The sequence below is a fragment of the Salvelinus namaycush genome, chromosome 12 (genome assembly GCF_016432855.1).
Source record: "Salvelinus namaycush isolate Seneca chromosome 12, SaNama_1.0, whole genome shotgun sequence".
Taxonomy (NCBI): domain Eukaryota; kingdom Metazoa; phylum Chordata; class Actinopteri; order Salmoniformes; family Salmonidae; genus Salvelinus; species Salvelinus namaycush.
In genome coordinates, this window is record NC_052318.1 from 30892029 (window position 1) to 30964117 (window position 72089).

Here is a 72089-nt window from a genome sequence, read left to right on the forward strand (position 1 = left end):
TTTTATGGCGATAATATAATGTGATCTATTTTAGTCTGAGGGAGAGATGTGATGTGGATTCAGCTTCAAAGGGTATACCATGGTGCATGCATCCAGGGCACATCTACTGACCTCCACTCCTGTCCTCCTTCCTTTTAATGCCTTTCCTGCCTTTGTTAAGATCTGGCAGAGAAGTGACCAACAGAGAACTCAGAATCAAAGTTATCTGAACTAGATGACGTCCTCAGGGCTTAGAATGCACCATGAATGAGGAAGCTGAACAGGAACTGACTCACACTGACAATATGTGTACGGGAATATAGACCAATTTAGGGAATAAACAATGAAATCAATCATATCAAATACCGTAGTATATATAATAAGTTATTATAGTTAGGTAAGGTGAATATCGTAAATGAAACAGGAGCATAACTCAGTCAAGCATTTTAGTACTTTATTTTGGAGATATCAGTGCAAATGAACACCCAAAAAAATGCAAACATAAAAAATGAAATAATGTTTCAGGTTGTCACATGGAAAAATGAAACAAAAACTTTCTTTTGCTACAAATGTATGTTTCAGATGCACAATGCCAGTAGGTCTATGATTGTACTTCATACCTCCGCTCTGTCATCAACCAGTAACAGAAAATAAAATCACAAAAATATTCAATGCACGTTTATTTTCACACGTTTTCTCCACTTGCTCAACAGTCTGTGGTTATTTAGGGACTGTTCATGTTCTAAATGACCGTCTCTCTCTGTGATAAAAATACCTATTTTAAGACTTGACATTTTACCCCATCACCAGTAGGGATACACAGGTAGTTCCCATGCGTCTGCATGCAACAGGCAGCAGTGAGGAGAGTCAGACAGTATTACACAACACAGCGCAGGATAGATTATCATTTTACCACATAGAGACACATGCAAAGAACAAACCAACCAAAAAATGGGCATAGCATCCTCTGTCATTTGTATGTATGTACACTATTACGCATAGAATTCATATTTACATTTTTCCGGGCATTAAAAACTAGGGTCATATATTTTTCTTCACCAATACAAAATAGTTATCTTTCATAATGAAAGTACTATTTACACAAATATATTTAACCATTGTGAAAATCTATTAATAATAGAAGAAACGTACTGAATATGTACTTCATATGTATATGTATTAAAAAAGATCACATGTAAGACTAAATGGATGACAGCAGTGTGGGAAACTGAAACCAGAAACTGATCAAATACAGTACAATCCAAATAACGAGCTAGAGATCAGATAAGCCCTCAAAACACCAACAATGTCTCAATGATTATTGGGTGACAGGTTCACGTCATATCCAGCTGCTTTAAAATGTACCTGTGGTTTCCTCTTTATTTCCATGCAATTATTTTTACATTTTAATATGAGCTAAGAAACCTCCAAGAAAGTAAAAGGTGTCTATAAAGCACAAGAATCAAGAAACACAAGATAAGCTTTACAAACTGTCAAATTCTCAATGGATAACAACACTGACATTTTTTCATTACATGCCATAAACATATTATTTTTAAGGACACCAACAGCTCAACTTTGACAGTGCAAACTCAGGGGTACAATATCAAATTAGACTGCATTTTTTAAATTTCAGAATATGCATTTATATTTCAAAACCATTCATTTTGAATTCATTGGGAACAAATAGTTATGCAGATGCTGCAGTATTTTAACTGTTGCCCAGAACCTGTATACAACACAGGAGGTTGGTGGCACCTTAATTGGGGAGGACGGGCACGTGGTAATGGCTGGAGAGGAATATGTGGAAAGGCATCAACAACATCAAACACATGGTTTCCATGTGTTTGATCCCATTCCATTTGCGCTGTTCCAGCCATTATTATGAGCCGTCCTCCCCTCAGCAGCCTCCACTGGTATACAACTACTACTGCCACCCACAACTCACTGTCCCACAGGTAGGCTCGTCAAAGGTTTTTTAAATAAATAATAGCTGTATTACCATCTATTAAGACGTCACCCCGCATCTGCACTGTCAAAACGTAGCCCCAACAAGTTCATTACATATCAAAGCAAAATGCAATGCATTGTGACCACATGAGCCCTGTCTGTCAGCCGACATAGTCGACTCACTGATGATCATATAATAAATCAGTCTTGAGGAGAAGGTGCAGGAGCAACCAAAACAGAGCCCTCTAACAGAATTGAACTGTAGGTACCTTTAGTAGATTTGATTATGAACATTGTTCACAGGGTCTTCCTTTAAACATGTCTCTATCGTGTATGTTTTAATGTACTGCTGTGCTTGCCCTGGTATGACTATATTTAGGGTTTGACCAAAAATGTATGCTCTCTGTCTATCTGAAAACTTCCTGTTGGGAAAATAAATAAAGATGCAGTGATTTTTGGAGTCATCAATAATAAAGGTAGCTGGAAATGTTCTTGATCAATGTTTTACAGGTGCCAACAAAGAGGACACAGAATAGTGATATGTGTGCAATACAGACACAGATCATTGGAGTAAAACCAGACAACTTCTTTGAAAGGTGCTTTCTTTCATTCATTTAAGAATGTGAAATACATACTGTATGGAAATCACCAGTGGGCATGTTCAAATTTGACAATTACCTAATTTTGGTGCAAGTGATTTGACATTCTGTTGAAGTAGAGCTACATCGTACCACCCATTCCGTAAACCGAGCCATCGATAATTATGATACAGTAATGAAAAGAATGCCTTGAATTCATTTGCTCGGTTCTTTTCATTCAAAATCCTCACTCTTGCATTCCTTGTTGTTATTTCTTCTCATCTAACTACAAATGAATTTGGCAATTTTTTATGTTTTAGTTAATGAAAGTCATTAAAACTACCATTTGTCAGATGAGTCGCTCAGCCTGTCGTTTTTGTGGCTGTGCTTGTTGTTATTGTAGGGAGGGGACAGGGAGGAGTGCTGGGTGGTGGTGGCAGAGCTCAGTTTGTGTTCATAGGCATCATGGCCATCATTACCTGGCTCCTCCTTCACCTTCACTCCCCCTGGCCCTGACCCCTGGGTCCCCTCCGCCTGGTCCCTCCCCTCCCTCCTCAGCTGAGCGCTACCCTTTTGCAGCATGTAGTACAGGATGGGGTTGGAGCGGGTGAGCCGGGGGGAGTCTGGGCGCAAGTCACAGCCCTCCTCCTCCTGGTCTCGACCTGCCCACTGCACCGGGCTCTCCGGCTCCCGTTTCACCGGGGTGTGGTACCGTTTGGGCGAGTCCTGACGGGGTGGGGGGGCTGTGTGTCGCCCCCAGGGGGAGCGTTGACTGATGTCCCCTGTCTGGGGGGTGGGCAGGGGTCTGAGGTGGCTGGGTGGCCCTGAGTTGAGGGAGCTATGGGGGTGGTGCCAGGGCAGGGTAGGCAGGTTGAGGAGGTCGTGTTGATTGTAGCCTGACTGATTGAGGTTGAGGACGCTCCCGTTGGCTTTACCATTTGTCTGCAACACAGAGGGGACAGAGGGGCTGGGGACTCCCCGGGGCTGCTGGGACAGCTCCTTCAGACAATTGTCAGACAGGAGCAGTTGTTTGAGCACGTTGAAGCCCCGGCTCTCCCTGGGGAGGAGAGCTTCACTGCTGGGGCTCCTGGCTGGGGCCTCCTCCTCATTAGGGCTCCTGTGGTAATCAGGCTCCTCCTGTATCTGGCTTTGGACCAGGCTGTTGTGGCTGTGGCTGCTTCCAATGTCCACCACGGCCCTATGAAGGCTGCCATTGTTCAGGCTCATAGCCAGCTCTGAGCAGAGCCGTCTCTTTTTAGGGCTGGGCCCCTGTTGGTGGTAGTCTCTCTGCTCCTCCTTCACAGGGACAGGGCTGGGCCAGCGATCTGTGTGTGGCTGTGTAGCGCTGGTGTAGTAGGTAGCGCTCTGCTGTTTTAGGAGCTGGCTGAGGAGGCCATATTTAGCAATGACCTCTGTGGGCCGGGGCTCTTTTTTTAGGTCCTGCTGGGGTTCAGAGAGCGGGCTGTGCCTGTCGTCATACCCTCCTCCTCCTCCTCCTCCCCTTCTCTTTCTGCTCGTCACATCCTGACACACTGTAGAGGACAACAGGCCTAGGACCTCTTCCCCCGGTTCAGTTTTAACCTTGAATTCTGCTGCCGAGGGCCCCTTGGATCTGTCACAGATGACAGAGGTGCCAGGGGGCTTCTCATAGCAGCTCCCCGCTGCCATCTCCACACTGCACCTCCCACCGGACCTGTCTCTGTCTCTGTGGGTGGCTGAGGCCACGGAGGAGGCAGAGGAGGAGCTCGCTCCCAGCAGGAGCTGCAGTACTGTGCGACGCTCCAAAAGGTTCTCGATCTGGGACGAGGTGGGCGACACCTCCCCACGGCGACCGAACGAAGGTGTGCCGCTGCCCGAGGGCCTGTCTGAGAGGGGGATAATTGTTGTGTTCCTCTGGATGGGGGCATTGAGCCTCTCCAGCAGAGCCAGAGGCCTGCCACCACCCACCTCCAGCTCCCGTCTGGGTACTTTGCTGGGAACCATGGGTGGGGAGGGCGAGGCGGTGCCGCACTGGGCCAGGTTCTGTAACAGTTTACTGGCGCTGAACGCCGGCTCATCTGCAGCTTTCTCAGCAGGGAAGGGTTTAGACTTACACAGATCCAGAGGGCTGGACTGGACATGGGGAGAGGGGTAGGGGGATGGGGTGCTGCTGGGGTCTCGGCTGAGAGAGTACAATGGAAGGCCTGATCTGTCCAGAGGGCTCTGTGTCCTTACTTCCTCCCAGGGGGCCAGTGATTTAAGTGGGCCCCGTGACAGACTGGACAGGGTTGCGTCATGCTGCAAATCTGGATCAACCACAATTTTGTTTACCTTGTCGTTATTCTTGCGCTCCAGAAGGAGCTGCATGAGAGTGACCCTGGGGTGGGACTTAAGGTCTGGGCTCATTTCAATCTCCTTCTTAACCTGGGGGACCTTCGGACCGGAGGGATCTGGCTTCCACTTGTTTAGCAGGGACTCAGTGAGTTTGTCTAAGGAGGAGGAAGAGGAGGAAGAGAAAGCAGTGGAGGAAGAGGAGAGAACGGTAGAGGAGGTAGAGAAAGCAGTGGAGGAAGGGGAGAGAACGGTAGAGGAGGGAGAGAAAGTAGTGGAGGAAGAGAAAACAGTAGGGGCAGAGGAAAAGATAGCAGAAGAAGAGCTGGAGGAGAAAGCAGTAGAAGAAGAAGAGTAGGAAACAGAGGTGGAGGGGGAGGTGGCTTTAGGCCTGGTCTCTGGAGCTCTGGTGCTGGCCCTGCTCCTCATAGAGAGGTCAATGGGAGAACAGCTGGAGTAGGAGCTCTCTGCGTCGCTGCAGCTCTCCTCTCTCTTGACCAGGCTCTTCTCCTGGACGGAGCACTCGCTGTCAGAGGTGACTGAGGAGCCGCGGCTAGGGGGCAGGACCCCATAGTCGTCCTCCAGGTGCCCGTTCTTAGTCAGCTGCTTCTGGTTGTTGTGGTTGTTGAGGAGCAGCAGGAGCAGGCTGCTACAGGTCTGGGGGGGCCTGGCGGGGCGTGAGTCAAAGCCACGTTTCTCAGTAGTGGGGGTTTGGGGTTGGGTCTGGGTGTCGGTGTGGGGGGTGAGGGGCAGAGGAAGAGGGGTGGGGCAGGGTGAGCTGTGAGCTGGCAGCAGGGAGGAGGGGCTCCGCTGCCTTGAGCTGGAGTTTAGTGCCAGTCGGGGGAGTGTTGTTGTCGCTGTTCTGTTTTGGGCAGTTAAGGAGCTTAGCGCGTCTGGGGTAACGGTGGTGGTGCTGGTGGGCGGAGCCTCTCCCACACTGGGCGGCCTCTTGTCCTGGGTCTGCTGCGTTGCCATGGCGGCTAGTCTCTCGCTGGCCGAGTGGCCCGAGTGCTGGACCTTGAGTGCATGCTCCCTACTGTACTGCTGCAGGTGGGCCTCACTGGACAGCAGCAGGGCCAACTGACTGCAGGCCACACTGGGCTTGGGCGAGGGGGCGGGGCTGGAGCGGATCTTTACCAGGTTGGCCACAGCCTTGAGCCGTTCTGCACAGGACTGAGCATCAGTGGAAGCAGCAGCAGCGTTAGGGGTAGAAGGAGGGGTGCTGCTCTGTACCGAGCAGGGGGACTCAGAGGGCCTGTCCTGGCTATGGCCGTGGCCTCGCCGGCTGTAAGGCGTGCTACTGTGGTTCTGCATCTTGCTCTTCCTCATCAGGCCCTTAAGGCGGCTGGAAGCCATGCCGTAGCAGGCGAGCCGCTCCTTGTCTGCAGCAGGAGGGGGCTCGGTGGGTGGGGAGCACTCGCTGGGGGGTTTGGTGGACTGCTGCGACATGGCTACATTCTGCAGTCTGGAGCTGAAGGACTGGAGCAGGGAAGCCAGCAGGGTGCTCTCCCCAGCGTGAGGAGAGCCCTCCAAGGCCCCGTTTTGCAGGTCTCCTCCACCCCCCTGGCTGGGCAGCTCCACAGGGGGGGAGCTCAGCCTCTGGGCTCCAGGCTCATTCCAGGCCCCTGAGCGGAGCAGCCGGGCCTTCTTCAGGTTCTGGGAGACCCCATGGTGCAGGGCAGGGCCGTTCCCGGCCTTCTGAACAGTGACGATGGCGGGACCGTGGCTGGGCAGCTGGAAGGGCCGGGCCATCTTGTTGACTTGCTCCACCTGGTTGCCGTGCCCTCGGTCAGCCTCTGATCTCCGGGTTGCCGTGGCCCCAGGCCCAGACGCCACGGGATGCATCAGTAAACCTTCCAGATAAGTTAAAACAGCTGAATCCGTGTGTGTCTCAGGGCCAGGCTCCTCCCCATGAGTCATGTTCAATACTAGGATCCCCTCGTATGGTTCAGCACTGCTACTGGGAATAATAAGGTCCACTAGGTCATCAGGTACTGTACTTTCAGATATTGATAAGAGGTAAGTATGCACAATGGCAGGTTCTAGTCTTTACAGATACTGGAATCCATGGGCTCAATGTAAAGTCATCCCTTATCCACAGTGTAAAAAGTCACTAATACACAGAAACTGTGGCCATGACGGGAGCCATTTGGGGGCTCTCACCCGGCCCTCGCTGCCATTCCTGTGTGCCTGTGAACACCGGATGCTCCCAGAATGCCCTGTATAGGCTTATTCAGTGAGCTGCGAGGAGTGAGGAGTCAGCGAGATTTCACCACCACAGTGATGTTGACGCATTCCGTGGCTGTTTGGGATGTGTGTCTGTCGGCAGGCCTGGGGGAGGTTCTCTCTGTGGCGCCTTTCCGCTCTCAGACAGGGACCTATGGGAGCAGAGAGAGAGAGAGAGAGAGAGAGAGAGAGCGAGAGAGAGAGAGAGATAGAGAGAGAGAGAGAGAGAGAGAGGCAGAGAGAGAGGCAGAGAGAGAGAGAGAAAGAGAGAGAGAGAGAGGGATAGAGAGAGAGAGAGGCAGAGAGAGAGGCAGAGAGAGAGAGAGAGAGGGATAGAGAGAGGCAGAGAGAGAGGCAGAGAGAGGCAGAGAGAGAGGCAGAGAGAGAGAGAGATAGAGAGAGAGAGAGAGAGAGGCAGAGCGAGAGGCAGAGAGAGAGAGAGGCAGAGCGAGAGGCAGAGAGAGAGAGAGGGATAGAGAGAGAGAGAGAGAGAGAGGCAGAGAGAGAGGCAGAGAGAGAGAGAGAGAAAGAGAGAGAAAGAGAGAGAGAGAGAGAGAGAGAGAGGAGAAACAGCGTGAGCACGGCAGCACTACATCACATTAATTTCAACACCTTGTCCACCATCCCTGTTACTTAGCAACATTTCAGTTTGACTGCACACATTTATTTTTTCTTTCAACCGAACCGACAACGACAAATGTAGATTAGGGTCTGATTTTATTCAAATGGGAAATTCAAGCCCACCACCTCGAAAACATTCAGGTCTTCAAGCCGTAAACCCCTCGTGGCAATGTGTCTGCGCTGTCGTTCAAGAGTGAAGGGCCTGTGAGAGTTGTGCATCATTTCTTTTGCAGCTTGTCATTTCAGTGGATTATCCCCCTCCCTCCCTACTACCACTCCTCCTGCTCTTGAGCATATCACACTACCATGTCTCCGTTCTCACACAGCACCTGGGTACTCAGTGCCCACACACACACACACACACACACACACACACACACACACACACACACACACACACACACACACACACACACACACACACACACACACACACACACACACACACACACACACACACACACACACACACACACACACACACACACACACACACACCAGTGCCACAGAGGGTATAATGACTGAATGCTCTCCCACCTGGGTACAGTCCTGGCTGCCCTGGTGCCTATAGAGAGCTCTGGCATTATCACCACCTGCCCAGCTAGATCCCTCTCCTGCCCCAGTTGATCCCTGTCTGGACAATATATAGACCCCGCACTTCCATTCTAAGTGTCAGTGACATTTTTTAAAAAGCCCTGAAGGTATTCTAAAAACCAGAACTGCATTGACTTGACATGAGCCTGGTTATTATGTACAACGGCAGCACAGGTTCCCTCAGTACTGACATTGGCCTCCACAGAGAAGGGACAGGATATGGCTCGGTTGATCTGCCAAATGTGTGTGTCTGTGTGTATGTGTGTGTGTGTGGATCCGGTGCACCTGTCGCATTGTGGCTGTGCCATGGTCAGGAGGGCAAGACACTAACACTCAGGCAACTGACCGCCGTTGCCGGTTGCCATGACAGTGGCCCTGAGAGACCAGCGGTATGAACCCTGTCATGCTGGTCTCTGTGGTTACGGGACACGTCCCATAGTCAGGGCTCAGCCCATAAAGGTTAATTAATACAGAGATTTTCCAACGCCACCTCACCTCAGCTGCCTGATTGACCCCCAAAGTCTCTCCCTGAAGTGGTCTGCCTGTTCCACCTTTGGCGTGAGTGGACCTACAGGGCCACCGCGACAGGACAGCCCTTCATTATGATGACTGGAGGTCAGTGATGATGCAGTCTAACCTAAAATATGTGGGACAGGACAGAGTAGGGTCGCAACGAATGGACAGATAGGATTTAGCCTTATCCCTTAATTATGGAGGTCAGTGATGATGCAGACTAACATTGGTACAGGACAGTATAGCCCATTATAATGACTGGAGGTCAGTGATGATGCAGTCAGTCTAACCTATATAATAATATATGGAATGAAGCAGCCAGGGCTGACAACCACAATACAGTTGGCTGTCTATAATCTGAGTGAAATCCATCTCCTGGGATGGCCCCACAGGTTGGCACGACCGTAAAGGCCACCAAAGTGGCACCTTTAATGGCACCTTAAAAATGAGCAAGGATTAGTTGTGGGATTACAGTTGATCAGATAGCCGAACTGAGAGCCTGCAATGAAATACTGGGATGGAACAGGAAAAGGAATAAGAAGTGTCATTTCAAGTTGTCTGAGTCAAAGCCTTCTTGATGAGCCATCCCACCCCCAGCCCGTAACTCAAGGTTTAGAAGGACCACATCTGGCCAAGATAAGAAATGACTTAATTGAGGTTTGCCCATCAGCGTAGAATACAGTTCAAGGCCAGATTTAAGCTGACCCAAATGTGACAACAACAACAAAAGCCAACCTGGTCACCTCAACCTGGACTGGAGGGACGGACAAGCTGACGTCTGCTGTCATGCTAATCTTAGATGGCAGGATTAGGGCTATTTTCCCGCCGTGCTGGCCGACCCAAGGGCTTAACTCAATTAAAAAAGGAACGTAGTGTTTGGAAGGGGCAGTAAACACGTAAACAAATGTTTACCATCAATATTGTTTAGTCACTTAGCTAGTGACCTGTGTGTGTTATAACATTGGGTTCAAGAACGAGACCATGGAAAAAATGTCCACAAATGTGGAAGTACCTGAAAATGAACTGGAATTTACTCAAAACAGAATCTAGTCTTGGCTGGTGACACTGTATTTTAGGCTTGACTCTGACCTTAGCTTTAAACCATCAAAATATTTTAATCAACTAAAAATATGTAATATAGGGTTATAAGGCCCATAAAGTGGAAAGTATAAAACATGTAAATCTAAGTGTAGGTAGTGGCCCTGTCCTGTCTGCGGATAGGCAGGGTTAGCTGGGACTTTATGAAGGACAGGGCCCTTGACAGCAGCCATGACAGAGCTGAGGTCAAAAAGCCCTGGAATTTCAGTGGCAGCAGCAAGAGAAAGCGTGTCCTGTAGGGCTGGGCAGTAAACTGTAAAAAACGATATACCGGTATTCATTCACGGACTGGTTTGGATTTTTACTTTACTTTCTATAACGGTGTTTTAATGTTTGATTTGTTACATTAAATAATTCAGTAATCCAGTATCACTAGTAAGATACTGCTAACAGCTGAGAACTGCTAGCTAACTTCACTGAGGTATAATAAGAACTAGAGACTGTGTCCAAGATGTTTGACCATTGTTTTCAACATAATTTACTCACGTTCGCATATGCTGATTCATGGACGTCTATATCCGGGTTGCATTCAGTTTACAGGGCCCAACTTCACATGCACACTACCACCCAAAAAACATGCCAGACATTGGATGAATATATCATTTTAATATCTTTGGCTGTGAGTGATGGGAAAAAAATTGGCTTCAGCGACAATTATTTGAATAATTCAATAGATGTTTTGTGCACGAAGGTGATGACTAAAGTGTGTTATTAGGAATTGTCTACTCTGATTTCTGTATGTGGCCATCTATGGAAATTGTCTTTCTGGGGAGGGCGTCAGTTAAAACTGCAGTAACGAAGCAAGACTGTAGGAGCAGTCGAAACCGCGCTTCTATACCGCAGCCCTGGCTCCTTGGCTAACTTGCTAGTGCAAGTCAACAACTTCAGTAGGGCAACCTTGCTAAATAGAGAAGAACTGCAATTGAAGTAAAAAAAAAAATGCACAGTCAAAGAGGACAATAATTATTCTGTCAATGAATTTTGGGGGGGGCGAAATAGAGGCAAACTAAGACAAAAGAAAAGTGTGACCAAAAATAACTTCTGGACATCAGGACTGCGATTACTCACCACGGACTGGCAGAATCCTTTGTTTCCTTTCACGAGTCTGACGAGCTTGACGCAAACGATATACTGCTTTCTCGAGAACAGGCCCAGATCCCCGTGATTTGCGTGAAGGAGGAGAAAAAGGAGCCGGAGGGTGGGCTGCCTCCGGCCCCTTTTCGTAGGCGATCGAATAAACCCCCACTTCCTTCCATTCTGCTAGCAAACGTGCAATCTTTGGAGAATAAAATCGATGACCTACGCGCATGATTAAACTACGAACATGACATTCAAAACTGTAACATCTTATGCTTCACGGAGTCGTGACTATCAACATACAGCTGGCTGGTTATATGCTGTACCGGCAGGATAGAACAGCAGCGTCTGGTAAGACAAGGGGCAGAGGACTATGTATTTTTGTAAATAACAGCTGGTGCACGACATCTAAGGAAGTCTCGAGCTATTGTATCTCATGATAAGCTGTAGACCACACTATCTACCGAGAGAGTTTTCATCTGTATTTTTCGTAGCTGTTTACATACCATCACAGTCAGAAGCTGGCACTAAGACAGCATTGAATGAGCTGTATTCCGCCATAAGAAAAAAAGAAAACACTTAGCCAGAGGCAGCACTCCTAGTAGCCGGGGACTTGAATGCAGGGAAACTTAAATCCGTTTTACCAAATTTCTATCAGCATGTTAAATGTGCAACCAGAGGGAAAAAACTCTGGACCACCTTTACTTCATACACAGAGATGCAGAAAAAGCTCTCCCTTGTCCTCCATTTGGCAAATCTGACCATAATTATATCCTCTTGATTCCTGCTTACAAGCAAAAATTTAAGCAGAAAACACCAATGACTAGATCAATAAAAAAGTGGTCAGATGAAGTAGATGCTAAGCTACAGGACTGTTTTGCTAGCACAGACTGGAATATGTTCCGGGATTCCTCCGATGGCATTGAGGAGTATACCACATCAGTCATTGGCTTCATCAATATGTGCATCGATGACGTCGTTCCCACAGTGACCGTACGTATATACCCCAACCAGAAGCCATGGATTACAGGCAGCATCCGCACTGAGCTAAAGGCTAGAGCTGCCGCTTTCAACGAGCGGGACTCTAACCAGGAAGCTTATAAGAAATCCCACTATGCCCTCCGACAAACCATCAAACAGGCAAAGTGTCAATACAGGACTAAGATCGAATCGTACTACACCGGCTCTGACCCTTGTTCGATGTGGCAGGGCTTGCAAACCATTACAGACTACAAAGGGAGGCACAGCCGCAAGCTGCCCAGTGACACGACAATACCAGACGAGCTAAGCTACTTCTATGCTCGCTTTGAGGCAAATAACACTGAAACATGCATGAGAGCATCAGCTGTTCCGGAAGACTGTGTGATCACGCTCTCCGCAGCCGATGTGAGTAAGATTTTTAAACAGGTCAACATTCACAAGGCCGCAGGGCCAGACGGATTACCAGGACGTGTACTGTGAGCATGCACTGACCAACTGGCAAGTGTTTTCACTGACATTTTCCATGTCCGAGTCTGTAATATCAACATGTTATAAGCAGACCACCATATTGCCTGTGCCTAAGAACACTAAGGTAACCTGCCTAAATGACTACCGACCCATAGCACTCACGTCTGTAGCCATGAAGTGCTTTGAAAGGCTGGTCATAGTTCACATTAACATCATTATTCCAGAAACCCTAGACCCACTCCAATTTGCACACAGCCCAAACAGATCCACAGATGATGCAATCTCTACTGCACTCCACACTGCCCTTTCCCACCTGGACAAAAGGAACACCTATGTGAGAATGCTATTCATTGACTATAGCTCAACGTTCAACACCAGAGTGCCCTCAAAGCTCATCAATAAGCTAAGGACCCTGGGACTAAACCCCTCTCTACGCAACTAGATCCTGGACTTCATGACAGGTCGCCCCAGGTGGTAAGGGTAGGTAACAACACATCCGCCATGCTGATCCTCAACACAGGGGCCCCTCAGGGGTGCGTGCTCAGTCCCCTCCTGTTCTCCCTGCTCACTCATGACTGCACGGCCAGGCACGACTCCAACATCATCATTACATTTGCCGATAACACAACAGTGGTAGGCCTGATCACCGACAACGGCGAGACAGCCTATAGGGAGGAGGTCATAGACCTGGCCGTGTGGTGCCATTGTCAAATACTCCAGCCACCCTAGTCACAGACTGTTCTCTCTGCTACCTCACGGCAAGCAATACCTGAGCCCCAAGACTAGGTCCAAGAGGCTTCTAAACAGTTTCTACTCCCAAGCCATAAGACTCCTGAACACCTCATCAAATGGCTACCTAGACTATTTGTATTGCCCCCCCCCCCCCCCCTCTTTTACACCGCTGCTACTCTCTGTTGTTATCATCTATGCATAGTCACTTTAATAACTCTACCTACATGTACATATTACCTCAACTAACCTGTGCCCCTGCACATTGACTCTGTACCGGTACCCCCCTGTATATAGTCTCGCTATTGTTATTTTACTGCTGCTCTTTAATTACTTGTTACTTTTACTTCTTATTCTTATCCGTATTGTTTTAAACTGCATTGTCGGTTAGGCGCTCGTAAGTAAGCATTTCACTGTAAGTTGTATTCGGCGCATGTGACTAATACAATTTGATTTGATTTGACAGTATGTAAATGATATGTTAGTGCAGGAAATTAAGAAATTAATTAAAATGCTGGAAGTGAATGCTGGAATTCAGCAAATAACTATGCAAATGGAAATCATTGGTCAAGCACAAGAGTAGAGTCTACAAAAGAGGATTTAGATTCCTATGCAATGTTTTACAAATATAACTACTTCACTGTCAGTTTTGTCCAGGTTTGTCCTCCTTGTCACGCCCTGACAAGGCGTGATTTGGGGTGGGCATTCTATGTTTTTTTTTCTATGATTTTGGCAGGGTATGGTTCTCAATCAGGGACAGCTGTCTATCGTTGTCTCTGATTGGGAACCATACTTAGGTAGCCCTTTTTCCCTCCTTTCAGTGTGGGTAGTTGTCTTTGTTTGTGGCACTATAGCCCTTAAGCGTCACAGTCGTTTTGTATGGTTTATTGTTTTGTTGGCGTCATTTTAAATAAAGGGAAAATGTACGCTTACCATGCTGCGCTTTGGTCCAGTTCTTTCATCGGCCGTGACACTCCTATTATTTTAGATTTAAATGTGTTATACTTTCCACTTCATGGGCCTTATAACCCTGTATTACTTCTTAATTTCCAGTTGATTATAATATTTTGATGGGTTAAAGTCAAGGTCAGAGTCAAGCCTAAAATCCTCTGGCCCTATCACGCAGCCCTAGTGTGCTGTAAATGAGCGTGCATGTTGCACTGTGAACAAATAAATGACCTTAATAAATGGAGCCTGTCCTCTAAGTCTAATCCTTAAAGCCCAGACCCCCCTCTCTGCTTTCAGGAGCAGCACAGGTGATACAGGCGTGTGTATTACTATTACATTATCTCGCCTGTTGTACATATTGAAAATTATCTTACACATCTGTTAACATGTCATCTCATTCCTGGCCCCCAAAAGCCTGACCCCTCCCCCATCTCCATGGTGAGACACCAAAGGGCCAATGAGCCGCTCTCCATCGACTCCAGTTACCACGGTGATTGATTATCCATTATCTTTGACAATGTCACGCAATGACATCCAAACGTATTTTAAAGAGATTTTTTCTACAGTGGCCACGGGCAAAAGGGAGGCCAGCTGTGGAGACGAGAGCTTTATCATTCCCCAACCGACCGGTTTCTCTCCTCCTTTCTTATTTCCTCTCCTCCTTCCTCTCTTTCTGCTCTTTTCTTCTCCTCTCCTCTCTCTCCCCTCTCCTCCCTCTCCTCTCACCTACCTCTCTACTCTCCTCCTCTCCAGAGCCACTAGGAACAGGAAGGTTAGTGACCTTTCAGCCATTTCCTCTGTGGAATTACCTGAAAACTGTTGTGAATACAACCCAATGCAGATGTCAGGGATTAGATATCCAAGTCTGACCTTCAATCCCCCTCATTCACGTAGGGCGTCAGATTAATTGCAACATCCCCTAACCCCCCCCCCCCCTTCCTAAATGACCTTCATTGTCAGGATTGGTAATCCATTTAACCCATTTAAAATGTAAGAGTCAAAACAAAAGAATGAAAAAGGGGAAGAGCCACAGGAGCAGGCAGTTAAAGTCAAGGTCATTCACACCGCCCAGGCTTTCCACTTGACGCAACAGCTGGTGTCCATGCAAAGCTCTGGGCGTTAATAAAAAGTGACAATGCAGCCCGAGCGGTGTGTATCACTAATGTCTGACACCAGCCTGGCAGATGTGTTCTCCCTGCATTAAAGTGGAGTCAAGGTTAAAGGAATTGAAAAGGAGAGGCAGTGCCTAAACACCATTATATCATGTAATCTGCAGGCTAGCCTGCTGCACATACTCAACAGGGTACCTCACTTACACATGCAGTGTGACCGCCATTTGTAAATTCAATATGGCCAGGCCTGACATGATTAAATAAGACAAAAAAACAAGCTACAAACCTGACAAAATGCAATCGTTTAAACCGAGAATACAAGTGAACTTACACGCGGAAGGAAAGTCAAATTAAAAGCTCTGTCTCACCTTGGCAGAGGTAAACAAGAGCATAAAAGGCCACTGAACAGTGTGAGATCACAACCAAAGAAGAGGGTTAGAGATAAGTCATTCAGGACCAAGTTACATTGAAAACGCACAAGCACACACAAACTAGGGCACTCTGACCCAATTCTAAGGATGCATTGACCAAACAACTCATGCATAGTGCACAGACTCCCCCATGCCCGCCCGCTCGCTCTCTCACACACACACACACACACACACACACACACACACACACACACACACACACACACACACACACACACACACACACACACACACACACACACACACACACACACACACACACACACACACACACACACACACACACACAAAGGGGATATTAAAATACCACAAAGCTGTACCTCATCCACACTCTACATACAGCATCCTGCTGGAACAGTCATACTCCCCAGTCAGTCTGACACGTGAACATGAACATTGCGTGGTGACCTAACACTAACATCACTGGCTCTGACAAACAAACGTGAACAGAACAGAGTTCCCCAGTTACAGTTCGTGGCCTGTGTCAGGCCTTCACGGGAGGAGAGGAAAGGGAGGTTTAACTTCTGTACTCATCAGTACAAAGAGTTCTCGGGGGGAGAACAGAAAATAATTCATGCACATTGATGAGTCATCTAAGCGATTCAGAGCCTAGCAAAGGGATGAAGAGAGGCGGGATGAAGAGAGGAGGGGAGAGGAAAGGGGAGGACACAGCCGAACCCAGATGACCCTGGATGATATCACTTTTCCCCCCTGTGCCCTGGCCTGCATGGGAGCCAGACCTGAAATTGAGTGGCTGCCCCGGGCCCTGGGTCTACAACAGAACAGCTAAGCTTTCAAAATGTTTGTGTCCATAGTAAATATTTGTGCGGCGGTAGAAGACCCACCCAAGGGCTATTTCCTGACAGAGAAAGAGAGCTGGAGAATTAGTGTGTTGATTAAAACACACACACAAAACATTCCTTTATCTTAATGAGCTGTGGCCACTATCAATCTAGACTAATTCATTCCTATTGGGCCTCCATGCTAATCTTATGCTAACGTTGTCTATTCAACATACATACTTTATTTTTATCGCCCCCCAAAGGAACAAGCCATTTTTCATGTGAAGCAGCCTCAGCATGAGGTTGGAGGAACTGGAAGCCATAACAGCTGATTAGTCCAGGGCCATGAAGCCAAAGGACACATCTAGTCATCTAGAAGCCCTTTGAAGGTATTTGAACCAGACCACTCTGGGCTGGCGATCATGATGATGGCTGAAGGAAATAGGCCACTTTCCTATTGAAATCATCTGTCCCTCCCTCTGACAGGCTGCTGCTGCCCAGAACATTGGCTACTAAACCATGTTAAAAAACCCTGTCCTTTAATGAACTATTTCCATAATATCCTTGGCTTCTATCCTAAACAGCTTCACTCTCTCTCTCTGTGTGTGAGTCAGCAGGATGGATCTTTATTGGGTTAAAGGAGTAGTCTGCTGATTATAGGATGAGTAATTCTGGGATGCTTTGTGAATAAGATGGCCAACTTGGGACAGAGGACTAAGTGACAGAAAAAGAGGGGACATCTCTGCCTACTCGCCAATCATTTTACCATTCATAATGCCTCCATTGACCTACTTCATCAGGAGTTTTTAAATCATTCTAATGCTTCTGCCCACAGTGAGCTCTGAAAAAGGCATGGGCGGGGAACGATTTGGGTACAATGTGCTATACCAGGACATTTTCTTTAGACTCACTCATCGGAATAGGCTCTGTTTTTTCCCTCTCTTTCTGCTCTTCTCCCTGTTCTGTGTCTTGACATAACTAAGAATACCATCTCATTCAAAGTCACACAATTAAATGAATCTCTTTAATCAATTAAGTGCACTTAACCCACTAAAGGATAAAACGATTAAGTGTAACCTTTTGGGAGAAAATCTCAGGCAGGCAGCACAGTAACAGCACCAATCCTGTTGGCAGGCCAGAAGCCAGCATATGCCAATAAACATCCCAGGACACCTCAACAAGATTAGGACTACACCCTCCCCTAGAGCTCCAAGCTTGACCCAGTACTCCTTGTGCTCCAACTCGAGCTGAACCACATACTTTACTGCTATTATACTACAGTGCTTCTGCTAGCTAGCATCCCTTCATACTGTCCTGACCAGGGTTAGGGATCAATTCCATTTCAATTCGGGAAGTAAATGGGAAATTACAGTTCAAGAATGTGAAAAATCCTAATTGAAAATGAATAGCACAATTCAGCTGTTGAATTGGGAATTTCACAGAATCTCCTGAATTGAAATGGAATTGATCCCAACCCTGGACCTGAATCAGTTCTAATAATGCCAGTAAATGTCAGTCCTCCATGTTAACCAGGATCACCTTGAAATGTCCTCGTCCTCCTGCTGAGTCCTTCATCTAACTAGATCTGGATTACATGGGCCAGGGGGCAAGGCTGTAGGCTAGAACACCATAAGAACAAGTCCCCCCCCCCCAACAATGTCCGCAGTGTCTTAATTGGCTCACACACCGACACACACATACACACGCACGCATGCCCCCACACACTCAGTCCAGTAACTAGCAACGAGTAAGCAACCATTAAAGCACCACAGTTGCAGGACAGCACAATTAAAAATGTGAAGGCTTGTTTGTTTGTTTGTCCTGAGCCTTTGAGATCAGGAAGTCACTAGGGATGTGTAAGTAGCAGGACTGTTGTCGTTTCCCGACCATTAGGATAGACAGAAGGAAAAGAACTGAACACCAAACACTGCAACCCACCCACCATGAGGCCTATTACTTTGTATTAATAGAAGGGGATGAGGGAGGAGAAATAGCAGACTAGGCTATGAGGTATTAAATAGGCCTACAGTAGAAATACCAACAGGATGATTCATTCAGTAGCAGTCTGTAGTGAATGCTACACTAAGCAGTGCCCTACACTAGCTAACACAAGTCTTCTCTGATTGCGACGCGAACAGACATGCATCATGCTCTCCTACCTTGTCATCCTTAGCTGTGGAGGCTGATACAGGTAAAGTGCAGTAATCCATTTGCTCTACTGGCAGGAGCACTCCTGCAGAATAATAATCAGACCCTCTACCTCCTCCCCTCCCTCTCTCTGTTCGCCCTCTCTCCTTCCCCCCCCTCACTCACCTTTCTCATAACATGACACCTCCCTGCGCCCCAGATCTGACCAAATGCTAAAGAAGGGTGTCTTCTGCACAGATAGCTGCTGCCACTAATCAAGCCTACGTGCACCGGCCGTGGGATTAAAGAGCTCACACAGCTTGACTCAGGGACTAAATAGCTGAGCCACACACACAACGCACACACACACAGAAACACCCACTCACCAACTCACACAATGAGGTGAAAATAAAACCTGTAGTAACCCAGAAGTGTCTCACGCTTCAAACACACACACAACCACAGACACGCAAACACACACACAACCACAGACACGCAAACACACACACAACCACAGACACGCAAACACACACACAACCACAGACACGCAAACACACACACACAACCACAGACACGCAAACACACACACAACCACAGACATGCAAACACACACACAACCACAGACACGCAAACACACACACAACCACAGACACGCAAACACACACACAACCACAGACATGCAAACACACACACAGCCACAGACACGCAAACACACACACAACCACAGACACGCAAACAACCACAGACACGCAAACACACACACACAACCCCAGACACGCAAACACACACACAACCACAGACATGCAAACACACACACAACCACAGACACGCAAACACACACACAACCACAGACACGCAAACACACACACAACCACAGACACGCAAACACACCCACACTCACGCAAACACACACACAACCACAGACACGCAAACACACACACAACCACAGACACGTAAACACACACACAACCACAGACACGCAAACACACAAGGAGGTCAAATGAAAAAGCTGCAGCAGGAGAACACTCTCTCGTTATAAAATAACTCACTCACCGCCCAACAACATTAGATCTACATTTACACCTTTAAACAATTTCTCTATTTCTCTCTCTTTCTCCCTCTGAAAACATTTCACAAACACTGCTGCATGGTGTTGTATGTATTTCAAATGAAGGGGCACAAACTCAAAAACCATGAATTGACATGAACAATCATTCTAATTCGTTTTTCTTTACAGAGATAGTTTATGAAGGGGTCTCACTCTTTTTCTCTGTCTGACTCCACAGTATCAAAGATCCTAGTCTAGTGTGTCTGTCTCTCTATCTGACTCCACAGTATCAAAGTTCCTAGTCTAGTGTGTCTGTCTCTCTGTCTGACTCCACAGTATCACAGTTCCTAGTCTAGTGTGTCTCTCTCTATCTGACTCCACAGTATCAAAGTTCCTAGTCTAGTGTGTCTGTCTCTCTGTCTGACTCCACAGTATCACAGTTCCTAGTCTAGTGTGTCTGTCTCTCTATCTGACTCCATAGTATCAAAGTTCCTAGTCTAGTGTGTCTCTCTCTATCTGACTCCACAGTATCAAAGTTCCTAGTCTAGTGTGTCTGTCTGTCTGTCTGTCTGTCTGTCTGTCTGTCTGTCTGTCTGTCTGACTCCACAGTATCAAAGTTCCTAGTCTAGTGTGTCTGTCTGTCTGTCTGACTCCACAGTATCGAAGTTCCTCTAGTGCGTCTGTCTGTCTGTCTGTCTGTCTGTCTGTCTGTCTGTCTGTCTGTCTGTCTGTCTGTCTGTCAGACAGATGTCTGTCTGTCTGTCTGTCTGTCTGTCTGTCTGTCTGTCTGTCTGTCTGTCTGTCTGTCTGACTCCACAGTATCAAAGTTCCTCTAGTGCGTCTGTCTGTCTGTCTGTCTGTCTGTCTGTCTGTCTGTCTGTCTGTCTGTCTGTCTGTCTGTCTGTCTGTCTGTCTGTCTGTCTGTCAGTCAGTCAGTCAGTCAGTCAGTCAGTCAGTCAGTCAGACAGATGTCTGTCTGTCTGTCTGTCTGTCTGTCTGTCTGTCTGTCTGTCTGTCTGTCTGTCTGACAGTCAGTCAGACAGACAGACAGACAGACAGACAGACAGACAGACCGACAGTCTGACTCCACAGTATCAAAGTTCCTCTAGTGCGTTTGTCTGTCTGTCTGACTCTACAGTATAGAAGTTCCTCTAGTGCGTCTGTCTGTCTGTCTGTCTGTCTGTCTGTCTGTCTGTCTGTCTGTCTGTCTGACTCCACAGTATCAAAGTTCCTCTAGTGCGCCTGTCTGTCTGTCTGTCTGTCTGTCTGTCTGTCTGTCTGTCTGTCTGTCTGTCTGTCTGTCTGTCAGTCAGTCAGTCAGTCAGTCAGTCAGTCAGTCAGTCAGTCAGACAGATGTCTGTCTGTCTGTCTGTCTGTCTGTCTGTCTGTCTGTCTGTCTGTCTGTCTGTCTGACAGTCAGTCAGACAGACAGACAGACAGACAGACAGACAGACAGACAGACAGACAGACAGACCGACAGTCTGACTCCACAGTATCAAAGTTCCTCTAGTGCGTTTGTCTGTCTGTCTGACTCCACAGTATAGAAGTTCCTCTAGTGCGTCTGTCTGTCTGTCTGTCTGTCTGTCTGTCTGACAGTCAGTCAGACAGACAGACAGTCAGACAGACAGACAGACAGACAGACAGACAGACAGACAGACAGACAGACAGACAGACAGACAGACAGACAGACCGACAGTCTGACTCCACAGTATCAAAGTTCCTCTAGTGCGTCTGTCTGTCTGTCTGACTCCACAGTATCAAAGTTCCTCTAGTGCGTCTGTCTGTCTGTCTGACTCCACAGTATCAAAGTTCCTCTAGTGCGTCTGTCTGTCTGTCTGACTCCACAGTATAGAAGCTCCTCTAGTGTGTCGGTCTGTCTGTCTCCACAGTATCAAAGTTCCTAGTTTAGTGTGTCTGTCTGTCTGACTCCACAGTATCAAAGTTCCTAGTCTAGTGTGTCTGTCTCTCTGTCTAGTCTAGTGTGTCTGTCTGTCTCTGTCTGACTCCACAGTATCAAAGTTCCTTTAGTCTGTCTGTCTGTCTGCCTGGAGGCAGGAGCAGTGCGTCCTCAGTCCCAGTGATGTGTGCACACAGAGACAGGCCATCTGTAGAGCACAGATAGGAGAGAGAGAACGCCACCCTATGCATCAGCAGGGATATTTCATTATGTACATAACGAGTGCCATTAATCGCTCTTAACAAGAGGACGCAACCTCACCTTGACAGTCTCACACGCACAGCAGCAGGGGAGGGGTGGAAGGGAGGGGGCAGGAGGGAGGAGACAGGCGTAGAAATTAAAATTCAACACACTCAGGGATCTGGCATCTCCTGTGCTGCTGCCGCCTAACCGACTAATACCCCAGCCGAACAGAGCCGGAAGCCAGGCGCACCCGTAGTGAAAGAGAGGGAAATAGATAAATATATAAAGGAAATGAACGAGAGAGAGAGAGAGAGAGAGGGGGGAGTAGGTAAATAAATAAATAAAAGAAGGGGAAAATGCTGCAGTGGTCGTGCCAGCGGGGCTCGTGCCCTTGACATAGTGACATGGGGCCACTGTCATGTGACACTCTGTCATCCGCAGCGCGGCCACCTGGCAGAGTCCCCACCTTCCCCCGACCTCATCCTCCGGTGACCCGACGCCGTTCGCTCGGCCCTCCCCGTTTGCTCGGCCCTCCCCCGCAGCAAGGTCGGGCGGGTCACCGTGTCTTCATCTGTAATTCACTGCCATTCGTCAGCAGCCCAGGCTGGAGGAGAGAAGAGAGGCAGCCGCTCCGACGAGTGGAGAATTCCCAATTAGGCAGCCGTCACACATGCACAGACAGACAGACAGACAGACAGACAGACAGACAGACAGACAGACAGACAGACAGACAGACAGACAGACAGACAGACAGACAGACAGACAGACAGACAGACAGACAGACAGACAGACACAGCCCAGCACAGCAGAGCGGGGGAGAGCAGGGGAGAGAGATAGGGCTGGAGGGAGGCTGCAGGATCAGCCCACAGTCCACAAACATGGGGATTTGAGTTTGGTTGGGTAGGGGACTACAGGACAGCCATGTTTGTTTGTCTACATGTAATGTGAGAAGAGGGAGGCATGGTGCAGGGAGGGTTCTGAACAACTATTTGTGTTTAATGGCGTTTACTATCAAATCACCACCTATTCCATTCCCTCTTACAAACACTGGGCATTCTCAGAGCTCACTGACAGCCTTTCCACTGGGATTGAGTTTGACATTTCAACCAGTTCCCCCTCTCTGTTTCTCTCTCCCCCCAGGAGATGTGTCAATGACAATGTCTCCTCTCTATCAATAGCCTGCAGATGTGATGACATGATAAAGGAGAGGTAGAAGGAGACTAGTCTAGAAAGAAGAGCAAGTTACCCCAGGCTTTCTCCCTTGGTTGTAAGTTGATCGTAGGTTGTTCTTTATATCCCCAAAAACACCATTTAATAGTCGCTATCGCATAATGTATCCCCACTAAAACATCTTCCTAACAAGCCATGCTAGTGTGTATATGCCCATGGAGTGAGGAGAAAGTCTGAGGAAGACCCAACAGACAGACTGACTGACATAGGACTTTTCTGTGTGTTTTGAAGTACGCCAGATATCAAATGGCTGACAAACAGCCCCTAATGGATAATTTATCATCCTCCCAACACATCTGTTTTGAGTAATGGGAAAAGTAATCAGCAGAAATGATACAGAGGACTGCCTGCCAGACAGGAAGCAGCAAGATTTATTCCCCGGCCAATCACCTCTCACCACTGCTCCTTATTGATTGTTTAGTCTAAATGTTTTTCCGCTTCATTAGAAGAAAGAGTTAAAGTGGTTCTATGCCACTTGGATGGGGAACAGGTGAGTCTGACTGAGAGGGGGGTGGGGTTCGGTTGCAGCACAAACCGTTTGCTAGTATGAAAAGTAGCTACGTTTGTTGACCTGTAGTTGAACATCTATAAACCTATTGGCGACTATTTTAATGAAGTATTACCAAATACTTTTTTTCTGCTTCTTGTCTAAGTAAGTAGCCTTGTTCGAGCCAGAACAGCCCATAGGGCAGGAGCTTATCTCCTGTTTCTGTATAGCTTGATGCAGCTTGATGTACAAGTAGACCCCCTGGACAGGATGCTAGTCTATCGCAGGGCCCTACCCCCAATCTCCTTAATGCTGAGTGCCAAGTAGAGAGGCATCGAGTCCCATTTTCTGTCTTTGGTATGACTCAACCGGGGATCAAACCTTCCAATCTCAGGGCGGATTTTAACCATAAAGCCACTGAGATGGTTATTTTTGTCTAAAGCCCTGCCCAATGTGTCAAAGGTCGCTAAGGCTCAGTTGAACTTTAAATCCAGCTTTGAGGGGTTAGTGTTCAAACGGGTTGCATCACAAGATCTAGAGACATTTATCCAATAAATCCTGTCTGAGATGAAAGTTAAGGTGAGAAAAATCAAGTCCTGCTGATTGACAGGAGTGGTTGGGTTCACAACCTCTCATGGGGATTCTTTTAATTTCCCTCTTGGGCTCCACAGGTGGTATAGCTCATCCTATACACTCAACACAAGGTAGATTGTTGTACATATAAGAGTTGATTCTGTCTGGGTAGGCAAGGTTAATTTACTCTGTTTTGGTATAATGCTTCTTAATAATGGAGCTGCTTAAAAGAGAAATAGCCTAGTCTTACTTCAGAAACATCAAGATTTTTTGAAGCAAGAATAGGCACCCCGTTGAAGAAAGAATAGGCACCCCGTTGAAGCAAGAATAGGCACCCCGTTGAAGAAAGAATAGGCACCCCGTTGAAGCAGGGATAGGCACCCCGTTGAAGAAAGAATAGGCACCCCGTTGAAGCAGGGATAGGCACCCCGTTGAAGAAAGAATAGGCACCCCGTTGAAGAAAGAATAGGCACCCCGTTGAAGAAAGAATAGGCACCCCGTTGAAGAAAGAATAGGCACCCCGTTGAAGAAAGAATAGGCACCCCGTTGAAGAAAGAATAGGCACCCCGTTGAAGCAGGGATAGGCACCCCGTTGAAGAAAGAATAGGCACCCTGTTGAAGCAGGGATAGGCACCCTGTCTTGTCAGCAGCTTCAGTCTGTACAGAGTGCAATGGATGGGTTATCTCTTCAACAATCTGACTCCTACCAGCCATAAAAAAGTTAACAGATGAGGATTTGAGGCCACCGCTGCTGGACCCCTGTCTCATTAAATAACTTACTTTCCTATCCCTCACCTGATTTATCACACTAACATGGCTCTGTCTGTGTGTGTGGCTGGCAACAACAACAGTTGGATAAGTAGTCATCCAAGAATCTCTGGGCTCTGAGGCTCTGTGAGAAAAAGACACTCATTACAGCCCTTAAAACGCCCCGTGACCAACAAGGTTCACACCTGGGTCTCCTGTAGTGTATGCCAAAAGAGTGTATTAGGCCGCCAAGTCAACACCTTGGTTAATGACTCAGGGTGCCAATGCAACTGTTCAGGTCTCAGGCAAGGCTACTCATGGTGACCAAACCACCTCAGTCACACCCCAACCAAATCCACTCTAGACCCAAATGTTGTGATGTTAACTCAATGGAAAGATGGAGGGAGTTTATTTACTTTATTTTATTGAATATTTAAAACATACAATATACTAGCAGTGAAGCCGCTCAACAACTACATCACATTAGTCATCTAACAGACTCCCATCCAGAGCGACACACAGAAGCAACCAGGGTCAATGCCCTGCTCAAGGGCAGGTCCATAGATCTCCCACAAGGTCAAAAACAGGGACCCGAACCAGCGATCCATCAGCCACCGGCCCAAGCTTCCAACCACCAGGCCCCTAAGATCCCCCCCACGGTTACCCAATATCTGCCCCTCAACCATCTGAGATGGGTGGGGAATGGAATTATTATACTTTTTTGGGCAGGGGGGGCCTGCCCAAAAAATAATAATAATTCCATTCCCCACCCCCAAGCCCTCGTCCCCAAGCCCTCATCCCCAATGCACAACCAACAAAATGAACAAAAGAGAAAAAAGAGAAAGACAATAACAAAAAACAATAATGCAAAAAACAAAAAAGATCAAGGACAACAAAAATCATAACAGCAAGGCCAACTGAATATGTTTGAGTGCATGTATGACACTATTTACATGCGTGTGTGTCTGTGTATGTGCACACGTGTGCATTTGAATGAGAGTGTGTGTATATGCATGTGTACAAACACCTGCACGGCATCAGCCTCAGACAAACAGGCATTAGCTGTAAAAAAACAAACACTGCCCCTCAGTGTCGTTCAAACATACTTTTTGTTATGTTTATTTTTACATTCTTTTTTTTACTTTAATCTTTGACAGTAATTTTACTCACCAACTCAACTCCCACTTGTCTCCAATTCCACATCCCAACCCTCAGCTTCCCTCAGTCCATCCCACCTATCTCTGCCGGCCAACCTCTTCAGATTTCTACTCACTATATAGCTTTCAACCTTGCTGTGATGTTTAACATACAATTTCAATGTATCTAATCGAATAGAATCCACAGATTACGAGTTGAAGACAAATACATTTACTAAGAGTATAGGTATATTAGTAATTGACTGACCCGGTCTCTCCAGATCTCCCAACAGTACTATTTCTAGAGTCCATTTTAGATCAACGTTATGACATTTTCAGCCATTCCTGAACCTGAGACCAGAAACAGGCTACCTGAGGGCAATACCAAAATAAATGGTCTATTGATTCTGTATCCTCACAACAAAATCTGTAGAGATGCGATGATTGTATGCCCCAAATATTCAACATTTTGTTGGGAGCAAGAATTCTATATAATAATTTTAGCTGAAAAGTCTTAAATCTGCGTCGTTATATACATCAACTCATACACCCTGTACCATGGAATCGGTACATCAAAAATCTCTTCCCAGATATTTTGCTATCTGTATGGCACAGTTGTCAACATCCTGGTCCTCAAATGAAACTGGTATACTTTCCTATTCATGCTATTTTTATTCCTCTGCCAGTTTTGATCCTTTATATTGGGCAGACAGACCAGTTCCCTACCTCCTCCTGCTGCCACCTGCCTCCTCTATTTTTGGGGTAATGCTGTAATCAGTTGGTTGTCATTTTGGATTGAGCAGACCTTTCCGTATAATTCTGATAACTTCATGAAATACATAACTCTACCATTCCAATTTACAATATCATTTAAAAACAAAATACCCTTTTCAAACATCTTTACCATAAATACAGGTATTTTATCAACCAGCACATTTGAGTTCAGCCATAATATTTGTTGTACTATTTGTTCTATCTTTTCAGAGGGGTGAATTTGAAATTGTAGTCAGCTTGTTTAATTTTCAATTAATCGAAAATGAGACATGGCAATCTGCATAAAGGCAAAAAAACAATTTTTAAACAATGGATGAGCTTTTCTTAGCAATCTACTTGAGAACCATTTAGGGTACATGTACACCTTTTGAATAAGTTAAACTTTTAGAGAGAGGTTTAGTGCTTTTATATTTAATCATCTCAATCCACCCAATTCATATTCATTATATAGATAGGCACGCTTTATCTTGTCTGGTTTAGCGTCCCAGATAAAGTGAAATATTTTTTGCTCATATGATTTGAAAAACAAATATTCAGGAGTAGGCAGGGCCATAAGTAAGTGAGTAAACTGAGATATGACTAAGGAGTTAATCAGGGCAATTTTTCCATAAATAGACAGGTATTTACCTCTCCATGGTTGCAGAATCTTGTCTATTTTTACAAGTTTTCTAGTGAAATTCATTGTGGAGAGCTCATTTATATATTTTGTGATATGAATACCAAGTATGTCTACTTCACTGTCAGCCCATTTTATAGGTAAACTGCAAGGTAATGTAAAAGTTATATTTTTTAAAGAGCCAATACGTAATATTGTACACTATCATAATTAGGTTTTAGTCCAGAGTCCAGAAAAGTGACATGAGACATTGCAGGGATCTAGCTTGCGGGCTTAATATGAAACTTGAGTCATCGGCATACATGGACACTTTTGTTTTTAAGCTTTGTATTTCTAATCCTCTAATGTTGTTATTTGATCTGATTTTAATAGCTAGCATTTCGATGGCCATAACGAATAGATATGGTGACAACAGACAGCCTTGTTTTACTCCTCTTGACAATTCAAAACTCTCTGAGAAGTAGCCGCTATTTACCATTTTACACCTGGGATTGCTATACATTACTTTTACCCATTTTATACGAAAATCACTGAAATTGAAAAAAATCTAGGCATTTATAAATAAAATTAAGTCTTACTTTATCAAAAGGCCTTTTCAAAATCCACTTTTTAGATGTTTCATGATGTTCTATTATTTCTAGTAGTTGTCGTATATTATCTCCAATGTATCGTCCATGTAAAAAACCTGGTAAAACCTTTTTAATTCTGAGTGCTATGCATTTCGCTAGTATTTTTGCATCACAACATTGAAGTGTAAGAGGCCTCCAGTTTTTAAGATAGACTGGATCTTTATATTTGCCATCTGGGTCATGTTTTAATAATAGTGAAATCAGACCTTACTGCTGAGTACCTGACAGACTACCATTTCTATGGGAGTAGTTAAAACAAGTTAACAATGGAGCTTTGAGTATAGCAAAAAAGGCCTCTACCGGTATGCCATCAAGCCCTGGGGGTTTTCCAGACTGAAAGGATTTTTAATAGCCTCAAAAAGTTATTCCTCTGTAATTTGGCCTTAGCACTGATCTTTCTGTACATTTGTTAATTTTCCATTTTTTTTTATTATTTGGGAAGAATTCCTTACAGTAATCGTCATTCAGTGGGTGAAGATGAGATGGAAAAGAGAACATCTGCTTAAAATATTTAGTTTCCTCTAATATCATTCGGAGAATCATAGATAACTGTGTCTTCAGTAACGAGTTTCTGCAAATAATTTTTGTTAGCATTCCTGTATGAGATTCAGAAAGAATTTTGTGCATTTTTATCCGTATTCCATCCAGTTTGCTTTATTTTTGTAATAGATTACAGTAGATTGTTCATGAATAAGTTCCTCAAGTTCTTTTTGTTTTTCCTCTAACTTATTTTGTATCTCTTTAGTATCGTTTTCATTGCTATCTACCTGTACTATTAGTTCATGTATTTCCCTTGTTAGGAGTTTAAGGTTGTTTTCATTGTGTGGGTGGCTGTGTAAGTGATGATTTTCTATGCCCCCCCCATTTGCTGTCATCCCTCCTCCTTCCTGTTTAATGTCACAGGGCTGGCTCATATGACCTTGAGAGGCATTGTTGGCACGGCGAGAGATCTGCCGCGGCCTCGCCTGAGGGTGTCCTTGAACTGGATCTGCAAGACCAAAAAAACTTCACGCTGCAGCCTGATAGACATCTCAGATCTCCTCCGTCCCTCTCTCTTCCCTCCCTCTCTCCCCAGCTCTTTTTTATTCAATCTGTGCTGCTCTTATCTGTCCCCTGAGGGGAAGATAGTTATCAGGATGCTGTATCTTTAACCTCCATATCAGACCAAGATAGAGACAGAATTTCAAAATGTCTGACTGGCCTGGTCATGTGGATGTATTTTTAATCCTCCCTCCACCTCCTCCTCATTCTTCTGGCTGGAGCACCCATGTAATTTCAGGAGAGGAGTGTTTTTAGAACACACCTGTGTGTGTGTGTGTGTGTGTGTGTGTGTGTGTGTGTGTGTGTGTGTGTGTGTGTGTGTGTGTGTGTGTGTGTGTGTGTGTGTGTGTGTGTGTGTGTGTGTGTGTGTGTGTGTGCGCAGTGGGATAGCTGGCTGGCTGGCTAGCTGACCCATAACAAAGCAGCAGTCCACTTGAGGTGTTATTTACATACCAGGAAATCCCAGACTGTTTTCCCCCTCCCCTTCCAGGCTGTTGGCACAAAGGGCTCTGTACTGGAGCTCCAAACATGCCATTTGTCTCTATTTAAGAGATCTGACAGCCTTGTGTTGAATCATCACCTGAAGAGGCGGCCTCTCTAACTAACTTAGAAAGGGGAGGAGCCTCTTAACATTTAGCATTTTAACCAATAGAAGTAGGTTTTAACAGGCTGCTCATGGTGACTGACAGGAATGCTAGGTCATGGTGAAAATATGTGACATTTACATGGGTAAACAACACCATGGTTCACTGTACAAAGTCCTTCTCTCATTCTGTACTGTCATACTAGCCAATCATTACTTCTACTTTCACCTGAGCTTGGAACTCAACATAAGCCACAGTAAAGCACACAGATGCTTTTATCAACATGCAAATAAATAGTGCAGAGCATCGCTCCCTTTCAACATGATGCAAGAGCAGGTCAACCAGCTAATATTTACACTGCACCAAGAGACTGCTGGTTCAATATATGAACTGAAAGGAAATGCAGTGTTCTTTTTGCCTTTAATGCAAATATGACTTCCAGGAATCATGGTAGTGACTGTGTGTATGTATCAGTGTGTTTCAGTGTGTGTCAGTGTTTGTGTTGAAGAGCAGCAGAAAGAGGCCTAGCCCTTCTCCTCACCACTGGCCCAGCCCCCTCCCCTGCAGCTCCCTTCATGCCTGACCTTTCATGACTGTAATGTTATCACATGTCCTATGCAGGCAGGGCTGCTGGAAACCATCTGCTAGCAGCGCCATGGTGGCCAGGCCCCTTCACTAAAACACTGCTCTGGTACTGGCTGGAGAGACCGGGTCTGGCCCTGTTCTGGATCTAACTGGTTTACTGCTCAGCATGTCTCACCTTCACACACACAAATATAGAAACACACACAGACTAGGGCTGGACGAAATGGTCAAAATATCATATCACAATATTTTCCAAATTTTGGACAGTATGACGGTATTTTATGTTTTTAAATAATAAAAGTTATACATTGGCTTTATGAGTTGTGCATGACCCTAGTACATACATTTGAAGTGATTTCAATAGGGCTTTCTACATTCTGAAGGTTTTATATTGTTCAATCAAACTTCAACTAAAAGTTGATTTCCATACTGGGCGGCATGATATTGACAAAACATCTAGGACTTATTTTTAAATGAACAAAAACTAGATTTTCCTGTTTTCTTAATAATATTTCCACACTATGAGGTTGAAATAACACTGAAATTGTGAAAATAATGATAATCTTTGTATAAGAGCTGTATCTTTTTTTAAGCCTGGAATTTCAGCCTGTTCTGGTGGGATGGAACTTTTGGCTCACATAATGATGTCACAATGTGATCTGATTACAATAGACCAATGACTGGTCATCTGGGTGAAGGGGTGGGCTCTAGACCCAGGCTGGTCACTAGAAATAGACGCGATTTAGGACATTTGAAAAGGTCTTGAGAACATCGATATATGCCTTCCTTGGGGCTCACAAAAAAAAGAAAAACAATCACCCAGCGCGAACCCATGAGGATCTGAGCCAGAGCATGCTGCTTAGACTACGTGCTGCTTAGACTACGTGCTGCTTAGACTACGTGCTGCTTAGACTACGTGCTGCTTAGACTACGTGCTGCTTAGACTACGTGCTGCTTAGACTACTATCTTCTACAATGTAGAAAATAGTAAAAATAAAGAAAACCCCTTGAATGAGTAGGTGTGTCCAAACTTTTGACTGGTAGTGTATGTAGTATACATTATGTTAGTATGGGTATTCGAACACAGCTTATGAGATCTTGTTGCTAGAGCTAGACCATCCTATCAGACAATCAGGGTTGTGTATGTAAATATATTTACATTTGTTTTTAAATGCACACATGATCAGACTGAGCATTTCTATGGCCAAAGGAGGCTCAGGGAAATATATGATAAAAACATATTTTGGTGTTATTTTCATTAAATAAACACACACAGTGATTTATTAGACAAACAGTGATGCTTTAAAAAACAAAATTACAAAGACTACAGGGGGGCTTTAACCAAATATTGCAATTGCGATTTGACTATAGTTAGAATGTAATAGTGGGCACTTTGAAAACAGTGTTGTTTGACATGACAACTAAATGTAAAAGCCAGGGTGGCGTTCATAGAATTGGGAATTTAAATACTAATAGGATCTCTATGGAGGCATTATTGTGACATGGTGGTTAGTGTTTCCCAGGGGAGTGGGACCCTATAATCTTTTGCTACATTAAATGTTTTCTCTTACTTCATGTAGCTAACATATTCATGCTTTGCCAATTCCTCTCTGATTTAGAAGATACTGTTGCACAAACAACATGCTGATTTCAACCTCATTTTCAATATCTCCAGCACAATACCAGCATCTACATATGTGAAAAGGGCACATTTCTATGTTTTGTAAAAAACAAATATGAATTTAAAAAGTTCTACCCGATGAAATCATCAAAAGTTTCAACATTTTAAAAACACTATGAGATTCGTGGTAACGTGGGGAGCATGAAAATACCCTCCCTAAAAGTTGTTTCGCTTTGAAAATCACAGTGTTTTTTATTTTGAATCCTACCCTGTGATGTCTTAGAGAAGCAGAGACATCCCAAATCTCCGATCATTTTTTAGGAACATTTGATGTATTTTTCTAACCAAAGATAATAGAAACACGCTGTTTTCACATCATGTAGACACTGGTTTGCTGCTGGAGATAATGAATACGAGGTTGAAAAGTGATGGAATTGAACTTTAAACACTGTTAAACAGTTATAATAAACAGTGGAAAACAAGCACTGCTACTATATTCATCACGTTTCAACACAACACTTTAATACAAGATTCTCCTCAGACCTGGTGGCCAGCCTACTATAGATCCCCCTGTGGAGGCCCAGACTAAAAGCAGACTACAGTGTAGAACCTATCCTCTATGCCTAAAATACTCATTACAAGCAGACCTGTTCCACATAGCGAAATATGAGTGAGAGCTGCTGGACTGTCTGAATATTGAATTGGTTCAAAAACCCAATAAATGGATAAGCCCTGATTTCAAGTTCCAAGGTCCCAGCTCAGCTCAGCTCCCTACAAAGTCAGACAATTATTTTGCCTGGGCTTTTTGGAGACATAAAAGATGCCAAGTAAATTAATAACAGTGTGTTGAAATCAATACCAATAAGACCTATAGCGAATGTAGCACATATTTTACACGGTTTAAATGGGGATATGACAGGAATCAGTATGGGCTGGAATTGCTAACTAGTCAATCTCACATAACATTAAGGGCCTTCTTAATTAAGCCCCTCAATATAGAAATGGAGATGGGGGGATTGCCTTGGATGTAAGATGATGACATCAGATGAAAGCTTACACACTACCTGTCTGTGTACATACTGTAGATACTGTAAATTCCATCATTCGTCACCAGCCAATTACAGTGGTGGGCCGTCAGGGCCAGCAAGGCCTTCTCTGCTGGCCTAAACATCATCAGAATATATATATATATTTTTTAAATATATTTTCCCACAAATATGTATTAAATTATTCCCCAGAGTAAGAGTTATACTCTTCATTTCATAGCTTTCCTCTTGGTTGCACTGCTTCCAGCCCCAGGTTGAGATTTGGAGGTCTGGTCTTTATGTTAGATCTTTTATCCAATCATATTAAGCCATCATGTGTTGCCAGGGGTCTAAAATCTTCCCTCAGGCCTTCAGAATCAACAATGCGGGCGCTTGTAGCTTAAAGTGAATGGAAATGAAAATTTAGTGTCAACCAATCAGCTTTAGAGTTGGCTATTGTACGCCTGCTGGCTGGCTCCAGTGTTACACAGGAGCCAGCTAGCAGGCGTAGTGCGTGCACGTCTTTTGATTGGATTACCAATATTGAGAGGCAGGTCCTATGGGCAGGTCTATGCAGAACCTCAGAACTAGGAAACTGAATTTGATAAACGAATTAATTCGCGTACTACTAAGCTGTTTTTTCAACCCACAAAATGGCGGAAGGAGGAGAAGATATCGATTTGGTCGAGGATATAATTATAACGCCATTCTCAAGACGAACTTTTCAAGAAAAGTTAGACATTGTAAGGAGAGGTCGCCCGACGCCGACGCTACAAAGCCTGTCACAGGCGGGAAAGGGGTTCGTTCGCCACTTTCAAAGTTCCAACTACGAGCGCTATCAATGGCTCACAGGCTCCGAGAAGCACTGCAAACTGTACTGCTGGGAATGCCTATTATTTGCAAGTGATCGATTTGGTGTTTGGAGCCACTGGCTTTGCAAACTTGAGTTGTCTAACCAAGGCAGCAACGAGACACCAAAGTACGGCTGGGCACTTACAAGCAATGGTGCTTTTGAAAACTTTTGGGGACACCCGAGTGGATCTACAGCTCAACGAACAAACGCGCAGGGCAACGGAGCTGCACAATGAAAAGGTGAAGAAAAATAGGGAAATGTTGAAAAGACTCATTGATTGTGTCATGTTTTTGGGTAAACACTGTTTACCCAAAAATGTCATTTTTTGTCAATTTCAAACTGTGAAATTGTGTAGGACCTGTGTAGAAACTGTGTAGGACCTCACTGAAGGCCCAGGCCCCAGGCACGCCACTGGCCAATTAGGACACTGAGTGCATTCTTGCAATTGGGTCATTTCAGCAAGCCATGACACCCACCATCTCAGATTGTTCTGAAAATCGTTTCTGTAGTTAGAAACAGATAATATTATTTTCTTTAAATTCAATGTGATCTCTGAGAAGTTAATTGATTGCACAAAAATGGGCCATTTTCATTTGTAGAACTCATATAATATTCAAAAAATATAGTACCTAACATTCAATTTAGACCAAACTTTTTTTTTTTTAAATGAGTAAGAAAAGAAGTGGTCAAAAGCCATCCACGGACCCTCCACACTCCACCTCAACCCCAACAACGAGTATATAGTATCAGTTCTCTATGTTTGACAAGTAAACTCAGCAAAAAAATAAACGTCCCTTTTCAGGACCCTGTCTTTCAAAGATCATTTGTAAAAATCCAAATAACTTCACAGATCTTCATTGTAAAGGGTTTAAACACTGCTTCCCATGCTTGTTCAATGAACCATAAACAATTAACCTGTGGAACTGTCGTTAAGACGCTAACAGCTTACAGATGGTAGGCAATTAAGGTCACAGTTATGAAAACTTAGGACACTAAAGAGGCCTTTCTACTGACTCTGAAAAACACCAAAAGAAAGATGCCTTTGGCATGCTGCAAGGAGGCATGAGGACTGCAGATGTGACCAGGGCCATAAATTGCAATGTCCGTACTGTGAGACGCCTAAGACAGCGCTACAGGGAGACAGGATGGACAGCTGATCGTCCTCGCAGTGGCAGACCACGTGTAATAACACCTGCACAGGATCGGTACATCTGAACATCACACAGGTACAGGATGGCAACAACAACTTACACCAGGAATGCACAATCCATGCACAAACCAGGGTCCGTCATGGTCTGGGGCAGTGTTTCACAGCATCATCGGACTGAGCTTGTTGTCATTGCAGGCAATCTCAACTCTGTGCGTTACAGGGAAGACATCCTCCTCCCTCATGTGGTACGCTTCCTGCAGGCTCATCCTGACATTACCCTCCAGCATGACAATGCCACCAGCCATACTGCTCGTTCTGTGCGTGATTTCTTGCAAGACAGGAATGTCAGTGTTCTGCCATGGCCAGCGAAGAGCCTGGATCTCAATCCCATTGAGCACGTCTGGGACCTGTTGGATCAGAGGGTGAGGGCTAGGGCCATTCCCCCCAGAAATGCTCGGGAACTTGCAGGTGCCTTGGTGGAAGAGTGGGGTAACATCTCACATCAAGAACTGGCAAATCTGGTGCAGTCCATGAGGAGGAGATGCACTGCAGTACTTAATGCAGCTGGTGGCCACACCAGATACTGACTGTTACTTTTGATTTTGACCCCCCTTTGTTCAGGGACACATTATTCCTTTTCTGTTAGTCACATGTCTGTGGAACTTGTTTAGTTTATGTCTCAATTGTTGAATCTTGTTATGTTCATACAAATATTTACACATGTTAAGTTTCCTGAAAATAAACGCAGTTGACAGTGAGAGGACGTTTCTTTTTTTGCTGAGTTTAGTATGGAGCTGCGGCTCAGAGTATTGTTTCTTTATTCTTATTGAATTTGGTTATGTTTTTCCCCCCCCTGTTCAGAGACATTTGTCTTTGAAGTTGTTGGGTTTAGGTCCAATCTTGCATCCTGACATTCAGCTATCCCAGGGGAGTGAGCATCTATCTGCCTTGGACCATCACCTATCCATCAGGAGCTTACTAGGGCTAGCAGTGAACATGGCCAACTGCACTGTAAATACCCTGACCTGAATGTGACGAGGGAGAGAGGAGATCTGGGAGAAATCTGTGTTATATTTAGAAAAATAACAATCTGAGGTCAGATGAAGAAAATGTAGAGAGCTTAATTTCTTCTGAGTGTGTGTAGCTTGGCTGGCTTGTCTGTGAGCTTGTCAGTTGTGATTGCAGTAATCAAACGCTATAACTGGAGACGGAGGGGGGAACAGAGGCGCTTATAGGTGGTAGTACTTCACAGACTCCCACTACTGTAGGCCCTCCCTCTGTGTGTGTGTGTGTGTGTGTGTGTGTGTGTGTGTGTGTGTGTGTGTGTGTGTGTGTGTGTGTGTGTGTGTGTGTGTGTGTGTGTGTGTGTGTGTGTATTTTTCTCTCTGTGTGATGTAGGGCTAAGGAGTGGTGAGGAGAGTTCCTCAGCGCTCAGCTCGGGGCGTATAATCTATGGTTCATTTGCAGCTTTTCTCCTCAGTTTGACAAGCCGTTTACAAAACGGAGCCTCTGCCGCTGACCCAGTTCTGAGTGGCTGCCTCTGCCTGCATCTCGCAACAGCCAGGGCCCTGCCTCCCCATCATGCCTTGCTCTGCTCTGCTCCCTCTTCTACAGTCTAACTGACGATCAATCCGCCATCCTCTGCCTTCATGAACTGTGGGAAAAAATAGGTCGCCCTGACCCACTTTTCTTCCTTTTTTTCTTCTCTCCCTGAGACCGTGCTAGGAGTTCTGCAGCATACGATCAAGGGAGACAGAGAGAAAGAGTGGGGGCTAGGGCTGTGGTGGTCATGAAATTTTGTCAGCCGGTGATTGTCAAGCAAATAATTTCAGAAGAACAGAATAGAATACTCTGAGTTGTCCTTATGTTAGGCCCTGATCTGGCTATGCCACATGGCTGTGGGCTACACTAGTTCATTTAGCGGACAAGATTTTCTTAGAATTACGTGGCATTATTTTATAGTATGAAGAATACAATTGAATAAAGCTGAATAAAATAGAAAGGATATTTTCTCCAAAGATTTGAGGGAGTGCACATGCAGCTATTCTGTGTTGAGCGGTTAACAAAGAAACAGGTACTCCTATATGCCTAATTTAGAGTTATTTATGTAACTTTAATTGTGATACAAATGTTGGGCTATATGTTTTGATTTTTAATATATTTTAAGGCTGCATGATGCCACTCTAATGGTGATTTGAAAAAAGTTGCATGAAAGGCATGAGCTCTGCTTTGTTTTTTGCACAGGCTGTACACACTTTATCAGTCTCTCACTTACAATTTGACAAGCACTTAATAATGCCTCGAATTTCCCTGCTGCATCCCCTTTGTGTGGCCGTAATGCCCCCTAAAAAATCCATGCCTTTTGCGGCCAGTGGCCGTTGTGCCCTTGGGCTGAATATAATAATTATAATTCCCTTCTTCCAGTTGCGTGCCGAAGCATCTCTCACTCACATGGCTCTCAGTCTTTTGACAAGTGACACATTGGGGTTGCAACTGCACGCGTTCCTTATCCAATTTCGAAGTGCATATTGAAGATATTGGAAGAACTGTCCACATTTACTTTTCGAAGGCCAACAAGATGAGTAGGCCTAATGAACAGCAAAAGCACTAGCCAATATCAATCTTCTATCCCCCATAGTACAAACGTTTACCTTTTCTATTCTGTGAAAGAAAAAAATATTCCAAACATAGTCTGGGACAGTTGTGGAATGCGATAGATCCCAAATTAATACAACCACCAGCATCAAAAAACCTGTTTTAAGCAATGAGCCTGACACAATTGATGAGAAAGTTTAGCTTAAAATATTGTTAAACTATTAGGCTATTTCTTCACTTCATAAGCGCAGCAATGCTCACACTGCAGTAGGCTATAAGCGCAAATGTTCCATTAGCAGGAAAACACCATTCTCAAAAGTGAACACAAATGCATGTAATGCTTTTATTATAAAATGTGCATTTTTGCATTTTTATGGTAAAAAGTATCTTCCCCAAACTTAAAATTCACATGCAGTTTATGTTCAACAGTTAAGCTCTACACCCGTTGTAACGTGGATAAATGTGCTTCATTTTAAGACGTTATTTGGCCACTTTAGATACAAACCATATCAGAAAAAAAGGCCTATAGGCTAGGTTATATGAGATGTGCGATTATGATTTGAAAAGTTGCAAAGAAAAGCATTAACTATTTCTTGCCTTAGCCTTAAGCTGGGCATCATTCACAAGTGATAATATATAATTCACAAATGATAAGCTAATATTGTCACCCATCACACTATTCTTGATTTAATCTTGTCTTTACATATACTAAATAATATATATGTGTGAAATTAGTTTTGATTTAGAATGGACCATTATCATGCACCTGTCTCGAAACAGGGGCAGAGGGAAAAAATACATGTCATCTATGCACTTAGCGAATGGAGGACGCTTTTCCCGTGTTTAATTTTCATGACAGCCAGGTATGCTATACTTCTGTTGTAAAAATAAGCAATGTGATTAATTTTAGGAAAGTTGAGAAATAAATATAGTAGCCTATGGAAAGTTGATGGGATCCTCCTCTTTTTAATAGAGGCCACCACTCTGTTTTATCATGCAATTGTATAGCCTATAAAAATGTTGCGTAACATGAGCTCATGGGCTCTCATGAAGTTTGATTACATTTTCAAATCACATTTGCATTGATGTCAGAGTGATTAGAGGGACAATAGAGCGCTGTGTACCAGGCAGTTAGCAAGTTTGGTAGGCTACTAATGACCATCAGCAGCATCAGAGCTTGGGGAAGCCTAATTACCGTGACTAAACGGTCACATGGAATTTGACTGCCGGCATGACTCGTGACCGCCGGTGTGGCGGTAATACGGTCACCGTAACAGCCCTAGAAGGGACAGAGTGGGAGAGAGAGAAAGAGAGACAAAGAAAGAGACTACCCTCCTGAGGCCCAGTGGTTGTGAGATCCCACTCCTGTGGCCTTTGAAACAGAGTTGACCCTTATCAGCTTGGCCTGGCCTGTATGTACAGTAGGCAGAGCAATCCTCCCACGCCTTCATTAAACAACTAGCTACTGCTCCTAAGGCACAAACATTAGCCAATCTACCGTGTTCACCAACACACACAATCACAAACACACAAGCAGACAAGCAGACACGCACACGCACGCACGCACGCACGCACGCACGCACGCACGCACGCACGCACGCACGCACGCACGCACACACACACACACACACACACACACACACACACACACACACACACACACACACACACGCAGACACACTCACATACTCACCCATCCCACCCCTCCTCAGCTAAGAGGTGAACATTAGCTCATCTATTACTCAGAATGTTAAATGGGATCCTTTGCCTTATTTAAACACATGCTGTTTTTTTACTCATTTATCAACAGCCATTAAGGTAGCTATGGAAAATGTGTTGTAGGTGCAACATAAGACAAAGAAATGACAAGGGTTTGAGTGATAGGACTAACTTGTGCCTCCAAGTGGCCACACACCTCCTCAAAGTGTGCACATTTCCTAAGTAATTTCAATGCACTTTAATGACTCAAAGAAGAGTCTTCAACCAACTAGGGCTGGGCGATATGTCACAAATATCATGTCACAGTATAAAAAAAAATAAGGGTGGCAACACATACACTACCATTCAAAAGTTTGGGGTCACTTAGAAATGTCCTTGTTTTTGAAAGAAAAGCAAATTTTTTGTACATTAAAATAACATCAAATTGATCAGAAATACAGTGTAGACATTGTTAATGTTGTAAATGACTATTGTAGCTGGAAACGGCAGATTTTTTATGGAATATCTACATAGGCGTACAGAGGCCCATTATCAGCAACCATCACTCCTGTGTTCCAATGGTACGTTGTGTTAGCTAATCCAAGTGTATCATTTTAAAAGGCTAATTGATCATTAGAAAACCCTTTTGCAATTATGTTAGCAGAGCTGAAAACTGTTGTTCTGATTAAAGAAGCAATAAAACAGGTCTTTAGACTAGTTGAGTATCTGGAGCATCAGCATGTGTGGGTTCAAGTACAGGCTCAAAATGTCAAGGAACAACAAATGCGCTCCTTGAGTGAAAGGGGGCGGGGCTATGTCTGTGTGGAAAGCGGCATGAGAGAGAGTGAGAGCGGAGAGAGATGAGTAAACTATAAAAATGTACTTTACACACGGCATATCACATTTAACAAACCAAACATTCAAATACCGTTATAGAAGGTAAAGTTTAAAGCCCAAACCGGTCCGTGCATCAATACTGGCACATCGTAAAGTACGGTATACCGCCCAGCCCTAACTATAAGTCGATTTTTTGAGCTCTCCTAGCTGTGCTGTTGAGGAACTAGAGCAAGCACTTGTAGTTATTTTGTTTGGAACACAACCCTGCATCTCTGCCATCACACAATTAATGTTGTTGTTTACGCAATCCAAACATGGTCCATTATAAATCAGAATCTTGGTCAGGTGGGCATCATTTGAAAGCTTGTTCTATTGTCAACATGACTAGCTAATTATAAAATACGATATTGCAGTGTTAGGCTTTCACAATGCAATTCAGGGAACAATATCATCATTTTGGTGCGCATGAGTGCCAGGGTCAAATTAAGAAATCGTAACCCAGGGTATGGCTCCTGAGTGCCGCAGTGATTACAGAAATTACAGAAATTATTGCAGTTGATATGCAGCCATTGTCAATGGCCTACTTGAGTTGCGAGGTAATTTGCCAAATGAAGAACTGCAACCGCCATGCAAATGTGTAGAATTCGGGAAATTTAGCTTTAAAACTGCAAAATGTTCTCTTCGCCAACAGGAGGGGTGTGACCAGTTTGGGGTCGCATGGATTGCGAGGTGGGGGTTTGTTACTACGCCTTTAGTTACATTATCCATCCATACTTTTGCCACCTAGGAAATTTGTGTGATCGGACCTTCTCAAATAGTACTTAAGTACCCCTATATAACAGTTTGCAAAAAAAAACTAAAATAGATGAGAAGCATCTATTCCAAAGCTGCAGCTTGTGGTTAGAACACAAATGTCCATTTAATCAACCAGTCCATTTTGAATTTGTGATAAAGCGGTCGTGATTTGGCAAGGAATGTAGCTTGTCTATATCCCATCAGTTAGATACATTTTTATAGGCAGTAACTTGTGTAGGCCTAATGGAAGCTTGGGTGCGCAGCACGCGTGTCTGTAGCGGGAGCGGTCGGATAGAAATTGAGTGAGAGACATGTAATGGAGGGAAAAGAATGTAGGGAGAAGAACTGTAATCACTTGACTAGGTTTATTTTTTGTTGTGAATTGATAATACACATAACAAATGGAAGGAACACTAGAGTCAACATGAATTAACAGTTGTTTTAGGCACAAAATGTAACCTGCTACAAAGCAGATTCCAGATGCCTAAGCCTACTCTATGACTGTGGTATAACTTTATTGTCCCCTAACGGTCATTCCACGCAATAGGATTTCACGTGGAATTTTATGCTATTTTCTTATGGTTTTAAGGGAAAACTGATTTAAATACCAAGAACATCTTTCTATTTGTTACATTCCTACCTGACACTGTCACACCAATGTCACTGTGGGTCGCGACAGCTCATGATATCTCCACCCACGCACACACGCAAACACACATACAATGCCCTTCAGAAAGTATTCATACCCCTTGACTTATTCCACATTTTGTTGTGTAACAGCCTGAATTCAAAATAGATTACAATTATTATTTTTATCACCCATCTACACACATCCCATAATGATAAAGTGAAAACATGTTTTATAAAAAAGAAATACAGAAATATCTAATTTACATAAGTATTTACACCCCCGAGTCAATACATGTTAGTGTCACCTTTGGCAGCGATTAGAGCTGGGAGTCTTTCTGGGTAAGTCTCTAAGAGCTTTGCACACCTCGATTGTACAATATTTGCATACGATTCTTTTTAAATTTTGTTCAAGCTCTGTCAAGTTGGTTGTTGATCAGTTTAAAGTCTTGTTATAGATTATCAAGCAGATTTAAGTAAAAACTGTAACTAGGCCATTCAGGAGCATTCAATGTCATCTTGGTAAGCAACTTTAGTGTATATATGGCCTTGTGCTTTAGGTTTAAAAAAACACCCTAGTCCTTGCCTATGACAAGCATACCCATAACATGATGCAGCCATCACCATGCTTGAAAATATGAAGAGTGGTACTCAGTGATGTGTTGTGTTGGATTTACCTCAAACATAATGCTTTGTATTCAGGACATAAAGTTAATTTCTTTGCCAAATTTTACATTAGTACCTTTTGCAAACAGGATGCATGCTTTGGAATATTTGTAATCTGTACAGGCTTTCTTCTTTTCACGCTGTCAGTTAGGTTAGTATTGTGGAGTAACTACAATGTTGTTAATCCATTGGGTGGCAGGTAGCCTAGTGGTCAGAGCGTTGGTTTGAATCCCTGCGCTGACAAGAAAAATCTGTCGTTCTACCCCTGAACAAGGCAATTAACCCACCTGTAGGCTGTCATTGTAAATAAGAATTTGTTCTTAACTGACTTGCCTAGTGAAATAAAAAAATCCATCCTCAGTTTTCTCCTATCACAGCCATTAATGAACTCTGTAACTGTTTTAAAGTCCCCATTGGCCTCATAGTGACATCTCTGAGCATTTTCCTTCCTCTCTGGCAACTGAGTTAGGAAGGACGTCTGTATCGTTGTAGTGACTAGGTGTATTGATACACCATCCAAAGTGTCATTAATAACTTCACCATGCTCAAAGGGATATTCAATGTCTGTTTTTATTATTACCCATCTACCAATAGGTGACCTTCTTTGCGAGGCATTGGAAAACCTCCCTGGTCTTTGTGGTTGAATCTGTGTTTTCAATTCACTGCTCGACTGAGGGACCTTACAGATAATTGTATGTGTGGGGTACAGAGATGAGGTTGTCATTCAAAAATCATGTTAAACACTATTATTGCACACAGAGTGAGTCCATGCAATGTATTATGTGACTTGTTAAGCAATGTTACCTCCTGAACTTATTTAGGCATGCCATAACAAAGGGATTGAATACTTACTGGCTCAAGACATTTCAGCATTACATTTTTCAATTCATTTGTAAAAATGTCTAAAAACATAATTCCACTTTGACATTATGTGGTATTGTGTGTATGCCAGTGACACAAAATGTCAATTTAATCAATTTTAAATTCAGGCTTTAACACAACAAAATGTGGAAGAAGTCAAAGGGGTGTGAATACTTTCTGAAGGCACTGTAATTCTTCAATCTTCATTAAGCTGCATTCAGTCATGGCTGAGTTCTTTAATATTCCCCATGCATTAGCCATTTTCCTCAGTTAGCAGTAGTGACAACAGCAACAGACTCCTCTTGTCCCTTATTGTGACCCTCAGTTTTATCTCTGCTAACGTGATAATTTGTTTTCACAAAGCACTAATCGATACATTGCCAAACCTATTGATTCCACTCAGAGATGGGATAGCTAGCTATATGTTAGCATATCTTTGCCTATGTCTCGCCCCATGTTTCACGCAGTGAGTAGGCAAGCATACTGTATATAGAGACAAGAGTGATACCGGTGGATGCAGCAGCGCGGTTGCTATGCCATGTGGTTGCATACATACTGAATAGCATTAGCCGTTACCTGACATGCTACTTTAAAAGCAGAGAGAGGAGGTTGACCTGGTGCTTAACTTTCAGCAGAAGTGCTAAGCCTCTGCATGCTAATGGTTACCTACTGTGCTGCTGCATAGACCTGTTGGGTAGCCTCAGAGACACAGTCATCAGCATGAAGCATGCTGCTGTTCCACTTTTCCCTATGCTTGGCCTAGCCAAAAACACAACAAGACACTTCCTCTCCAGAAAAAAAACATGAAATGTATCACTAATGTGAATGTGCAACATCAGCAGGTGAAAACTGAGGAGCATGGCCTTATTCTCTTGTGGGTTGAATGTGTGTCAGATGTGTTCATGGGGCCTGTGAGGGTTGAGGGGAGGTTTCCTAGGAAAGGCCAGTAAGTGGAACAGTCTAAACCTTTTTGGGGTGTATGTAGGTCAGGCCTGGTCTCCTCATAACCACCAAGGTCAATGCTGCTAAATGGAACAGCAGGTGTCTTACACAGAGCGAGACAAGAGAGCAAGAGGGAGAGAGAGGGAGATGGACAGACCTGGCTGGGCTAAACCACATCTCTCTCTCTCTTTGCCGAGTCGTTCCACCTAAAAAAGCACAAGAAAGAGGATTTCGACACCCACCATCTCAGATTGTTCTGAAATGGTTTCTGTAGTTAGAAACAGATAAGATAAGCATTCCTGCAACATTATTTTGTTGAAAGATAATTTCAACGGTGAAAAATGTAAGTAATTGATTGCACCCAAATTGGCTAATTCAATTTATTAGATTTGTATAATATTAAATAAATATAATACCCAACGTCCAAATCTCTTCTTAACAATGATTAAGATGTGAGGAATCCAAATAAAATGGTCAAAGGTTTTTCGGAGAAATTAACCATTGGAGTCGCTTGCATTTTCCCCCATAAATTAATGTGAAAGTACCAGGTTTTGCCCACTAGATGCACTGTTCCCTCTATTGCCACACACGTATACATTTTGCTGGTCTGTTGTGTTTATTAAATTGATCACAACATTTTTCTCTGGACAGGGAAAAAAATATCACCAAATTCACAAAAAAGACATTACAGAGTATGAATAAAGAGATGAATGTGCACACAAACATAGAGAACTGATATTGTATACTGGCCATTGGGGTGGAATTGATTTGGGGTTTGGGAGGGTCCGTGCGTGGCGGTTGACCATTTATTTGGATTCCTCACGTCTTAATCATTGTCAAGTAGAGGTTTGGTACAAATCGGATGTTGGCTACTTTATTTATTGAATATTATATGAATCCTATAAATTGTTTCACTTCTCAGAGTTCAAATTGTCTTTCAACAAGATAATGTTACTGGAATGCTTATCTTATCTGTTTTTAATTACAAAAACCATCTCAGAACAGTCTGAGATGGTGGGTGTCATGGCTTGTTGAAATTAAATGGAATGACTCAGCCCGGTCTGTTCTATCTCTATACATGTAAACACAGTGGCACAAGGACTGTTAGGCTGCTACAGCTCTCTTGTGCTAGCTAACAACCACAGGTGTGTGTGTGTGTGTGTGTGTGTGTGTGTGTGCGTGCGTGCGTGCGTGCGTGCGTGCGTGCGTGCGTGCGTGCGTGCGCCTGTCTGTGTACGTGTATACAAAGCATGTTACACAAGCTGTACATTGGCATCAGTTTGTTAGCTACTCTAGCGCTAGCCCCATTCCCTGACATGTAAATACAGTTACACAAGCTGCTGTGTGTTTGTGCAACGCTAATGCTAAACCTTGACGGGAAACAAGGTTATACAAGCTAAGGGTTCCTCATGGCCTGCGAACCCTACATGTAAACACTTCTATTAAAATGTATTTCTGTCTGTCTGAAAAATACTTAGGTTACATTCTGAAAATACCCCTGTATGTTACACACATCTGTTATAACTCAAGTATTACCTTAGGAAACACAGACGTTCCGCCAACTCTGTTTTTGTTTTGAACTCTTCATAAAGCTTCCCTTATTCCACAAAAAAGACTTCTAAATAAAAATCCAACCCTTGATACAAAGTCCAATAACCTCAAACCATCGCCTGCATATGTGGAGGTAAAGAAAAGGGAAGAGGTAAAGAAAAGGGAAGAGGAGAAAGAGAGGGAGGCAGAGAGAGAGAGAGACAAAATACTGAGAGTGAGAGATTCCTGCCTAATGTATCATTACACACTTCGTGGAAATCATGGAGTTTCATTGGGATGTGTTAATGTGGTGTTAACACAGAGATAAGGTTGATCCATTCACTAGGCAGAACATATATTAAATACATCAGAGGTGGGGAAAAAACTATAATGACGATTAAAAATACTCTGAAAAGCAGTCAGCTCTATTAAAGAAAGACAGAGTATGGCAGGAGCAGGTACATTTTTATGAGTGGGACAGCTGCTGCTGCTGTAGCCGAGAAGAGGACTGACTCAAGGCAACTGCAATAACATGAATCCCCCCAGCCAGCTCATTGAGGACATGAATCACTTTAGTCACAGACTGACCTTCAAACTGACACATCCTGGGATCGGTGATCGAGAGTCGAGACGATGACTAATCCTGCCTGACCTGCCATTGGCTGCCATTACAATGAAGCATGCAGGCCCCTGGGCTCAGGGGGACTAGTGGGGCTGCTGTTTGTTTGCTCCAGCTCAGATCATGACAGGAGTCATCCGAGGGGTAGATACTAGGGGAAGCCATGTATCTGCCTGGCTCTGACACATTGGCCTCCAACCTGTTTGACCTTGGACTGGCGTGATTAGACAATAGGACAACAACCCCTGCAGCTGCATGCTCTGCTTGCATGCTACAGTCAGTCAGTCACCCCCTGCCCCCTCTTAGTCACATAAGGACTGTTAATGTTGGGAGGGGAGGTTGGGGTGACGTTCGGTGAAGGATGTCACATGATTGGATCTCCTTCTGGTGAGTTACTTAAAAAGCCTCTTCAGCAATCAGGTCAAGGTCTTAATGCCAGAGGGAGAAAAAGAGAGAGAGGGGGGAGGGGGGAGAGAGAGAGAGAGAAAGGAGAGAGAGGAGGAGGAGCGCTACAGTACACTACTCCTCTGCATTCACAGCGCCTGAAGAGGGAAGGAAGGAAGATCACTAATACACAGCAGCAGTGGTTCTATTAACAATATTCATCTCTCTGCTTAGTGGACACTTTTATTCAAAGTCAGTTCCATGGTTATCAGTCTCACACATCTTTTTTACATTTCTATGGCTGCTGGATATTTACTGGCCAAATCCAGGTTAATTGCCTTTACTCAAGGGCAGAGGAGAACAGCAGAGTATGAGCCAGCAATCTTCTAGTCACCAGTCCATTCTCCCTAAGTAATAGGTCATAGCGCTCCCTACAGACATCTTTTCTACTCTCTCAAATGGCCTCTCTTTCTCTCACGCTGCACAGGGCAGGCAGAAAGGCTTAGCCCTGGGTGTGTACCACAGCTCTCTCCCTGTCTGTTTACCAAGGCAGCCCCCTCACCAGGATGCCCACAATGACATTAGTATTTTAACATTAGTATCACTACTTTACTAATGAATGTAAAAGCCCAGATCAGAGGTAAAGCTCAGGATGAGGGGGGAGGGAACACGCCGGTGAAATTAAAGAATGCTATTCATCAGTGTGTGAGAGCCTATGCAGTCTGAATATTGTAATGTCATATGAACTCTAGTCTGAAAAGCAAGGGACAACATGTTATATATGTAATTTATCAATTATCACTACAAAATGTGTAATAACACATTTACTGGTTTGTAGTCAGTAGGCGAAGAACCTGTTTGGATAATTTTTTTAAACACCAAGAAACTGAAATTCTCCCTGGTTTTATATCATAGTACATGTATCTCTCAGTAGCATATCTGTGCGGTAGGCTATACTGTATCTCTTCTCCTAAACCCCTCTCCAGTCACCACACTCAAAAAAATGGTGCGTTGTTTGAATGGCCCAAGTGCTGGGTTGCAGTCATTGGGCCACTTAGTTGGGTCGTTTTCTTTAAAAAAATCTAGGTTGGGTTCTTGATGCTGGGTTATTGCAATATGACGCAGCGGGTCAGATAAGAAAACTGTAGGAGTGGCTTAGTAGGGGTGTGGCGTTCAGATAGTTATTTTTGGCCATCCATGAGAGTAAATGTCATTCCGGTTAATCTGTTCTGTTGTATTGTTATCATATATTAAGGTAAAACACTGACACTTTTGTAGCTTTAACCCCACCTAGAGTTGACTGAAGCACTAAGTAACATAACAAAAAAATCCCCAGTTTTGCATTGCATCCGCCGACGTCGCACTTACGCATTTGTGGTGAAAGGTGTCAGAGCTAGAGCGGTGTTTGTCAGACCATGAGACATTCCAAAAATCGGTCTACTTACGAAAACGTCTATAGCATCAAAAGGGGAGACTCTCACGAACACGATGGTGTTCTCCGTTTTGCTCTACGGCCCCCACAGGTGTCACGGGACTCGTCTGAAGGTAACCAGTACCAGTTTAAAATAATGAATGGAAGTATGAAGGTAGTTTTGTACCTACCCCAAACAGGGTTCAATATGTGTAAAAAAAAGTATACAGTATATATTTCCTGAGCTTTCTTATACCTCCTAGATATAGGACAAACACTGCAAAACCTTGTTTCTTCTTATTTATTTTTTGACTGTCTTTTTTGCCATTTATGAATGTGTTATTCAATGCGTTTCTCTGGTCTATTAGTAAAGGTCAAATTCAATATTTTATCAAATACTTTTTTAAATATATTTTTTTATACCTAAAGAAGTCCTAAAATTCAAAATGAAATAGCTAAATTATCCATAGTATGACCATCTTAAAACAATTCCACACTGTATGTCAGTTTAGAACCCCCCGCGCCCCCAACAGCTTAGACTTTTAAGAATGAATGAGTCTTACACAAGTATATGAGATCTAAAAGAGCCTATGCATATCCCAATGTTGGGAGAGTTACCATTTGTTACAATATGTACATAATAATGTCATTCATTGTATATTAAATATGTAATGTGAAAGCCACGCCCCCTAATAGGCCATGCCCCCTGAAAATAACCTATGGATTACATTAAATAAGACCAAGCATGAAAAGTCAACCAGGCATGAAAGTGAATAAAAAACCAACTGATGGTTAAATTAACCCGCGTTTAGGTAATCCAAATAACCCAACATAACCCAAATGCCTGCTCAAAATAACCAAGCGTGTGTTCTGTCCAATATTTACCCAGCGCTAGGTGACCAAATAACCCAAATTGGGTTGTTTTTAACCCAGCATTTTTTTTGGTGCACTCTCCACAGCACAGCCACCCGCACAAGGTGCCCTGTTGCCTGGCAACAGCCCGCCTCATCACTAAAATCCCCAAATCTCCCAAAAGTTATACAATTACAGTTGGTGGTGTGGAGGTGTTGGGGAGTACAGTACATAATAGGGGTCGGGTTATAAAGGATGTGTGTCTAAAACAAGCAGTGAGTGAGTGACTGACTGGGGAAATCCCAGCTAGCAGCTCCTACTACCATAAACAGACACACAGTCACTGTGATGTCATCAGGATCCTGCTCCATTTGAATTTGGCCCTAGCTCTGTTTTTCCACTCCCTTGGAAAGCCATATGACTCAGATTTCAGTCTGCCCATAGATTAAGACAACAGGGTGTGAGTCTGTGTACGTGTGAGCGTGTGTTAACATGAACGATAATCAAAATATTGACCGCAACACTGTGCACTATGAACTCTCTGGTCGGTGCTCCTGGTCTTGGAGCATTACAGCTACCTACTCTAAGGACAATGTTTTACACCATAAATATTTCCCGAATGCGCCCCTTCTTGAGGTAAATAAATCTCTCAGTCACAATCCCACAGCACCTACTGTATAGCATATGCACCCCTTCACCTGCCCTCCTCCCTCCTTCCCTCTACTGCCTTCCTGTGCAATATATCCATCATTTATTAATACATTCTGAAAATTCCTCTTTAGCTAATTGACTGGGAAATTTTCTTTCAAACAAAAGCTTTTAAAAGAGAAAGATATAATTAAGTTGCCGGGATCTCTCTGCCCCCTCCTTGTCCAGGGGGCCGGGCTGGGGGCCTGGGGGACGTGTGCTGCTCTTCGCTACTATATGTGGTGTCAGGGAGTCACATACACCCATGTTTAAAGCAAAGGTGAGCTGGGTAGGCAGGCAGGCAGGCAGCGTTACGTAAAGCCTCCCTCTGCACAGGCTTTTTGCAGCAGACGCTGTGTCCTTGCTTGGGCTGCTTCAAGGTTCCCATAAGGACAGGCTGTTAAGAAGTTGGGAAGGACAGGGCCCCTGTAATATGCTGGCTGGGAGGGAGCGCTGTGATGAGACTGCGCCTGCCTTGGAATTTGAATTCTCCGATAGACAGGCTCATGCATCAATCCCTCAGCTTACAAAGACAAACCACTAACCTTCACCAGGCCGGGGACTCGTCAGGAATGAGTGGCATTTTCACTTAGCCTGGACGGCTTCTCTCTCCCCCAGATCTAAGCTCTGCTCTGCTCTCAGTCCCTCCACATAACCTGGTTAAAATAAGACACAGTTAAGTAACACTCCCCTTAGTCCGCAAAAATCCTCTGGTGTTTCTGACATCCTAATCGGACTTTAACCTTTAACCCCCTAGCTGTGCTCTTCAGGACTGACCCTGATGACCAGGACACAGACAAAAACAGGTAGCCTAATGCATTAGCAGCTAACTAACTAGTAACTACACAAGACTAAGTAGCTAACTAGAAGACTTTGGGATAGTCATTATCAAATTCTGTAATTATCAAATGGTGCCATATTGTAAGTCATACTGTAAGTTGTTGAACAATGTGGCTTTACTTACAATAACATTATCTTTCCTTTCTGAAGGCCATGTATTGGTCTCCTATTTTCATCCTCTTATTGTGATTTCAAACTGATTGTAAACACACCAGTAGCCTATTTGTTGTATCTACTTTGTAAAGCAATGTGAGTCATGTTTTGAGGTATCGTAGCCTATAACTACTTCAGTTAGAAACAATGTATTTTTCTGTTTCATTTACAGTGCACCCACACACTACCATGCCAGTGGCATTAGCCTGCTTGTGATAAAGAAAGGAAGAGAAGAGACCTTCTCCCTGCCCAACTGGCAGTGCTGCAGAAGCCACACACACAGTAGGAGAAGCCATCTGCAGCACCTCCACAGCCTGAGGCCACCATCTCAACTTCAGGAGCAGGGAGGGAAAGTCAACTCTGCTCTGCTCCTCTGTTGTGACCACCCCAACCAACCCAAGGAGACAGTCAGGTCTACTCACATCAGCCTGTAGGTTTGGGCTTCTTCAGACTACAACAAAACATGGCCTTTATATCTGAATATCATCAGTAGTAAGGAAAGACAGAACAATGGCCACGCACATTATGTTTGGCCTGTGTATGTAACAGTACAAGGTAACTGTGTTCTTCTCTCTTGTTGCCCCTGCTTCATTGATCATCACAGTTAGGTTCCACAGCTGTTGTTTCTGAAATGGGGTGCCATGCTTTCATGTGGGTGACATGCTTCATTTATCTGACCTGCATCTCTCCCCTCTCTCCGTGGATCACTTTGGGAGTCATTTCAGCAAAGTATAAATCATTTACAGCAATCGCAAACGGTAAGAATCAATGTGTGTGGATAATTGAGCGGCCCTGTCAGTGCTCCAAGGCCAGGGTGCAGGAGGGTGAGGTGGGGAGGGGAGTAAGGTGGGAGGGGGGATGGGGAGGTGAGGTGGGTGAGGTGGGAGAGGAAGAGTTATCCAACAGATGAGCCAGACAGCCAGGGCCAGTCAGTATCTCAGAGGGCTGCCTGCCTGCTCCAGCCTCCCTCCAACTTTCATCCCTCCATTTCGTCATTCCACCCTGCCTGCCTCCAGGAGCCAGAGCAATAAAAAAGCATTTAGCTGCTCCTGCCATGTCATCAAAATGAGTCCCATTGACTTTGGCTCCATCCCTCCCTTCCACCCCACTCCCGGATTGGAGTAGATAGCCTAGGAGAGTTGGTGTGATGGGTTGAAAGCATGACCGACATGACATTGTATTTCTACATCACTAATTCAACATCTAGGCCTATTGTTAGCAGGGGTTGGAACCGGTTCAGGGAACAGTACCAAAAAACGGAAAATAACAAAAATTTTAGAGGAACAGAATCAGAACCGGAAGTGAAAGTGATCTATACTATTCCGGAACAGAGCCGTCATTTTAAAAGCATGGGGACCGGTTAATAATGTTATTTTACATTCCAGACTTTCAGTCCCACAAAAAACGCAACAAAGCACCTATGCAAAGCCCTCACTCTGTCACTTAGAAACGTATTCCAGTGTCTGTCTGCCAGATGAAAATATTTGCCTGTGCGTGTGTAGGCTACCTGCCCCTCCCCCTCTGAAGCATAGGCTACTGTAGCCTATTGACGTTACAAGCGTGATCCAGAAATTAGGAAGAGAGATTTTACATTTTTACTTTTAAAACCTTTATTTAACTAGGCAAGTCAGTTAAGAACAAATTCTTATTTGCAATGACGGCTTACCCTGGCCAAACCCTCCCCTAACCCGGACGACGCTGGGCCAATTGTGCGCCGCCCTATGGAACTCCTGATCACAGCCGGTTGTGATACAGCCCGGGATTAAACCAGGGTCTGTAGTGACACCTCTAGCACTGAGATGCAGTGCCTTAGACCGCTGCACCACTTGGGAGAGAAGAATGGATTCACTTTTTCAATGCTAATTAAGGATACTATAGTTATCATGTTTCACATTGGATTTATAGACTACAAAAAGGTAAGACGTGTTTTTAAATCTGGTGTCACTCTTCATACACAAGCTTGTTAGCTAGCTAGCTAGCTCTGGGCCAACGTTAAGCCAAATCTTAGAAGTTCAAAGACATCGAAGGTTCCTCCATAGAAGTTGTTCCTTCGTACATAGATATAATTCTGAGGGCCTAATTCAGATAATGCATGTCATAACAAGATTCCCAGCGCTTCAAGCCAAGCCTCCTCCTCCACCCTCTCTTCCACCCACAAAATGTCCCTATAGTTGTCTGTCCATCGTGCATGTAAACAACTATAGCTTGCCCGCTCCATAGCAAGCTGCTCTATCCGCACTGATTGCTGAAGTAATTTCATGTTGAGCTAAATGTAAAAAAAAAATCTGAGGCTTAACCTTTTACGGCTGTGGGCTAAATCAGGGCCACACAGAGTGTTTCTTGCTAGTCTTAAACAAATCTACTTTGAAACAAAAGTATACACCTCAAACACATGGTTATGGGCTTTAAAAAAATAATACACCTGTACCATATCAGATATAGAGATGAAATGTATTACATTTTGAGTTTGCATCCCAATATTACACTTTATATACATCATAGATGTCACGATCGTTATATGGTGGAAGAGAGGAGGACCAAAGCGCAGCGTGGTTTGAATACATCTTCTATTTTTAATGAAGACGAAAACGAAGAACACTTTACAAACTACAAAAAAACAACAAACGAACGAACGTGACGCTATAATCCAAAATAGTGCTAACACTAAACACTACACATAGACATAGACAATAACCCACGAAATACCCAATGAATATGGCTGCCTAAATATGGTTCCCAATCAGAGACAACGATAGACAGCTGTCTCTAATTGAGAACCAATCTAGGCAACCATAGACATACATACACCTAGACTAGACACTGCCCCATAAACATACAAAACCCCTAGACAATACAAAACACATACATACATGTGTCACACCCTGACCTAACTAAAATAATAAAGAAAACAAAGATAACTAAGGCCAGGGCGTGACAATAGAAGACTGAAATATAACGAAACCATTTGACATAGAAACACCGGATTTTCTGCGTAATTTTAAACTTTATTTCATTCATTATAAAAAATATTAATAACAGTCCACCCATGTGCCACTAAGTCATTTGACTGCAGGAAAGGGCTACAAAGGAACAGAAAGGAATTATATAAACAGGTATTTTCTGGGGGATTCGAACTGGTTCAGTGGAACTGAACGAAAAACATTAACGGTTCTGTTCAGAACTAAACTAATTTCAGTTCCAACCCCTGATTGTTCGAGATATATTTTAACCCAAGCACATTTCTAAAGAGTAGCCAACTGTTGTAAGTTAAGAGGCTGGTCATTACAACACAATCAGCATTCTCATTCCATATACAACAACCTTAAAGCCTGATACTCCGACCACATGTTCGCAATGTCTGAACAGAGCTATTGTGGACACGTCATGACACCTGTCATATACAGTAGTTTACAGTATGCAGATTGTTGACAAACAACCTTACACTGTCCTGACACATGAGATTGGGTGTAATCCAAACACAGCTAGCTCGTTTCAGTAGCTCAGCATTCATGAAAACACAACTTAAGCGCACACACTCAAAGGCATGCATGTATGCACACACACACACGCATATGCACACTCTCACAGTATAGGCTACACACACCTTCCTCTACAATTGACCCTTAATATACCTACAGGGGTATTTTATACTGTGTTATTTTAATTAGGGCTGTCCCGAGAAAATGAAATATTGGTCGACAGAGAGTCATCCTGTTCTTTCGACCAATCGATCGGTCGAAATGTTTAAACCTATTTTTCCATATATAGACAGACACACCATGTGTTTGAATAAAATCAACTACATATGCAGTGAGATTGTCTGATGCTTTAAGCACACTGTTTGATTAAATAATTAAGACACATAAATGACTAAAGATAGAGCCTGATAGTCACACTGCTCTGTTCGCGCTGAAGTTGCAACACCATTTCAGCCCTTTAGTTTCTTACTTGTATCTGACTGAAAAGTTCTGTCACCGAAATCCCTCATTTGTTTACGAAAAACATTCCCTATTCCCTCAACCCTTGCTCTCTTTATGTGAAACATGTAAGCATCGCATGCATGTGAACAATAGGGTCTGACCTCAAGCCTATCATAATCACATCAATAAACTAGTTATAACAAACTCCGAAACACAGTAACATGTGACAGCAAAATGTATGCGGAGGACGTGAAAAAGAAACTCAAAATGGGCAAATGTTTACTGGCTGCTCTGGAGAGAAAGGGGAAGTCAGATCTGTGGAAGACATTTGACTTAGTTGTAGAAACTACTGGAGCTCAAGAAAATGGAGAGTATAGGAGCAAGCTTTGCGTGAGTATTATGTGTGCCAAACAGTTGCTGTTAGATTACAATATTATATATTTTTCTGACCATTTGGAACAGTGTAAACAACACTAAATAAATAAGTGTACCAGAGGGTCTGTCCTAACGAAAAACAAAAGATATATAGAGTACAAGTCAAACGTTTGGACACACCTACTCATTCAAGGGTATTTCTTTATTTTTACTATTTTCTACATTGTAGAATAGTAGTGAAGACATCACAACTTTTAAATAACACATATGGAATCATGTAATAACAAAAAAGGGTTAAACTAATCTAAATATATTTTATATTTGAGATTCTTCAAAGTAGCCAACCTTTGCCTTGATGACAGCTTTACACACTCTTGGCATTCTCTCAACCAGCTTCATGAGGTAGTCACCTGGAATGATTTCAATTAACAGGTGTGCCTTATTAAAAGTTAATTTGTCGTATTTCTTTCCTTAATGCATTTGAGCCAATCAGTTGTGTTGTGACAAGGTAGGGGTGTTATACAGCCCTATTTGGTAAAATACCAAGTCCATATTATGGCAAGAACAGCTCAAATAAGCAAAGAGAAACGACAGTCCATCATTACTTTAAGACATGAAGGTCAGTCAATCCGGAAAATGTCAGAAATTGCAACCCAAATAAATGCTTCACAGAGTTCAAGTAACAGACACATCTCAACATCAACTGTTCAGAGGAGACCGCATGAATCAGGCCTTCATAGTCTAATTGCTGCATTGAAACCACTACTAGAGGACACTAATAATAAGAAGAGACTTGCTTGGGCCAAGAAACACGAGAAATGGACATTAGACCGGTGGAAATCTGAGATTTTTGGTTCCAACCGCCGTGTCTTTGTGAGATGCAGAGTAGGTGAACGGATGATCTCCACATGTGTGGTTCCCACCGTGAAGCATGGAGGAGGAGATGTGATGGTGTGGGTGTGCTTTGCTGGTGACACTGTCTGTGATTTATTTAGAATTCAAGGCACACTTTAACAGCATGGCTACCACAGCATTCTACAGCGATACGCCCTCCCATCTGGTTGGCACTTTGTGCGAATGCCATTTGTTTTTCAACAGGACCATGACCCAACACACCTCCAGGCTGTATAAGGGCTATTTGACCATAAGGAGAGTGATGGAGTGTTGCATCAGTAGACCTGGCCTCCACAATCACCCGACCTCAACCCAACTGAGATGGTTTGGGATAAGTTGGACCACAGAGTGAAGGAAAAGCAGCCAACAAGGGCTCAACATATGTGGTAACTCTTTCAAGACTGTTGGGAAAGCATTCCAGGTGAAGCTGGTTGAGAGAATGACAAGCGTGTGCAAAGCTGTCATCAAGGCAAAGGGTGTCTACTTTGATGAATCAAAATCTAAACTTCACTATTATTCTACAATGTAGAAAATAGTCAAAATAAAGAAAAACCCTTGAATGAGTAGGTGTGTCCAAACTGTTGACTGGTACTGTATAAAGCCTTTATTACAGAAGACTAAAAACTGTTGACTGGTACTGTATAAAGCCTTTATTACAGAAGACTAAAAACTGTTGCATGCATTCGTGAATTGCGATTGATTTATTGTTTAGCATAATTATCCAAAGCTCCCTTTGTAATTTAATTTTAAAACTAAAATGCTTGATTGAATTTAAATCATGAATGACTCATAATGCTGTGTGATGACATGAATGAATGATTGATACATTAGCCTATAGAAGTATTGAAATAAAGGGCTAAGCAATGAAAATTACACTTATTGATGACGATCATAATAATAATTTTTATAATGACAATAAGAAGTAGATCAAGAAAAAGGAGGGTATAAGAGCATGAGCTACGTGCATATTATGTGTGACAAACAGATGCTGTTAGATTACAATATAATTTTTCTGCCTGATTGGAACAGTGAAAACAACACTAAATAAATTATAAGCAATACCAGTCTGTTATAATGAAATACAATTGTAAAGCCTTTATTTCAGCATAGCAAAGATTAAAAACAGGCGAATCTGTGAAATTGCTTTATCTGCCATTTTGCCGTTGCATGAGGCTTGGTGCTCACGGAATCAGTAGACTATTAAACAATCACTCAAACAGGCAACATAAGCAAGATATGTCTTATTTCTGTATATTTTTATGGATGATTTATAAAGCCAGGCACATTTAAGAGTTAAGCTATTGATTATAGACCTAATTAAGTTGGGGTTTTCTCTCTCAATTTTCTTAGACAATTAGGCAAGGGCTGTTTCCTCTTCTCGGCTGCTGCTGCATCCACCGCATTGTTCTCAATCCCAATATGCTGGTTAACTTTCCTATTATGCACATAGCAACATAGGGAAAGGCGGCAATTTTCCACGCATTGAAGATTATGTTTCAGAACCGCGGACAGCGACCATATCCAACGCGGGAAAAAACGCATTTGTTATAAAATATGAGATATATTTGTGTTGCACCATTATTTTTTCATAATATAACCATATACAATTTCAGTATCACGTCTTAGAGTGATGGACTGTGCCATCCCTGTGGCCTCTGCAATGGATTAGTCCACTGAGACAGGGGTGAATCAGACAGGTGTCTCGTGCACCATGAAAAAAATAATTTGCGACTGCTCGACTTAAGAAATCTCGGTCAACCAACAGCCTATCGACCAAACAATCAACCAGTCAACCAAATTGGGTTAGCACTAATTTTAATACATACACTACAGCAAAGATAGTGCATTAATTGCAAAAACTGTAACAACACTGTTACAACACTGTAACATCCATTTTCGGGGAAGACAGATGGTTTGTTGTCCTGGGAAGACAGAACCTTGATCTGTTAGACCAGGGTCCAGAGTCCAGTCTTGTGAGCATTCAGCAGACGTAACATCATTTGCATATATATAATTTAAATATCCTATGATTCTGTGGCAGGATACTGCACATCAATCATCATCAGTGGCTCCCTAGACAACAACCCATGGCTACAGCAAAACAAGTTGTGTGGAGTACAGTACACTAGCTCAGTGTAGGAGGAATATGGCTGGCATGTGCACCAGATTAGCCTATTCAAGAGCAAGAACATGTTAAATGTGGAGGTTTTAGTTATCTATGGCTCCAGTACAGAGGACTATACGCAGCTACCGTTGAACATCCTGTACAAGATCAGGTCAAATAATTAAGTAGCTGAAACACTCCACAAAGGGAGGGCTAAAAGCCAGACCCCCAGACAGGCTGAGTATTTAAACTTTTCAAAAGTCAGCCAAGTTCACTTCAACAACGCTCAGGCCTATATTTGACTAATCCACCCAAGTTTGCTGCAAAAGTAGGCCTAGTACACAATTGAATGTGTTGATGTGTTCCAAATGATGAAAAGTAAACAGGTTTGTTGTTGGGAGGGAAGTTTTGCCAGGGTGGCTAAGCACACCTGAAATAACAGTGAGGTCATGCCCTCTCTCTCCCCTGTGACTCAGCTGGCCAACCTTCAACCCCTGACTTTTTGCCTCTCCAACGATCCCATGGTCAAATAGCCTCTGCAGAGTCCCCAACAATCGGATGTTCCGGTTTTCAGGGGAAATGGAAAGAGAGCCTGTGACAGGCCTTCCGCATTTGGAAGTTAACAAGGCGGCACTCCATATTAACTCCTCCTCCACATTTGCTGGATTTGTTGAACAGTGCAGAAGAGAACGTTCCCTGACATAATTTTTCTAATCAAGACAAGTATGTGGGGGATCTAGTTTAAGGTGTTTCTTTCATGCCTGCTACATTAGGTTAATGGTCAAATGCAGCGAGAGGACATCTGGTGATGACTACTCCAAACAGTGGAATAGTTCAAATCCATTCTGCCTGTCAATTATCAGTAGCCTACTGCTGAAATATTGAATTAAACCATAGCAAACTAAAGAATATATAAGATGTAACTCAATAACTCAATAACAATAATAATAACAATAATAATGCAGTAGTAATACAATGTCACCAGTACTTTCTGTGTAGAAATCCACAAGGCTAATTTACAATCTGTTTTATGAACTGAATAGTGAAAACTCGAAAAATGAAGTGACTAAACTTAGCTACTTGGGCCTACATTATTCCAGACACTGTGCCAATGATGAATGAACATTTGAGGCGTGCAAAGCCAAACATTTTGTCACCTTTGACAAGGAACAAGGAAGCACAACAGATTAATTGAAAATCATCAGCATCCAGTTTTAACTATGAAGCATTATAATGCATTTATAATGTTAAACTACACCAAACAAAACTCTGAAATTATGACTTATTTGGCTACAATGGAGCAGCCTACGAAAGAGCCAAATTGATGTTGACAGTCATAATATCAATACCGGGCCTATTTGCTAATGCTCATAGAAATCATTTTCATTATCTGTATTAGTAGGCAGTGGCTATGCGCCTTTTACTTAGTACTAGTCCTATGCAGCATTTTAATGCAGGTTAAACTGAACATATGTATTTGTGGCCTATCATTTTGTAGGCTATAATTTTTACACGTAGGCTAGACTACAGCGAGGACAGTGCAACAATTGTAACAACAAACACTATAACAACAAATTAACAGTGTCACAACAATGAATGGACAATGTGAGAAAAATACGGAATAACAAAGTAGCCAGCACGAACAATCTACATGATTCGTATTTGAGTCATTAGATTTAGGCGACATAACATTGGCGCTTTCTATGGCAAATAGATATTACATGTCTACGTGCGGTAATGCGTTTTTATAAAGTCGACAAGGAAATAATCTCAAACAGGCTATAATGTAATCCCGATGCCATTTAACAAAATGGAAACGACATTACCACAGCACTGGCTGGTTTATTACGACTTCTTTACGCAGCGTTTTCACACCGCTATGAGCCCAGAAACTAAGGCTCGATACACAAACATCATTCAATCCTCAAAAACATGCTGTAAACATGTTAAATCCATGACACACACCCCGTTTGTGCCCTCGCGGATTTTCACAGAGTCATTCATTTCACAGCCTATTCTGTACATTTAGCTCGGCACGTACCTGCTTGGGTTTGTCTACCCCGCTGGCTGACAGTGGACCCCACTCAAGCGAAAAGGTGCATTATCATTCGAAAGGAGGAAATCCTTCGGGTAGTCTCGGTGAAAAAGTCGGATTTCTCGAACGCGGGTTAATTATGAAAAATTGATGATTTATTCCAAAATGCCTCGGGTTTTGATCGAAGTGATCAGGCTCTGCGACCTGTAGTCGAATCTGACGGAATTGCTTATTCTCGGAATCCCCTTGCTCTCGAGCACTCAGCAGAGGCGACACTCCTCCTCTCTGCCACTGACACCACCCTTAAAGGAGCAGTTTAAAGGAGCAGTGGCATTATCAACCTATCCCTGCCCCTCTCCATATGTATCGTTAGACTTCGTGAAAACGTTTGCGGTTTATTGTGTTTAAAAGTAGTATACAATCAGTTTTAGCCTATGGTTTATAGGGACTTAAATAATGTGTTTATTAATGTTGTATACATAATTATCAAATAATTAACTGTCTATAAATTGGGCCTACTTACAAACTCTTTGCAACCTCTGAAAGACAGCAAGGATGAGATCAAGTGAAATAGAATGAAAATGTAACAATCAACAACAAAAAACTTGTTGCCTTTTAAAAATGAGCACAATCAGGTTTTTACATGAATGGTTGTATTACATTATACTGATAGTCTGGGCAGTTTAGTACGTTATGAATTTCCACTATTACTTAGCCGTAGCTCTTTTTTTCTGTGACATAATCTCTGTGGTATCTACTATGATGGCCCACAGACAGTCTTCTATCTCATTTGGCCTTGAACAAAATGTCTCAGAGGACCCGGGGAACATCTCTGTTTTCTGTCATGAATAAAAACACAACATAACCTACTTCTCTTCTGCACAGCCCTTCTTCCAGAGAAACTCTTTTATTTTTAGACTGGGGGCCTAGAGGGTGAGAGTGTGGGTGTGTAGGGGGGCAATGCAGTTCTCCCACCACACTGATTTTCACTATTGTTTTAATTCCATGTTATTGGTTAGACAGATTTTTAACAGGACACATACATACATGCACACAGGTGCACACGCAAACACACACACACACACACACGCAAGCAAACACACACACACACACACACACACACACACACACACACACACACACACACACACACACACACACACACACACACACACACACACACACACACACACACACACACACACACACACACACACACACACACACACACACACACACACACATACACACACACACACACACACACACACACCATTTAGGTTAACCAATGGATAATGTGCCTCATAACTGAATGTAACCTCGCCATAATGGTTAAACAGTCATTTAATTCAATGTCAGTTTAATAAACAGAACTGACACTCAACTTGTCACTGAGATAAATTGTATAGCACTTTAGAAGGTCATTGTTCACAGCATGTCTTACCTTTAATTAGCATTTTACAGTGTAACTGAGGTTAATGTAGGACTCAGAGACTAAAGTTCAGTCCAAATTGGCACTCATATCAACCTTGTATTGTCTAAATTGATGGCTTTATATTGTCACTGTCTGACTAGATACTACACATGAAAACAGGCTTAACTTTGATATCCTTTTGTGCTATTTATTTTGTCTAACTAAATGTGCACCATACATCTAGAATGTTCTTCTTGACCACTGAGATGTCAGCCTTTAGGTTCGGGGGAGCAAACGGCCTCAGCAATTTACGGTATCTACCCTTGTAACCTCTGAACTTAAGTGACCTTTCATCTTTGAACTTTGACCTCAAATGCCACATGAATGGAGATACAATATCCTCCCTTTTATTCCTTCCCCCACCAGAACTCCCCTGACCTCTGCCCCCAAGCTTTTCACAGAAATGTGGTTCACAGAACTTCCACCTTTGACCCTAAGGGAAGGACAGCCTGTGGCTGTTTTTGTGGCTGTATTAAGAAGTCTCCATGTAACACAGTAATCCTGAAAAGGATCACACACACACAAAACAAAGTCTCTGGTAACAGACACAATGCTTTGTGTGTTACATTCTACGGTGGAAGTGGTAAGGGTAAAGTCTGTCAGGGCAGCCATGAGGATAACTGTGAAGTTAGTAGAAACAACAAAAGACAGAAAAGAGGAGAATGCATGGCGCATTTAAGAGGGTTGGTTAACAAGGCGTTTAAGGGCCTTTTGTAAATGCACTCCAATGTTTTACTGGACACACTAGTTAAAATGTTGTTAACACCCAAGATTACTTACTCTGTCATGCAGAATAACCAAAAGTAGTAGGTTTGGATGTTGTATCATGAGACATTACCAGAATAACCGTGGTACCAAAGAAAGCAATACAAGAATGCTGAATAGCCGGTGTGATGCTGAACAATAATAGATTAATACAAAATTAAATAAATTCCCCAACAAATGTGGAAATCACATAAGGTATCCTCATGTAGAATTGTATCAGTTTTTCTCTCATTAACAAACTGCCTGCTCATCAATGAATTAAAACTTGAAGAAAGTAGCCAAGCTACCAATGTCAAAAAGACAAATTCCTTCAGAAAATGAACTAGCCTGGTTGTTTTCCAAGTCTAAACTGTGGAATTTCTCATCCATAAAATACTTGAAAATAGCCATTCAACTGTGATTCACCTTACACATGAGCAAGGGTTCAGTGAGCAGTTACTGGGGCAGATTATTATCAGAATCTGTTTCTCTTTCATCCAGGAATTAAATAATCCAATCAACCTCCCAGTCCCTCAAATGTTTTTTATGCAATTTAATTCCAGCTGAACATTTCAATGAAAAGACAAAAAGAGACATAGAATGATATGAATCCCAGTGCAAAGTTCTATGGTGCTCCACGGCTGTTCTCCTGAACCCAGTAGTGCAAATAGAGGAGAGTTTAGATTCAGACGCCTGATTGTCTCTGAGGGAGAGAGCCAGAGTGTCAGCAGACATTAACCCATAACCTTTAACCTCTACTCCCCAATTTCATCCGGAACGTCTCCTAAGGTTTGGAGTGGAGGGAGGGGCTTTGGAAGGGCAGGCAGGTGCGAACTGGGATAGGAGCAGGACTGTTGGAAGTCACACTATACTGTAACCTTTGGACTCAAATGAGTAAATAATGGTTGTTAGGGTCTCATGTATAGAAATAGAATGGATAGAGCTGTACTTTGACCTTTGTACCTGAGTTAGCAAAAGCCTGGGTATGGAAATATAATATATTGAGGTACTGTTTTTTAAAAATATTTTTAAACAGAACCTATTTAAATTTGACTGGAATTCAATCTTACTGAGTGACTGACTGTATCAATTTCAAACCATGAAAAAAAAATTGTCACCCTATTTCTACAGTTCCAGATCCCACAAGGAGAGGATTACTCATTAACAAGTTAAACTGACTTTATTGGTGCAACAAACAAAGGACAGGAAAGGCTAGCCTCTGCTCAGAGTAAACACACAAAGATGATATAACACTGACTAGCAGAGATGCTTCACATTCATCTAGAATTTAGATGATCTGAATTTTTGACTTCTCCCTCATTGAAGTAAAAATGTTTTCATAGATACACTGACCGGCGTCCGATGAAGCAGATGCTACGCTACAGGACTGTTTTGCTAGCACAGACTGGAATATGTTCCGCGATTCATCCGATAAAATTGAGAAGTTTACCACATCAGTCACTGTTCATTAATAAGTGTATCAACGACGTCGTCCCAGAATGACCATACTTTACATACAATTCCCAACCAGAAGGCATGGATTACAGACAACACCCACACTGAGCTAAAGGCCAGAGCTGCCGCTTTCAAGGAGCGGGACACTAATCCAGACGCTTATAAGAAATCCCGCTACGACCTCCAAAGAGCCATCAAACAGGCAAAGCGTCAATAGAGGACTAAGATCAAATCCTACTACGTCGGCTCTTACGCTCGTTAGATGTGGCAGGGCTTGCAAACTATCACAGATTATAAAGGGAAACCCAGCCGTGAGCTGCCCTCCGATGCGAGCCTACCAAACGAGCCAAATGCCTTCTAGGCTCGCTTCGAGGCAAGCAATACTGAACCATGCATGAGAGGACCAGCTGTTCTGGACGACGGTGTGATTTTTCTCTCCATAGCCGATGTGAGTAAGACCTTTAAACAGGTTAACATTCACAAGGCCCCGGGACCAAACGGATTACCAGGACGCGTACTCAGAGCATGCGCTGTGAAGTGCCTTCACTGACATTTTCAACCTCTCCCTGACCCAGTCTGTAATACCTACATTTCAATCAGACGACCATAGTTCCTGTGCCCAAGAACACCAAAGTAAAGATATATCAAATTAATTTGATTTATTCGAATGTATGTTTTAGCACAATATTTATTTTGAGTTTTTATGACTGTTTATGTCCGCTTGTTCTCATGTTGTCTTTTTGGTCTCGTCTCCTTCACTCCTTCTGTGCTGTATGCACCTTTCCATTTACTCACACACACCAAGCCCCTCTCCCTGCCACTCACAACTACAAAGATGAGAGCTCTGACAAGCGGTTTCAACCCGCTATTTGCATTTGAGGTTTGGTCCAACATAATTGGTCATATGGACACCGAAACACATTGAGACGTTATTTTACTGTAATAGAGGAGAAGTAAAACTTTCTAACGATACCGTTTTTATGTCTCAACTACTCAAATTGCGAGCAGAGCAGACACTACTAAAAGAGGAGTATCAATGAACATTGATTCTGGAAAATTAATTCTCAGTTTGTCGTGTGTGTTACCACGTACCGCTTGCAGCATTTTAGCCAAAGACTGATATACCAGCTGTCTAGTTGTCACTCCCTGACCATAGAGAGCTTTTATTCTCTATGTTGGTAAGGTCGGGTGTGATTTAAGGGTGGGTTATCTAGGTGGATTATATGTCTATGTTGGCCTAGTATGGTTCCCAATCAGGGGCAGCTGTTTATCGTTGTCTCTGATTGGGGATCATATTTAGGTAGCCATTTTCCCATTGTGCTTTGTGGGATCTTGTCTATGTATAGTTGCCTGTGAGCATTATTCTGGCTTCACGTTTCGTTTGTTCGTTTTGTTGTTTTTGTTCTTTGAAGTTTTCTATTCCGAAATAAAGGATTGAAACATACCACGCTGCATCTTGGTCTACTCCTTATGACGAACGTGACACTAGTCTGTGTTTTATAAATGTGCAATATGCATAAATCACAATAATATAAGGAATTGGAAATTTGTTCTCATTTTGAGAAATAAGGTAGGCCACTTGATTTCAACATCTGAACAAAGTGGACAGGCTAGCATAGTGTTCCAACAGTTAGCGACAGACAGAAGGGTGTGTTAATAACAATTAAACTGTGCTACCTTGTTAGCTAACAAAAATATCCAAGTTGGCTAAACTTGAAATGTAAAGATAAGCTGGCTACTCACTAGCATATGGGCTTGTGCTTGATAAATTGTTTATGTGACTGGTGTTAATTTTCTATAATGCTGCTACAAGAAGTTAGTCATTATTAGTGAATGTGCATTATGCATGGCTCTGGTTAAATAACAAAAAGGGCATTTTCATAGACAGACTTGAAAGCCAGATCATTGATTATTGCAAAAAAAGCAGGTTAAACTCTTTTGATAAAATAACTACATTATTAGTGGGTCTTATGGTTGTGGAAGGCTTATATTTAGCCTAGGTATAATTTCACAAGCCCTGAATTCATTAGATTGTTGCTGCTGTTTGAAATGCAGTGTATTTGACCTTTAATTGTACAAGAAAGCTTATTTAGAGAAAACATATGTCATGCTGGTATAAAGGATTTGGAGACAGGCGCAGAAATACACAATATGGGTTTTTAATACACCCAAAACTGTCACGGCCGATGCTGGAAGAAGCGGACCAAGGTGCAGCGTGGAGAGCGTACATTACTTTTATTTTAGAATGACGCCAACAAAAACAATAAACCATACAAAACCGACCGTGAAGCTGAAGGGCTATAGTGCCACAAACAAAGACAACTACCCACAACGAAAGGAGGGAAAAAGGGCTACCTAAGTATGGTTCCCAATCAGAGACAACGATAGACAGCTGTCCCTGATTGAGAAGTATACCCGGCCAAAACATAGAAACACAACATCATAGAAAACAAAACATAGAATGCCCACCCCAAATCACACCCTGACCAAACCAAATAGAGACATAAAAAGGCTCTCTAAGGTCAGGGCGTGACAAAAACAAACATGTATACAAGAACACTGGGCATTACCCAAACAAAAGTGCGAGGGGAAACCTCGTTGAACGACAAGGGACGATACCCGTAATACACAATATATAAAGCACGCAGGATAACAGCTGCACCAACGCATAGGTACTCACACAACCAACGGACATGGGAACAATAACAGACAAAGACAGAGGGAACAGAGGGCACATAAATAACATACTAATCAGGGGAAATGGGAACCAGGTGTGTGTAATCAGACAAGACAGTCCGGGGTTGATGATAATGAATCCCGTTCAGTGAAGCCTAGAAAGCCGGTGATGTAGACCTCCGGAACTGGTGAACAGAATGAGCAGCAGTACCGGGGGGATCCATGACAACATAAAAATATAAAGATACAGTATATATCGGGAATCGCCCATCATTTTGAAAAAATCTAGATATGATTTTTAGTCCATATTGCCCAGCCCTATTGCCCAGTAGCACTCACATATGTAGCCATGAAATGCTTTGACAGGCTGGTCATGGTTAACATCAACACCATCATCCCAAACATCCTGGACCCACTTCAATTCGTATACCGCCCCAACAGATCCACATACGACGCAATCTCTATTGCACTCCACACTGCCCTCTCCTACCTGGACAAGAGGAACACCTATGTTAGAATGCTGTTCATTGACTACAGCTCAGCATTCAACACCATAGTGCCCTCGAAGCTCATCACTAAGCTCAGGACCCTGGGACTGAACTCCTCCCTCTGAAACGGGATCCTGGACTTCCTGATGGGCCGCCCCCAGATGGTGAGGGTAGGCAACACATCCGCCACGCTGACCCTCAACACAGGGCCCCTCAGGGGTGCGTTCTTAGTCCCCACCAGTACTCCCTGTTCAACTACAACTGCATGGCCGTGCACGTCTCCAACACCATCATAAAGTTTGCTGACGACCCGACGGTGTAAGGCGTGATCACTGATGACGATGAGAAAGTTTATAGGGAGGAGGTCAGTGTCCTGGCAGTGTGGTGCCAGGACAACAACCTCTCTCTCAACATCAGCAACACAAAGGAGCTGATTGTGGACTACAGGAAACGGAGGGCTGCATTCCCTGTCCTCCATATCATCTATTCCAGGTGATGTCACAGGAAGGCCCTAAAAATGTTCAAAGACTCCAGCCACCCAAGTGATAGACTGTTCTCTCTGCTACCGCATGGTAAGCAGTACCGATGCACTGAGTCTGGAACCAACAAGACCCTGAGCAGCTTCTAGCCCCAAGCCAAAAGACGGTTAAATAGTTAACCAAAAGCTACCCAGACTATTTGCATTGACCCTTTTTGCGCTAACTCTTTTGACTCATCACATTAGCTTCTGCTACTATTTATTATCTATCCTGTTGCCTAGTCACGTTACCCCTACCTACACTGAGTGTACAAAACATTAGGAACACCTTCAGGATTGCAGGATTGCACCTGTTTTTGCCTTCAACTCGTTGAGGCATGGACTACAAGGTGACGAAAGCGTTCCACAGGGATGCTGACCCATGTTGACTACAATGCTTCCCACAGTTCTTGACACACACAGGAAACTGCTGAGCGTATAAACCCAGCAGCGTTGCCGTTGTTGACACACACAAACCAGTGCACCTGGCACCTACTACCATACCCCGTTCAAAGGCACTTAAAACTTTTGTCTTGCCCATTCACCTTCGGAATGGCACACAAACACAATCCATGTCTCAAATGTAAAAAATCCTTCTTTAACCTGTCTTATCTTCACTGCAGATCCTCTGTCCGGTTGGATGGGGAGGGTTGCTGTACAGCTATTTCTAGGTCTCTCCAGAGCTGTTCGATCGGGTGGCTGGGCCACTCAAGGACATTCAGCGACTTGTTCCGAAGGCACTCCTGCATTGTCTTGGCTGTGTGCTTAGGGTCGTTGTCCTGTTGGAAGGTGAACCTTCGCCCCAGTCTGAGGTTTTGAGCGCTCTGGAGCAGGTTTTCATCAAGGTTCTCTCTGTACTTTGTCCCTGTCACATAGAGTAGGCCAGAAGGCTTAACTGAAAAACCTAACCTCTATGAAATAAAAAGATGGCGGAGCCACAAAAGTACTTCTGTGCAAGGGTGTTTATTTACATAGTGAATCCGGGAAGAAAAACAACAGTACTGCCATCCAAAGTATACATTATGGGGACAGCATTAAAACAATGCTGCCCCATCAACAGATCAATCCAAAATGGTCCCCCCCCTTGAACTGAAAGAGAGGCTCCTTTTGTAGTGAAAGCCCCTCCCATCAGAACATACCCAGCATTAATTCATTAAGCAATTACCTTCAGCAATGCCTACATTTTCCACTCAGCTAAACATAATGAATTATATACATTGCAACACGTTTCTCATGATACAATATACCAATATAATATTTACAAAATCCCATCCATACTGACATGGAGTCTTCCAATATGCCCAATTCACACAAATGAGCCATTCAGGACAGGCACTACAAAGCCAACCCGATTACCGTAGCTCTGGTCCTTATCCCAGCATACCCAGAAGCTACAGAGATTGAGAGAGAGGAACAGAACCAAACAAACAACGCACTCATCCATAACATTGATAAGTACAATAAACGTTGCTTAAATTAAACAGGAAGGCTTTTCTGTATATTCTTTATACCATAAACTGTTACTGAAGGGAGGTAAGAATAAAGTGTGAAATGTATGTACTAAGATAGGGAAGTTAACTTGTGTGTCGACCCACATTGTTAACGTAGCTGATAACGGAGCAGGGAGGCGTGATGAATGTGTGTGTGTGTTCGTGTACCAAATGCTGCCCGCGACCAGTGATGGACTTCTCTGTCACATTACCTTCCTCCTCTCCTGAAGCGACCAGGTTCGGGAGCCGGGATAGGTAGTCCGCCGTGACGTTTTCTTTTCCTGCCTTGTGACGGACACAGAACCTGAGGGGCTGGAGCTCCAGATACTACCTGGTCACACAATAATTTCGGTCCTTCATGGTCTGGATCCAGGTCAGGGCTCTGTGGTCCGTGTGCAGATCAAATTCCCTCCCAAGAAGGTAGTACCGGAGGCTATCTAGTGCCCACTTTATAGCCAGGCACTCCTTCTCGATTGTTAAATACCTGATTTCTCTGGGCAACAGCTTCCGACTCAGGTACAGCACGGGGAGCTCTTTTCCTGGCTCCCCTTGAGCCAGTACAGCTCCAATTCCCACAGCCAAAGCGTCCACCTGTACGAGAAACCGCTTCTGAAAATCAGGGCTCTGGAGAACAGTTAATGAGCACATGCATTTTTTCAGCATCATGAAAGCTTCCTCACACTCCTCAGTCCACCTCACAGGGTTGCCGGCCACCTTTGAAGTGAGGTTAGTCAGAGGGACCGCGATGGTCGAGAACTGTGGAATGAATCTCCGGTACCACCCTGCCAGACCTAGGAAGGACTTCCCCTGTGTCTTGGTTCTGGGTTGAGGGCTGTTCCCGATGGACTCCACTTTGTCCACCTGAGGTCGAACTTCACCCTTACTCAGCTGGTAACCCAGGTACTTTGTCTCCTGTTTAGCACACTCACACTTCAGGAGGTTAAGTGTGAGGCCTACATCATGGATCTTCCCCAGGACTCTGCTAAGATGCTGTATGTGCTCCTCCTAGGAGTGGCTGTAGATCACCACGTTGTCCAAGTAAGCAGCACATCAATCGTCACAGTCCTGGAGGACCTTGTTCATCAGCCTCTGGAAAGTCGCAGGGGCCCCATGAAGGCCAAATGGCATAACCTTGAACTGGAGCAGACCCATCAGCGTCCGGAAGGCAGTGTAGGCCTTGGATTGTTCGTCCAGGGGCACCTGCCAGTACCCTTTGCAGAGATCCAATGTGGTGATGTAATGAGCTCTACTTATTCTCTCCAGTAAGTCGTCAATATGGGGCATGGGGTAGGCATCAAACTGGGAGATGGCATTCACCTTACGGAAGTCCATGCAGATGCGCAAAGAGCCATCCTTCTTTGGGACAATGACAATGGGGCTCCTCCATTCACTTGAAGATGGCTCGACAACATCCATCTCTATCATGGTGGGGACCTCTTCCTTGAGGGCTACCACCAGCCTCTCAGGCACAAGGTAAGGATGCTGGCGGACAGGGTCTGGTCAAGCCTCAAACAGACTTTGGTTCTTCCTGGCCTCTGACTGAAGATGGCCGGATAATTGCCAAACAGCTGCTTCATCTCATCTTGCTTGTCTTCTTCCAGGTGACCCAATATGACCTCTGCTCATCCTTTCCATGCCTCTGTTACCCCCTCCGACTCGTCCTCCTCTTCTTCTCTGTGGACCAGAAAGGACTTCCCCTTGGAGAGTTCCTCTCTCTCCTCCCAGGCCTTGAGGAGGTTCACATGGTAGGTTTGCTTCTCCTTACCCTTGTCAGGGTGCAGCAACTCGTAGGTTACCGGGCCCATCTTCCTCCCGATTAGGTATGGCCCTTGCCACTGCGCAACGAGGTTACTGGTAGACGAGAGAAGGAGGAGCAGGACTTTCTGTCCACTCTCTGTGGCGAGCTTGCTGGTCATACCCTCTCTTCTGGGCCTTCTGGGCTTGCGGAAGGTTTTCCCTAGCTTCCTCTCGGTAACGTAACGAAACAAAATGTGGAAAAAGTCAAGGGGTCTGAATACTTTCTGAAGACACTGCAGCTTTCATCTGGATTCACCTGGTCAGTCTATGACATGTCTATGTCCTAATGTTTTGTACACTCAATGTATATGGCCATATCTACCTCAATTCCCTTGTACGCCTGCACATGGACTCGGTACTGGTACCCTAGTATATGGCCAAGTTATTGTAACTCATTGTTTATTAATTCTTTGTGGAACTAATGGATTATAGGCACTCTTGCAAACATGCTGTATTTTCCAGTTTGGACAAGGTAATCCTAGTTGCTGTACAGCTATTTTACACTTATGTCACCTCCTTTATCTGCCTCTGAAAAGGGGAAGGGGATGCATGTGAGGACATGAGATATTTCTCCTCCAGTTGACTGCGTATCTGAAAGGGAAAATATACCATCTACAGTGCATTCCGAATGTGTTCAGACCCCTTGACTTTTTTCACATTTTGTTACGTTACAGCCTTATTCTAAAATTGATTAAATAAAAATAATTCCTCATCAATCTATACACAAACCACCATAATGACGAAGCAAAACCAGATTTTTATAAACTTTGCAAATCTATTAAAAATATAAACAGAAATACCTTATTTATGTGAGTATTCAGACCCTTTGCTATGAGACTCAAAATTTTGCTCAGGTGCATCCTGTTTCCACTGATCATCCTTGAAATGTTTCTACAACTTGATTGGAGTCCACCTATGGTAAATTCAATTGATTGGACATGATTTAGAAAGTCACACACCTCTCTATATAAGGTCCCATTGTTGACAGTGCATGTCACAGCAAAAACCAATCTATGACTTTGAAGGAATTGTCCGTAGAGCTCAAAGAGAGGATTGTGTCGAGGCACAAATCTGGGGAAGGGTATCAAAACATTTCTGCAGCATTGAAAATCCCCAAGAACACAGTGGCCTCCATCATTCTTAAATGAAAGAAGTTTGGAACCACCAAGACTCTTCCTAGAGCTGGCCGCCCGGCCAAACTGAGCAATCGGGGGAGAAGGGCATTGGTCAGGGAGGTGACCAAGAACCCGATGGTCACGCTGACGGAGCTCCAGAGATCCTCTGTGGTGATGGGTGAACATTCCAGAAGGACAACCATCTCTGCAGCACTCTACCAATCAGGCATTTTTGGTAAAGTGGCCAGACAGAAGCCACTCCTCAGTAAAAGACACATAACAGACCACTTGGAGTTTGCCAAAGGGCACCTAAAGACTCTCAGACCATGAGAAACAAGATTCTCTGGTCTGATGAAACCAAGATTGAACTTTTTGGCCTGAATGCCAAGTGTCACGCCTGGAGGAAACCTGACACCATCTGTACTGTGAAGCATGGTGGTGGCAACATAATGCTGACAGGATCTTGTTCAATGGCAGGGACTGGGACACTAGTCAGGATCGAGGGAAAGATGAACAAATTACAGAGCGATCCTTGAGGAAAACCTGCTCCAGAGCACACAGGACCTCAGACTGGGGTGAAGGTTTACCTTCAAACAGGCAATGACCCTAAGCACACAGCCAAGACAATGCAGGAGTGGCTTCGGGACAAGTCGCTGAATGTCCTTGTGTGGCCCAGCCAGAGCCTGGCCTTGAACCTGATTGAACATCTCTGGAGAGACCTGAAAATAACTGTGCAGCGACGCTC

At 43.8% G+C, this 72089-nt stretch overlaps 1 protein-coding gene across 2 annotated transcripts; it reads right to left on the bottom strand.

The window, feature by feature from the left end:
• Nucleotides 1-416: 416 nt before the first annotated feature.
• On the bottom strand, nucleotides 417-59851 carry LOC120057084 (nuclear receptor-interacting protein 1-like). Of its 2 annotated transcripts, XM_039005483.1 has the most exons (3): nucleotides 59595-59851; nucleotides 49813-49923; nucleotides 417-7195 (listed from the first exon to the last, which is right to left on the bottom strand). In XM_039005483.1, the coding sequence occupies exon 3, from the start codon at nucleotides 6735-6737 to the stop codon at nucleotides 2847-2849; it is 3891 nt and encodes a 1296-aa protein (XP_038861411.1). In that variant the 5' UTR covers nucleotides 6738-7195; nucleotides 49813-49923; nucleotides 59595-59851; the 3' UTR covers nucleotides 417-2846. The 2 variants fall into 2 exon arrangements, with proteins under 2 accessions (XP_038861411.1, XP_038861412.1); XM_039005484.1 differs by lacking the exon at nucleotides 49813-49923.
• Nucleotides 59852-72089: the final 12238 nt, after the last annotated feature.

What these genes read in the sequence shown, in the direction of transcription:
- LOC120057084 (XM_039005484.1), bottom strand. Translation starts at nt 6,737, where the DNA reads ATGACTCATGGGGAGGAGCCTGGCCCTGAGACACACACGGATTCAGCT.